Raw genomic sequence first — 72,089 nt, 5'->3', positions numbered from 1 at the left:
GCCAAGCTGACACACAATCTTAACCACCACAAACAGATATACACACAGAAAGCAAAGTTCGTTGATGGTTACCATGAATGGGAAAGAAAAGGGGGGAGATTCACTTTCTAGATAGTAAGCGCTTATTACTTTTGGTGATGAGAAAGGCAAGACCAAATATGGGTGAGGTCAGCACAACCTGACCAAGATAAATACACTAAGAAGTACAAGAGGAAAAGGGCCAATTTCAGTAAAGGCTATAAGATATATAATTTTGCAACAACAGTTAAAACAACCAAAAAACAAATCAAAACAAAACAAAGAATAATTTATAATGGCTTGTATAGAGAATAGCAGTAATAAGGCCAAGGTCAAGGATGTGAGGCTCATTTAGACCAAATTTTGGTGCTCTGTTCCAAAGTGAGGCATAGATTATACTCCCACCTAACAGGAAGTGGCATGCCTTTGATCATATGGAATCTGGAGAAAGAGAAAAATCTGTCCCTAATGGAGAAAAAGAAACCCTGGTGGTATAGTGATTAAGCACTTAACTGCTAACTCAAAGGTCAGCGGTCTGAACTCACCCAGTGGCTCCTTGGGAGAAAGATGTGGCAATCTGCTTCCATAAAGATTTAGCCCAAAGGACTAAAGGATCACATGAACCAGAGACTCAACCAGCCTGAGAGCAGAAGAACTAGATGGTGCTCAGTTAACACCAACAACCACTCTGATAGGGATCACAACAGAGTGTCCCAGACAGAGTGGGAGAAAAATGCAGAACAGAATTCAAATTCATGAAAAAAGACCACAATGATCTGATGGAGACTAGAGGAATCCCTGAAACTACAGCCCCTGGAAACTCTGCTAACCCAAAACTGAAATCATTTCTATAGCCCACTTTTCAGACAAAGATTAGACAGATCTATAAAACAAAAAATAATACATGCAAGGAATGTGCTTCTTAGTTCAATCAAATGGGCAACTGCTATCCAAAAGCAGGATGAGAAGGCAGGAAGGGACAAGAGCTAAATGAATGGACACAGGGAACCTGGGCTGGAAAGGGGGACTGTGCTATCATATTGTGGGGATTGCAATGAATGTCACAAAACAATATGAATATAAATTTTTTTTAATGAGAGTTAACTTATTATTCACCTAAAGCTCAATAAAAACAAAAGATTACAGTCTTGGAAACCCTATGAGGTAGTTCTACTCTGTCCTATAGGGTCACTATAGGGTCTTTATGGGTCAGAGTCGACTCTATGGCAACGAGTTTGGTTACTGCTTTAATGGAGCAAAAAAAAAGCCAATTCAAATATATATACCAATGATAATATATGTATCAATGATAATATCTAAAAGCCCCGGTGGCACAGGGGTTAAGAGCTCAGCTGCTAACCAAAAGTTCGGCAGTTCAAATATACTAGCTTCTCCTTGGAAACCCTACGGTGGCAGTTCTGCTCTGTCCTATAGGGTCGCTATGAGTTGGAATGGATTTGACAGTAATGGTTTGGTTTTTGATAATATCTAAGGATCCTATTATCTGAATACATTAAAATAAATTGGTGCTTTTTTGAAAAAAAAATGATGACATCGATTTCTGTGTGCGCTTAAAAATTTAGATTTTTGATTTAAATGAACTTGTGTATACTCTAAACCCTGGTGGCATAGTGATTAAGATCTACTGATGCTAACCAAAAGGTCAGCAGTTCAAATCCACCAGGTGCTCCTTGGAAACTGCATGGGGCAGTTCTACTCTTCCTATAGGGTTGCTCTGAGTTGGAATCAACTGGATGGCAATGGGTTTGGTTTTGTGATTTGGTGTGTACTCTGGGATTGGTAAATTAAGTATGATTTATAAAGAAATTGCAGCTCTACTTTCTATTATCCAGAGTACGTGCTAGTTTAGGGATTTCTTTAGCTAGGTAATTCCAATTTTACATGATTCTATAGCTCCTATCTCATGATGGGGCAGAGGGTGACTCCGAACATGTTGTAAGCACACCTAGAGATTGGAGTTCTATACTTTGTGTATAAAGGAGCCAGTGTGAGCATAGGGAGTGTGTGTAATAGAGAGAGAGACGAGATAGATAAGGAGAGAGACTATAAAAAGAGTACAAGAATGTGCACCCCACTCCCAAGATAGAAACATGGAAGTTATGAAAATCTTTTCTCGTAAATTTTTCTTTATAAATATTTGGCGGTAATTAGAGATACTTTTAAAATATTAGTTGAAAAACAAGTTTCATACACCCTTTTTACAAGGCTGCAGAGTTTTAAAATATCAGATGCAATTTTAATAAAAATGCTCATATTGCCAGAAATACAATGTTCTTTCTAGCTAACTTAAAATTAAATGTCAAAAGCAGGTTTTAAGTAAAAATCTTTAATCAATATTGCTTTTAGTTCCAACATTTTACTATGGAAAGGCATGAAAAAGAAAATATAGATTTGTTAAGCAACAGTGCTTTTTTTGGGCAGATACAGGAAATATTTCCTCATTGTCCACATATTGCTTGTAGCAACATATTTTTAAAATGGAAAAATTGTAATTCTAGTAATGAAAAATTATTATCTATTAAAACTAGACCAGCAAAAGATCTAATGACTTAATGCATATATTTAGAACAATAAAAAAAAAAGCTTGTCTCTTCAAAACATACAACACAACATTTAATTAATTTAGATTGTCTTTACTTGTGTTAATTTAAATTATTTAGTTCTTCTGCGACCTGGCAAGAAAAAATAAGCTACATTTATTACTAAAATATTCCCTCTTTAGCTCCAAAATACTCTAGTCACATCTTCCCATCTGTTCCAAAAATACCTTCTACTCACTTCCTAAGACCCATTAAAATTAGCAATTTCAAAATCACCTCTTCTAATTTTTAACTAGATCTATAACAGAAACTTAGTAAGTAAACTTTAGAAATAAATGTTAAGATCAGATTGATTTTTATGTCATATATTAGGATACAGTTTTAAGTTTTCACCTCACTAGATGTTGGGGGTAGTTTATCCTCCAAATGTTCGTTTACTGATTCTGTGGTGTAGATGCTAAGAGTTAAAAGAAAAAAGAATTTGAAAGAGAAACAGGGCTATAAGTCCACCTAAGGTCCCTGGGTGACACAAGTGGTTTTCGAGCAGCTGCTAGCCTAAAGGTTGGTGGTTTGAACCTACTCAGCAGCACCACAGAGGAAAGGCCTGGCAATCAACTTTTGTGAAGATTATAGTCAAGAAAACACTGTGGAGCAGTTCTACTCTGAAACACATGGGGTTGTCATGAGCTGGAATCAAGTTGACGTCCACAGGGTTTCTTTTTATATATATATGTTTGTATACATAGGAAACCCTGGTGGCATAGTAGTTAAGAGCTACAGCTGGTAACCAAAAGGTCAGCAGTTTGAATCCACCAGGCACTCCTTGGAAACTCTATGGGGCAGTTCTACTCTGTCCTGTAGGGTCACCATAAGTCAGAATAGACTTGATGATAATGGGTTTGGTTTGGTGTTTGGTATATATGTAAGTCTATCTGAAAGTGAATAATGTTAAGTGAGATTAACTTTTAGTAATTTTTATCATAAAGTTGTACCATACACAAGTACCATACACAAGTCCATTGTCAAAAAAGCCCTAAATACTCATTTTAAAACTATTAACCAAAGTCATGTGTGTAACTTTTAAAAACCATTATTACACAGAAATTTAACACTTCTCAATAATTCATAATGTTGAGCCATCTCTTAACAGCATATATTAGAAGACTCAGTTCTTTATTTCATTTGCTGAACTGGTATGTTTGGGATAACTTCCACTGCCAATTTACTCTATTTTCAGTCACATGTCTGTATAAGAGACACTAGGAAAATTAAAATTGAAATATGATCAACCACATTAATACCTATGTCTATAAATTACTGATACATGCTATCTTTTTAAGTTATCCATTTTAAAGGTCTATAGGTCCAACATTTAAACATTTCTATAAGGTGTTGTTTTGAATGAGAACGAACTAACTAATCAACATTAAAAAAAAAATTGTTAAGGAAACAAAAATCCTCAAACTGGACCAAAAAGCAACATCATGATAAACGGAGAAAATACTGAAGTTGTCAAGGATGTCATTTTACTTGGATCCACAATCAACGCCTGTGGAAGCAGCACTCAAGAAATCAAACAACATATTGCATCGAGCAAATGTGCTGCAAAAGACTTCTTTAAAGTGTTAAAAAGCGAAGACATCACTTTGAAGACCAAGGTAAGCCTGACCCAATCCATGGTATTTTCAATCACCTCATATACCTGTGAAAGCTGAACAATGAATAAGGAAGACTGAAGAAGAGTTGATGCCTTTGAAGTATGGTGCTGGCCAAGAGTACTGAATATACCATGGACTGCCAGAGGAATGAACAAATCTGTCTTGGAGGAAGTACAACCAGAATGTTCCTTAGATGCGAGGGTGACGAGACTTGGTCTCATGTACTTTGGATATGTTTTCAGGAGGGCCTGGTCCCTGGAGAAGGACATCATACTTGGTAAAGTAGACGGTCAGTGAAAAGAGGAAGACCTTCGACCAGATGGAATGACACAGAGACTGCAACAATGGACTCAAACATACCAATGACTGTGAGGATGGTACAGGACAGGGCGGTGTTTCATTCTGTTGTACTCAGGGTCTCCGTGTATTGGAATCGACTCCATGGCACCTAACAACAACAATGACAACATAAAGTTTTATTTTGAATGAGAATGAACTAGAGCCAAATCAAAAGAATTATATCTGAAAACTTGTATTAAAAAATATCTGTTTCCTACCTTCTCTGTGATTATTTTCTGACTTAGAGTGTAGAGAAAGTGTTTGGCCTTAAAAATATTTTTCTATCTCACCTCTTGAATTACTGTCAAGGACAAAGTCAAAGCAGATTTCTAGTTTTAATTTTTAGATTATCTATAGGAACACAACCTCCTAATGTTTCAAGTATCTGTATTTTTAAGAAAGGCAAGTAATTTTTATAATGAAAATTTTAAGCAAAGAGGAAGGCAAAAGGAACACTAACTTTTGAATACCTACTGTATGCTAGATGCTTTACACATGTTGCCTCATTTTAATCAAATAAAATATTAGTGAGTAAAATTTTTAAGTGGTCATAATGGATTTTATGACTTATTACAGCAGAGAATATTAAAATCTGATGAAAAAATTGAAAAAAATCAGATTTGAAGTTCCCTTAAAGTAAATTCCATTTTGCATAAAAAAAAAAAAAAAAGGCATTATCGAAATGGCTACTTGTATTCTTAAGTCTGGTCTTTTTACGAGAATTTGGGGTCTGCATCTCACTATTCTCCTGCTCCCTCAGGGGTTCTCTGTCACGGTCCCTGTCAGGGCAGTCATCAGTTGTAGCCAGGCACCATCTAGCTCTTCTGGTCTCAGGCTGATGTAGTCTCTGGTTTATGTGGCCCTTTCTGTCTCTTGGGTTCATAACTACATTGTGTCTTTGGTGTTTATCATTCTCCTTTGATCCAGGTGGGTTCAGACCAACTGATGCATCGCAGATGGCCGCTTCCTAGCATTTAAGTCCCCAGACGCCTCTCTCCAAGGTGGGATGCAGAATGTTTTCTTAATAGATTTTAGTATGTCAATTGACTTAGATGTCCCCTAAAACCATGGTCTCCAAACCCCCTCCCCTGCTACGCTGGCCTTCAAAGCATTCAGTTTATTCCGGAAACTTCCTTGCTTTTGCTTTAGTCCAGTTGTGCTGACCTCGCCTGTATTGTGTGTTATCTTTCCCATCGCCTAAAGTAGTTCTTATCTACTATCTACCCCTCCCTCCCTCCCTCCCTCCTCTCATAACCATCAAAGAATATTTTCTTCTCATTTTAAATGATTTTTTGAGATCTTATAATACTGGTCTTATACCATATTTGTCCTTTTGCAACTGACTAATTTCACTCAGCATAATGCCTTCCAGATTCCTCCATGTTATGAAATGTTTCACAGATTTATCACTGTTCTTTATCGATGTGTAGTATTCCATTGTCTGAACATACCATAATTTATTTATCCATTCATCCGTTGATGGGCACCTTGGTTGCTTCCATCTTTTTGCTATTGTGAACAGTGCTCCAGTGAACATGGGTGTGCATATATCAGTTTGTGTAAAGGATCTTATTTCTTTAGGATATATTCCAAGGAGTGGGACTGCTGGATTGTATGGTAGTTCTATTTCTAGCTTTTTAAGGAAGTGCCAAATTGATTTCCAAAGTGGTTGTACCATTTGACATTCCCACCAGCAGTGTATAAGTGTTCCAATCCTTTCACAGCCTCTCCATCATTTATTGTTTTGTGTTTTTTGAATCAATGCCAGCCTTGTTGGAGTGAGATGAAATCTCATTGTAGTTTTGATTTGCATTTCTCTAATGGCTAATGATCGAGAGCATTTCCTCATGTATCTGTTAGCTACCTGAATGTCTTCTTTAGTGAAGTGTCTGTTCATATCTTTTGCCCACTTCTTAGTTGGGTTATTTGTCTTTTTGCAGTTGAGTTTTTGCAGTAGCATGTAGATTTTAGAGATCAGGCACTGATCAGAAATGTCATAGCTAAAAACTTTGTCCCAGTCTGTAGGTAGTCTTTTTACTCTTTCGGTGAAGTCTTTGGATGAACATAGGTGTTTGATTTTTAGGAGCTCCAAGTTATCTAGTTTTTCTTCTGCATTGTTGGTAATGTTTTATATACTGTTTATGCCATGTATTAGGGCTCCTAATGTCCCTATTTTTTCTTCCATGATCTTTATCATTTTAGATTTTATATTTAGGTCTTTGATCCATTTTGTGCTCATTTTTGTGCATGGAGTGAGGTATGGGTCTTGTTTCATTTTTTTGCAGATGGATATCCAGTTATGCCAGCACAATTTGTTAAAAAGACTGTCTTTTCCCCATTTAACTGTTTTGGGGCCTTTGTCAAATATCAACTGCTCATATGTGGATGAATTTATGTTTGGATTCTCAATTCTGTTCCATTGGTCTATGTATGTGTTGTTGTACCAGTATCAGACTGTTTTGACTACTGTAGCGGTATAATAGGTTCTAAAATCAGGTAGAGCAAGGCCTCCCATTTTGTTCTTCTTTTTCAGTAATGCTTTACTTATCTGGGGCCTCTTTACCTTCCGTATGAAGTAGGCGATTTGTTTCTCCATCTCATTAAAGGATGTTGTTGGAATTTAATCGGAATTGCATTAAACGTATAGATCGCTTTTGGTAGAAGACATTTTTATAATGTTAAGCCTTCCTATCCGGGAGCAAGGTATGTTTTTCCATTTCTGTAGGTCTGTTTTGGTTTCTTGCAGAAGTGTATTCTAGTTTTCTTTGTATAAGTCTTTTACATCTCTGGTAATATTTATTCCTAAGTATTTTATTTCTTGGGGGCTACTGTAAATGGTATTGATTTCTTGATTTCCTCTTGATGTTCTTTTTGTTGGTGTAGAGGAATCCAACTGATTACTGTATGTTTATCTTGTATTCTGATACTATGCTGAACTCTCCTATCAAGTTCTAGTAGTTTTCTTGAGGATTCCTTAGGGTTTTCTCTGTATAAGATCATGTTGTCTGCAAATAGAGATAATTTTACTTCCTCCTTTCCAATCTGGATGCCCTTTACTTCTTTACCTAGCCTAATTGCTCTGGCTAGGACCTCCAGCACAATGTTGAATAAAAGCTGTGGCAAAGGGCATCCTTGTCTGGTTCCTGTCCTCAAGGGGAATGCTTTCAGGCTCTCTCCATTTAGGCTGATGTTGGCTGTTGGCTTTGTATAAATGCCCTTTATTATGTTGAGGAATTTTCCTTCTATTCCTATTTTGCTGAGAGTTTTTATCATGAATGGGCGTTTGTCAAATGGCTTTTCTGCATCAATTGATAAGATCATGTGGTTCTTGTCTTTTGTTTTATTTATGTGATGGATTACATTGTTTTTCTAATGTTGAACCACCCCTACATACCTGATATGAATCCCACTTGGTCATGGTGAATTATTTTTTTGATGTGTTGTTGAATTCTATTGGCTAGAATTTTGTTGAGGATTTTTACATCTATGTTCATGAGGGATATAGGTCTGTAATTGTCTTTTTTTTGTGGTGTCTTTACCTGGTTTTGGTATCAGGGATATGGTGGCTTCATAGAATGAGTTTGGTAGTATTCTGTCCTTTTCTATGCTCTGAAATGCCTTTAGTAGTAGTAGTGTTAACTTTTCTCTGAAAGTTTGGTAGAACTCTGCAGTGAAGCCGTCTGGGCCACGGCTTTCTTTTGTTGGGAGTTTTTTGATTACCTTTTCAATCTCTTCTTTTGTTATGGGTCTATTTAGTTGTTCTACCTCTGTTTGTGTTAGTTTAGGTAGGTAGCGTGTTTATAGGAATTCAGCCATTTCTTCTAGGTTTTCACATTTGTTACACTACAATTTTTCATAGTAATCTGATATGATTCTTTTAATTTCATTTGGGTCTGTTGTAATATTGCCCATCTCATTTCTTATTCGGGTTATTTGCTTCCTCTCCTGTTTTTCTTTTGTCAGTTTGGCCAATGGTTTATCAATTTTGTTGTTGTTGTTTTTTTTCTTTTCAAAGAACCAGCTTTTGGTCTTGTTAATTCTTTCAACTGTTTTTCTGTGTTCTATTTTATTTAGGAAACCCTGGTGGCATAGTGGTTAAATGCTACGGCTGCTAACCAAGAGGTCGGCAGTTCAAATTCGCCAGGCTCTCCTTGGAAACTCTATGGGGCAGTTCTACTCTGTCCTCTAGGGTTGCTATGAGTCGGAATCAACTCGACAGCAGAGAGTTTTTTGGTTTACTTCATTTAGTTCTGCTCTAATTTTTATTATTTGTTTTCTTCTGGAGCCTGAGGGTTTCTTTTGTTGCTCTCTTTATACTTGTTCAAGTTGTAGGGATAATTCTTTGATTTTGGTCCCTTCTTCTTTTTGGATGTGTGCATTTATTGATATAAATTGATGTCTGAGCACTGCTTTCTCTGTGTCCCAAAGGTTCTGATAGGAAGTGTTTTCCTTCTCACTGGATCCTATGAATTTCTTTATTCCATCCTTAATGTCTTCGATAATCCAGTCTTTTTTCAGCAGGGTATTGTTCAGTTTCCAAGTGTTTGATTTCTTTTCCCTGTTTTTTCTGTTATTGATTTCCACTTTTATGGCCTTATGGTCAGAGAAGATGCTTTGTAATATTTCAGTGTTTTGGATTCTGCTAAGGCTTGCGTTATGACCCTTCCAACTCTGATGCTCTCCAATTCTTTGAATCATAGTTTTACTTGGTTTGGTATTACAGGTTAGGTATTCTTTCACCACCCTCCACAGTCACATTTTCCTATACCCAAGGCTTCATCATTTTCAGTCTCCCCACCATTCACAGCTTCACCATTGAAAACCTTTTCAAGGAAATACACAGCTCATTAGCATACTCTCTTATACCATCATTTTCTCTCTCTCTACTAGGTCATTCTGATTAGCCTAAAAACATGCTTAAATGTCCCTATCTAAGAGTTCTACTTTGACGCCACATATTCTCTATATCTCAGCTCTCCTTTATAATACAATATCTTGAGATGTCTGTAGTGCTATGTCCCTTTCTTCATCTCACATTTTCTTTTCAATGTACTTCTCAAGGCACGCAACTACTGTGTTGCCTAAATCCAATGGTCAGATCCCTTTTCGTTATTTTACTTGACCTCTCAGAATGTGTCCATATAGTTGGCCAGGTTTTGTTGTCTTTGCTGTTATGTCACTACAGTCTTCTGGATTTCTTCCTACTTCATTGGCTATTCCTTCTCCATGTTCTTTGCTTGCTTCTCTTCCTCCGCTTTACCTTTAAACATTGGAATGTTCTCTATGAACACATTTTCCACAGGTAGTTTTTTCTATATGCTAATGACTCTTAACTTTGTATCTTTGGTCCCCTTGCTTTCTGCAGAGAACTCAAAGACTCAAACCTTACTTTAGATTTCTAGAGTATACCAAATGTAACATAAGCAAAATCAAACACCCCACAACCACTACCACAATATGTTTCTGTCCTAGTCTTTTCCATTTGATAAATTTAACAACCATCCATCCAAGCTAAAGACAAAGACCTGTGAGCAAGGGGTGACTCATTTTTCCTCATCCCTAGGAGAGAAAATATTGAAGTTGTAAAGATTTCATTTTAGGTGGATCCACAACCAATGCCCATGTAAGTGGTAGTCAAGATATCAAACAACATATTGCATTGGGCAAATCCACTGCAAAAGACCTCTTTAAGGTGTTAAAAATCAAAGACGTCACTTTGAGGACTACGGTGCACCTGACTCAAGACATGGTGCTTTCATATGCGTGCAAAAGCTGCGCTGTTGAAAAATTGATGCCTTTGAATTATGGTGTTGGTGAAGAATATTGAATATACCATGGAGTACCAGAAGAAGGAACAAATCTGTCTTGCAAGAAGTACAGCCAGAATGCCCCTTAGAAGTGAGAATGGTGAGACTTTGTCTCAAGTACTTTAGACATACTATCAGGAGGGATCAGCTCCTGGAGAAGGACATCATGTTTAGTAAAGTAGAGAGTCAGTGAAAAAGAGGAAGACCCTCAATGTGATGGGCTGATAAGTGGCTACAACAATGGGCTCAAACAGCAATGATTGTGACGATAGCACAGGACCGGGCAGTGTTTAATTCTGTTTTACATAGGGTCAGTCACCATGAGTTGGAACTGACTCAACAGCACCTAACAACAACATATTCAAAACATTAGCAACTCTGTAGGCTCTACCTTCAATATATACCTTACATTCATCCAGTCTGCAACCACTTTCGCCCAAACTACCATCATAGCTTCCTGGACTTCTACAGTTACCTTCTAATTGCTACTAATATTGCTCCTCACTTCCTACAAACTATTCACAACAAAACAGGCAGAACAAACCTTTTAACAATGTAATAAGATCATGTCACTCATTCCTAAAACATTCACTACTGGTTTCTCATCATGCTTTAAATAAATGCCAAGCTTATCATCATGGCCTATTCAAAACCCTACATGATCAGGCCCCAATCTACTTCTTCATCTTCATTCCAGCTACTCTGGTCTTTATGGCGTTGCTTGAAAGAGCCAAGCTGCCTTCTACTTCAGGGCATTTTCAATAGGAGTTCTCCTTACCTTCAATGCTCTGATCCCTAAAAGTCCCATGGTTGGCTTCTTCAGATCACCGAGGTCTTGGCACAAATGTCAACTCTTCAGAGAGGTCTTCTCTAATCAATCAATCTAAGCTAACTCCTTCCCCAGTCTCTCTCACTTACCCAAAATTTCCTTGTTCATATATTGTTTGCTTGTTTATTTTTTGTCTCCTCTCAGTATAATTTAAGCTCTTCGAGAACAAGAATCTTGTCTTTCTTACCACTGTTCTCACAACGCCTAAAACAATGCCTCTAAAAATATTTGACAAATGCCTCGCACTAAACAAGTCACTCATCCTCTTCGTTTAATGCTCGTTTGTAGGTTTACTACTGCTAGACTTAGTTTTGCATTCAAGGAATACAAAGGTGAATGAGGCAAAGTTCCTTGAGAACCTCATCTATTCATCCCTTCAACAAATATTTCCTATTACCTGGAACTGTTCAATCTCAGCATTTAGTTTCCTCGCCAGTAAAATGGGGTTTTGTTAACCAATGCTATATCATAATATCATAGAAGTGTATAATTTAACAGGATAAGTATGAATATAATGCATACAATCCATAAAAGGAGAAGTGGTATAAAGATGTTACTTTATATAGGACCATCACTGCACCCACCTCTCTCCTTTTGTCTGCTAATGGGGAGGTGTTTATGATGAGCCAACTCACAAAACCAGCATTATAAATTCTTGCGCTCACAAAAAGCAGTAAACCTGAATGCTCTTTTCATAGGCACATACTGACTAAAATGTTTGCGAGATGAATTCTAGTTTTCCACACTTCAGTTCATAAATAACTATTCTATTCAACTCTATGGAATATAAATGGGTGTGGGATCTGGTTTTTCTCTGTGCCACCTGGGCCAATCGTCCCTCTGTATGGACCCCTCTGATATTCCACACACCCTAGAGCTTCCAAAGAGGGGCGACTCTATGGGCCCGCACAACTCATAAGGGCTCCTGAATAACGTGCCTGCCACACGGCACATGTGCAACTACTATCCTTGATCTTTCAAAAGCACTGACTGTCCACACAGCGTGTCCACCGTGATAAGCCCACCTGAATAGGTGGGAGGCAAGACGCGGGTGGAAGGGTGGGGGGTAACCTTCCCAGGCCCAGCAACCAATCCTGGAACACATCTCCATTCACAGGAGCAGGTGACGGCTCATTTGTGGAGATCCACCATTTGTACAAGAGTGTGCGTTTCATAAAATTAATGTTGCAGTCAGTCTTGCCTTACAGACCACTTCTCACTTGCGAGCACCAGTAAAATGAGATAAAGAAACAGAGGAGGAAGGGGAGGAAGGATAACAAAGAGAGATAAGATAAGGCAGTGAAGAACAGGTCAGGGGGCGGGGGGACACGTCTGCTGGTGTTCCCCCAGCGCCTGGCAAACGGGGCCGATGTTTACTTCCTTGTGCTGAAGGAGGAAGAAAGGTGTTCTAAGGGCTAAAAGCGGCTAGCAGAAGGAAAACGACAACGGGAGACCAGGTACTTGGACACAAGAGCCTGGAAAGGGAAAGGGTGGGGAGAAATAGGCCGTACCTACTATTTCTTTAGCATTCCCTGTTGCTTCTGGAGCCCAGAAACTGCCGCCTAGGTGAAGGGACGCTAGAGTGGGTCGCAGCCACGTGGACGTGGCATCTGTGCGTGAGGGGGGATGGCCGTGGGGTGGGGGCGGGGCTAATGGCGGTGGGGCGGGGCTAGTAGCAGCCATGCGTTCGCTTGGAGTCAAGGCCACTGTGGCCCTCGGAAATGAGGGTCACTGGAGCTCCCCAGAACAGACAGGGCGTTTTCAGTCTATTCAACCGTTTCCTGTACATGTCCCTTCTGAATATTGAGTTGTTCGAACTGTAAAAGTCCAGGGCCACAGTTGATCCCAAAAGCAGCGCCAGGAGCTGCAGGTGCCAGAAGTAACTTGCCAAAGCTAGATGTCGTCTCCTCTTTATACGTGTTGCTGCCGACAGCACAGACAGGACTACTCTACAGGACAGAGGAGAACTGCCCCATAAGGTTTCCAAGGACCAGCTGGTGGATTCGAGCTACTCACCTTTTGATTAGCCGCCAAGCTTTTAACCACTTCCACCAGGGCTTGGTCTCCTCTTTAGTGAGCTTAAATATTCCAGTGGCTGTTGAATGGATTCCAACTCAGGGCGGCCCCATATGTGCACAGTAGAACTGCTCCTTAGGGTTTTCATGATCTTTTAAAAACAGATCACCAGGTTTGACTCCCAAGCGCCTGTGGGTTCGAATCGCCTACCGCTTGGCTAGCGGTGGAATGTTGTCTGATTCCATTTGGACTCACAGTGACCCTATGTTGCATGCCATTGAGTCGATTCAGACTCTTGGTATCCCTGTAGCGTTAAGGAAATGCTTTGTTTTCAAGATATGAAAGAGAAAAGCAGGTAGGTCTCCAAGGATACTGGGAGGAAGGACAAATGGGGGATGTGGGAAGGAGGATCTCTGCAAGGTGTCTGACGGCCTCCAGGGCACTGCTCAGTGAACCGCAGGGGAGTTAAGTGTTTAGAGTTCACCTAAGGGGGGTGGAGAGCGTATCAAGAAATGGAGACTCAGAATTGTCACCAGATCAGTGGGCTCAGGCCAGATTTAATTTGAAGTAGTCAACCAAAAAAATGTGATATTTAACTTGCTACCAAAATGGCATGAAACTATCCCCACCAGTTAGAGTTGTTGTTGGCTGCTGTGGAGCTTATCTTGACTCATAGTGACCCCATGTGACATAGCAGAACTGCCGCATAGGGTTTTCTATGCTGTAATTTTTACGGGAGGAGATCACTAAGTCTTTCTCCCACGGAGCCACTGGGTAGATTTGAACCACCGACCTTTCCGTTCGCAGCCTAGCACTAAACAGTTGCACCACTAGGCCTCCTTACCTGCTAACAGAGAAGTGCATAAATGATTCATGTAGACATTTCTATGAATTTCATAATTCATATAAAAATATGTCCTGAAATATTTCAAAAATGTTTATTTACTTGAACATATTAAAAAATTAACAATGGTTTAAAAACACATTTAAAAAATATGACACCTTTTCCTGTAAAAAAAACTACAGTAATTTAAAAATAAATTGATTATACTTGCAACAATGTCACAGAAAGCAAAAAGTCTTTGAGGAACAAGGACAACCTTCCTTATAACACCATTTTTACTGAATTTGATGCTTTGCAAATAATTAACAAATGTCTTCTACATAAATGATTTCATACTACTGAAAGCACTTAAATTAAAAACAGAAATTTGGCTAATGACCTATTTGGCATGATTTAAGTGCCAACTTTCTTCTCCAGTCTTATCTCTCACTAATTCTCTTTATCAACCTTAAGTGCCAATCACCTACTCCAGGCTTTATTGTTTCTGCACTTTGCTGATTTAGGGTATCCACCTAGTTGCTCCCGTCTTCACTTCACTCCCCAATATTACCCATTAGTCCTATTCACTCTCGAAGGCCCAATTCAAATATCACTTCATGTAAGAAGAAGTCTTCAATCTTCCCACTGTAAAGAACTCTTTTAAATTGTTCATTTGTATTAGAGCTACTAAAAAAAAAAACAGTCACCATGGAGTTGATTACCAACTGATGGGGACTGCATGTGTGTCAGAGTAGGGTTTTCAATGGCTGAGTTTTTAGAAGTAGATCTCCAGGCCTTTCTTCCGAGGTGCCTCTGGATGGACTTTAGCTGCTAACCTTCCGAGCTCTTAAACATTTGTGCCACTCAGAGATTCATTACAGCTATTAACAATTACTGCTATTAACGCACATCTTACTTTCTTGTAAAGTTCTTGAAGGTGAGTACCATGTCGTTCACATTTGTATGCCCCACGGTGTCAAACACAGTTTGTCTTCCACTGGAATTCAAGTTTCACTGAAAACAGAGCCCTTGACTATCTTGTTCATCATTGTATCCCTGGAACCTAGCACAATACCTGGCATACAGCAGGCATGTTATAAATATATTTCGAGTTAGTGATTTAAAACGTAAGCTCCAGGAAGACAGGGATCTTTATTATTCATTGAAAAGTAAATATTCAACTGTTACCACACGAATAAGTGACTTTTGGAAGATTTAGCCTTCATTATATTCAACAAAACTCTTCAATCTATATATCTCCATAGAAGTCAGATATAAAATTGTCTTTCACCCAATTACTTCTCTGGATGCTGTATCTTTCTAAAAATAAGACACCCTCCAAAGCTGCAAGAATAAAATTTAAAATAATCAAAATAAAATAGGTGTTTACATTAAGAGTATTTTCAGAAAATGGTACAGCTGATTTAGAAAACACTATAGCAGTCCCTCAAAAACCTAAAAATAGAACCACCATATGACCCAGCAATTCCAAAAAAACTTGAAAACAGAGACTCAAATAGAGGCTTATACACCAGTGTTCACTGCAGCACTATTCACAATAGCCAAAAGGCAGAAACAACCTAAATGCCCATCACCAGATGAATGGATAAACTAAATATGGTATGCACATACAATGGAATACTACTCAGTCAGCAGGAGGAATGATGTCTTGATACATGCTACAATATGTATGGAGCTGGAAGGCATTACTCTGAGTGACATAAGTCAATCACAAAAGGAGAAATACTGCATGACCTCACTTATATAAAAAGACAAGAAAAGTTAAAAATTCAGAGAACAAAGTTTATTAGTAGTTACCAGGGGTGGTAGGGACAGGAAAAGGGGTGAGGGTTAAGGGTGATGGAAATATCGCATTGATTAAGGATAAGGTTGCACAGCTGATTATTGTAATTGCTGCAAATAAGTTGTATATCTATAAAAAGTTGAATTGGCAAAAGTTGTGTGATGTATTTACAAGAATGACAAAAAAAAAAAGTAGATGATGAGGGTGTTTATGTACAACCAACAACCTCATGGAATTTGGTTCCTTCGTTTGGAGGTTTAGGGTCATGATTTCATAGGACATCCCAGTTAACTGGCCTTCTGTTCTACGTGCTAGTTTGTTTCGTAGTGCCTGGGGTCTAAAAAGATTGCAAGCAGCCATCTAAAGCACAATTTCTCTCTGTTTGCCTGAAACAACAGAGGAAGAAGGAGCATCAGGAATAGAAGGAGGACATGGAATGTGTTGGTAATTGCCTCCATGAATAACTGCCTCCTTTGCCATGAGACCAGAAGAACTGAATGGTGTCCAGCTACCATTACTGAACATTTTGATCAAAGATTCTATACTAGAACCTTTGAACAAAAGAGGGAAAAAGTAGAACAGAATTTCCAATCTTCATGGACTCCAGACTTCCTAGTGTCATAAAGGTTGGATAAACCCCTGAAACTATTGTCCTGAGATAATCTTTAAACCTTAAACCAAACATATCCTTGGAGACTTCTTATAAACAAACAATAGCTTAGCTTAACTAGTAAAAAAATGTCTGCCTTGAGCATTATGCTCTTTTAAGAACTATATATATGCGATCAAATTGAGAACAGCAAGTTGAAAGATTAGATAGGAACCTTAGGGGGCAGTGAATTTATGTTAACAGGAGAGGAATAACTCAGAGAAAACAGGGTGAGAATGGATGCACAACTCAAAGAATGTAATTAATATCACTAAGTGGTACATATGGAAACAGTTGAACTGGTATATCTTTTGCTGTGTATATTCTCAACAACAACAAAGTAAATAAAATTGAAAAAAAAGTACTTTCTGTTTTCTTCTTTGTACTTTTCTGTGTTCTGAATTTTCTACAATGAAAATGTATTACTTTTGTAATTAGAAAAAAATCACTACTATTTTTAAAGAATATAATGGATAAAATCATCTGTAAATGAATGGCTAAGAAAATGTTGAGGACACCCAAGTTCAGTCAAGGTTATTTGGGGTGAACACCAGAGAGAAAAAACCGGGATATGAAATAATTTAAAGAGCTGGAACCTAATTGGTACGTCTGAAAAGATACTCCACAAAGGGAGATGTATATCACAGGGCCCAAGAAAAAGAGGGCACTGAAGATGAAGGATTTCTAGTGTTTCGCATCTTTCTTGGAAGTGTGACACTCCAGATCTGAAATGTTGTGTGACAAGTAGTTTTCTTTTGATGCTGGAAGATGATGTCCTCACAGACTCAGTCAGTGAAAGTTTATTAAATGCCTATTGTGTCCTATGCCCTCTGCTAATTGCTGAGAATTCTAAGATGACCAAGATAAGTCTCCTGCTCCTAAGGAGCTGATTTGATAGGAGACAAGCACACAAACAACCTGAAAAAAGCGTCATTGGCGCTCTGACAGTATGTATAGCATGTGTACAGCCCACTTAAAAACACTTGCAGGGATACAAATGTTAATTATTTCTATTTAATCTCCTGGTCATGTGGGGAATACACTAGTTGCAGTACTCTTCTGCCTCCCACCCTTCTTGCTAGCTAAATCCTAATCACTCCTCAGGTCTCAGCTGAGGCCCTACTTTCTCTGGGGAGCTGTGCCCAACTAGAGCACCATTGGGTGCTCCTGCTATGAAGTCCCTTGGGCCCCTGTACTTCCTACATAACAGCACTTATCATACTGTTTTACAATCTTTTCTTTGTCTCTTCTAGCTGATTGTCAGATGGTTAAGGATACGAACAAATATTATTCTTGATGATGTGTCTGGATCACCAAGGCTTTCAGTAAGTATCTGTTGAATGAATATAGTTTTAGAGCCTACAAAAACAGAGTACCAGATTAACATTAAGTTTATGGTGCCCCCACCAAGGTGCAACTAACCAAGGAAGTTCAGTTTGAAATGTCCATTTGACCTTTGGTAGAAATTAATTCAGTTGCAAATGAGAACATAAATACTAAGGGAATATAATACCATAAAGTATCCAGAATCTGGCTGACATCATAAAAACAAAACCTGTTTAGAAGAAGTGAATATTAAGTTATTCAAACTTTTGAATACAGGTGAAGGCCATGATAGAAATGGCAGCCCACTAGACTCATGAAAGGAGAGGAGTAGACAAGCTTTATGCAAATCAGTTTGGTATAATTAGAATAGTCATCATTTGCTCATTTAATATCTACATCAAGATTAGATTGAATTTTGAACTCTAGGTGAAAGAGTTCAGATGTGATATAAATAAATACTGGGTATACACAACACATGGTATAAGTTGTATTGGAATGTGATTATTCTTGCAACTAGGCAGGGGATGACCTAGAGTGGAGACAAACTATGGGTGATACACAAATCCAGACAGGGCCTTTTGTATAAGAGGGATAGGATGTGACCTATGCAGATGAGCCTTTCTCCTAATACTTCTCTACTGGCGTGTCACAACGTCTGAAATTCCTGCCACAGAAGTCACTCTTTTTTGGTTTAAGGTACTGTCTTCAGAAGGCCCTTGTTAATATGCAAGAATATATTACTAAGTGATGGTAACATCCAACAGAGTGGTAGCTCTGGCTCCCAAATCTAATCTTCTGTTCCTCCTAGGAATGAAGATGCTTAGCCAGAGAGGATACTTCTCAGCCTTCTCATAGCCAGGTGTGGCCGTCGCCAATGGAATGTAAGAGGAGAGATTTGCCAACTTCTGTATCAGTTCCTGTTATGGATTGAATTGTGTTGCCCCAAAAAATGTGTGTCAGCTTGGCTAGCCCATGATTCCCAGTATTGTGTAATTGTCCACCATTTTGTCATCTGATGTGATTCTCCTGTGTTGTAAATCCTACTTCTACGATGTTAATGACGTCAGATGAGCGGCACTTATGTCAATGAGGCAGGACTCAATCTACAAAATTAGGTTGTGTCTTAAATCAATCTCTTCTGAGATATAAAAGACAGAAGTGAGCAGAGTGACATGGGGACCTCCCATCACCAAGAAATAAGTGCCAGGAGCATGCTGAAAAGCTCCTTGACCAGGGGAAGATCGGTGGCAAGAACCTTCCTCCAGAGCTGACAGAGAAAGAAAGCCTTCCTCTGGAGCTGGCATCCTGAATTCAGACTTCTAGGCTACTAGAGGAAACCCTGGTGGCGTAGTGCTTAAGTGCTATGGCTGCTAACCAAAGGGTCGGCAGTTCGAATCTGCCAGGTGCTCCTTGGAAACTCTATGGGGCAGTTCTACTCGGTCCTATAGGGTCGCTATGAGTCGGAATCAACTCAATGGCACTGGGTTTGGTTTGGTTTTTTTTTTAGGCTACTGGACTGTGAAAGAATAAATTTCTCTTTGCTAAAGACATCCACTTGTGGTATTTCTGTTATAGCAGCACTAGATGACTAAGATATTTCCTTAAAAATAAATTGCTTGCTTTCGACTTCCTCTTTTCCTTCTTCCCAAGGGCTGGGAAAGAGACATGGCAGAGACAAAAATTTAACCAATGTCCTAAGCTAGGGCTTGACAGAGTCTCATGATGGAAGGTCATGGGTCTCTGAATGAACTCATGAGCAGAGCAACTGTCACCATCAACCAGCCAACCAGTTTCATCAGAAAGAAATACATTTCTATTTTCTCTTACATACAGTGTTTTGTCTCATTATGGTATATAACCTTTACCTTAATTAATATAATAGTCATGAGCATGACATAGATTTGAAAAGTTAGCTATCTATCATCTAGGGAACAGGAAGGCCCTAAAGACATGGGTAATGAGGAAAACAATAAAAAGAGCTGGATTAGGGCACTCTCTAGGGAAAGTGGACTCAGATGGGTCACTGAAGTGGAGGACTCTGTCTAGTCAGTTCGGGAACAGGACAAGGTCTTCTGACATCTAGAAGGGGGCAAGAGGAATGTACTTAAAAAATCTAGTAGGGACTAATCAGTTACAATAATTCTCAGAAAAGTAGTAAGTGAAATAGAAATAGAGAAGAGACAATAGCAAGGAGAAAGTGGCTAGGAATCGATGAGGGACTGCATTATGGTGTTTAAAAAAAAGGAGTGAAAACCAATTCAAAGCATGCGAGTCTGAGTGACTGAATCCTGAGACTGTGACAGTAACTAAGTTAGGGCAAGTTGTTGGCTGATAACTGAACTCATTCTTCCTTATGCTAATTTTAAATTATGGTAGCACATTAAAGTAGACACGTCCCTATAAAAATAAAGATATATGATGAAGGAGAGTTTGGAAAAAAGAAAGGTAAAGAAATCAGGATTGGAGATGTAGAATGTTACCACCATTGTAAAGAAATAGCCATTCTTATGGTTCTACTGCATTTTAAGCTTAAACATTACATATTTCAACTTCCATCTTGATAAAGTAGACTCTGGTAGCAGTTTTCTAATTATTATATTCAGCATTCTCTCTTTCCACCTCTATGACTTGTTCAGAAGGCTCTCCCTGAACTTCTTCATCTTTATTTTGATGTTCAGCTTTTTGGAGAAGCCTGGGGCCCAGCAAGCCAATAAGGAGACTTCCAATTGGGGCTGTAATAAGGATGGCTAAAAATGCCACTGTCAACACAGCCATTCCACAGTCTTCCAGTTGTGTGTCTCCATATGTTCTTGCTATGTCCAAAGCCACAGGTCCTAATGCACCCTGTAAAATTTTAAGGGAACAGTAGCAAATATGGAAAAAAGGTGAATTAATCATTTGCAAAAAAAAAAAAAAAAAAACCTTGTTCTTTTGCTCAACTAATAAAGTTCTAGTTAGTCTTCTTTCAAAGTGTACTACAGTTGGTTTTGATTATCTGACAGCTGATGATTCATATGCACTTATTGTATAAGGCAGGCTTACATAAATATCGGGCAAATGAATTTCACAACACTTAGGCAGATACAGACTCAATATCCATTACAATATAACATGAAGTTCTGCATACTAAATTTCTCCTGAATAATGATGACTGTTTCTGTTTGCCTCATTTTTTCAAGTTTAGAAATTTTGAATTAAGAAAATATAGAGGAAAAAATGCAGTGATACTTATTGGAAGATGGTGAAGTTTTAGATTTGGGCTAAAAATGTAACAGTATATATTGCTTTAGAGGCTAAACTGTTAAACATCGTGAAACACAAAAGTAGCGGGTAACTTCAGGAACTTGAAGTTAACTTATTAGGTATTTGGTAACTCTTGCCTCAGGAATGGTGAAATGTTTATTTAGAATTTATCTACGTATTATGAAAACTCTTATTTTCTTTTAGAGGCAAAGTGCAGTATTATCAATTCACATGGGAAAAATGTATCAATCGATGTGATCATGTCTTTATCCCACAGAGCACAAAGCAGCCTCTAAGACCATCAAACAGATAAGAAAATATCGAATGCATCAGATACAAGGCAGAGACTACTAGCTGCTCATAAATATCTGAGCGTTCCTTTTCTATAACAGAAGTTTTTTTCTAGTCTCATTTGCAACTAGATGTAACTATGTGTCTAAATTCTGGCCACTAAGAGGTGAGCAGAAATGATAAGTGCAAGTTGTAGATTGTGCCCTGAAATGGAATGGACATGCATGTCCCTTATCTTTCCCCCTTCCCACTAGATGGGAAATTATAGGAGTTGGAACTGTCACCTTGTTCCCATAGATAGAAGGCACATGCTGAGGATGGCATTCACCCAGCCAGCTCTGAAACATCTATGCTGAATTACTGGTGAGACAGAAATAAAAACCTCATTTAGTCCCCGTATTTGGGGGCTCTTTGTTTTTTTTTTTTTTGTTATTGCAGCTTACCCTGTACCCTAGTTAATTCAACATTTCATGGATTCTTGGCAAGAACTATACACACTGCAAAACATATTTTCAGTTCTCTCTGTATGTATACGTGTACATGTACGTGTATGTTTTGAGATTTGTGTATTGGCTGGTGTTTTGGATTGAATTGTGTCCTCCCCAAAATATGTGCTGTAAATCCTAATCCCTATAGTGCTTTTAATCCATTTGTGAATGGGTAGTCTTTGTTACGTTAATGAGGCAGCAATAGTGTAAGCTGTTTCTTAAGTCAATCTCTTTTGAGATATAAAACAGTAGATGAAGCAAGGATACTTTGGGAAAGACAGATGTCATGTCACATGAGATCTCAAGGATCCAAAAAACAGAAGGTGAAAAGACAAAAGAACCTTCCCTCAGAGCCAAGAGAAAAGAAAGAGAAAGCCCTCCCCTAAAGCCAGTACCCTGAATACAGACTTCTAGTTTCCTAAACAGTGAGAAAATAAACTTCTATTTGTTAAAGCAACCCACTTGTGGTATTTGTTATAGTAGTACTAAATAACTAAGACAGCTGGGTTGTGATGTAAGATATATTACAGTAGGCCACAGACAAAAAAGTTTGAAAAACCCTGATATAGAAAAATACATGTAAAAAAGCCTTATTTCTTATGCAGTGGCAAAAGGAGAAAAAAAAAATTCAGCACAAAACAGAACAAACATTATCCAATATATCCTGGATATTTTTCCTTATTTTAAAATTTGCCTTCACGGTAGCAAAGTGCCATTTTGCAAATTTTAACATTTTATAACAAATTCTTCATACCAAAGCTACTAGAATCATTGTTCTCATATTTACCCAATAAAGTTACCAGAAGTCATACGAAAGCTAGAAACACTCTGAGGAAAAACTATTCCCGTTATTGCACTACATCAATCTCACAGTGCTCTTAACCGTGATGTCTCAGACATCTTTGAAAATCCGATGGAAAAAAGAAAAACTTCTCTGGAATAATGGTCCCACCCACAGCCACACAAAATCTGGTATATAATTACAGAGCATACACATTCTCCAAAACAAAACAAAAGCAAACCTGTTGCCGTCGAGTCAATTCTAACTCATAGTGGCCCTATAGGACAGAGTAGAACTGTCCCATAGGGTTTCCAAGGAGTCGCTAGTGGATTTGAACTGCCAACCTTCTGGTTAGCAGCCAAGCTCTTAACCACTGTGCAAATTAAGTACAACTAATTTTTAATTCCATAAAAATAGAAATTTGTATACTTAAATAACTGCAGAAAAATATGGGATGGAACATGGGATAAAAAAAAAGATGGAACAGTTAAATCTTGTTTGTTACAATTAGTCTCAAAATGCACAATACAATGCAATCGGGAATATATTTGCTGCAAATCATAGTCTCTACAGTTCTAATGTAGTTAGCAATTAATAGATATTCTAACAAATGCAAGATTAAGAATTTCAAGCACCTATCAAGAATTTCAAGTTTTTTTTTTTTTCATACCACTTGCTCATTAAAGTACACAAATTTCAAGTTGAGTGAATGCAACACTTGGCAGGAGGTTAAGCTTGTTTAAATAACATAAAATCAACTAATAATCTAGAAACTCAATAAAGCATTTTCTGAGTTATTTTCAATTCATCGTCTTTTCTCCATTATATATAAAATCTGGCCAAGTATTATTGATCATTAATTACACTGACATTGAAGTATTTTCAGCCACTAAAATGGACCATTCTATTTCTCTTTCCCTCTCTTCTTAGGACACTGAAATGAAAAGATGTGACAACTATCTCTCTGGGTTATTTTGAGAGCTATGACTGGTAAAAATTCAAACCCTTCTCTCCTGCTACTACTGCTTTCTAGTAGTGCAGGGATTTATTGGATTTTTAGTTGTACCCTAGTGATCTAAAAAAAATTTAAGTCAGCATATTTAAGGAATGAATATACTAAAGATAAAACTTCTGAAGAGTAGATCAATATAAACTATTTTCATAAATCAAACTTCAGTAACTTATTTTTACCAAATTTGAATAAGCTCTCTCATTCCATATTTCATGGTATCATATAGAAAGAAAAGTTAAAATGCTAAGCCATCCTATCCATCATTACCTGGACTGTGGCCTTAGGAAGATAGGCAAAGGAAATAAATATTTTTTCTTTTATGCTAAAACCAGCAAAATGCACCATCAGAAACGTAGTCAAAGTTCGTATCAATACTGCAAGGCCCAGGGTGGCAACATAAAGGCCTGTAAGGAAAACTCAATTTTTATAAATAATGAAACACTGGGGAGAAATTGCATTTCACCATAAATGATTCAAAGTACTATCAACAGAAATAATTAAAGAACTTTAAAAAAATTAAAAATACATTAAAAATTAAAAATGCAAACATGGTTAGGCATAATTTATCAAAAAAAACAATATTAAGGACCAATCAGATTACTTGTTTAAAATTAGAAGTTTCCCCTAGATTAAAACTACAAATTAAACATCTGATTTTTTACAAAGGAGATATGAATGTCATATCTCATGCTTTATAGCAAGAACCACGCTTTCTTATTTAACAAGAATTTATGAAGTAATAATTATGCATGACAGGCTTTGTACTGGTCACTAGGTACATAAAGATATGCAATGTACAGACTTTGCCTTTATGAGTATCAAAGTCAGAGGAAGACAAAAATATAAACAATGAATTCACATACTATGTGGTGAATATAAACAAACAAGTAAGAAGGCTCAGAAGGGTGAAAAATTAACATTTCATCAAGGAGGTTTAGAATTCTTTATAGAATATAAGACCAGAGGTGATATTCAAAATATTTATCAGCCAGTCAGAATGGAACTGGCTATGCAATGACCAATGAGAATGGACACTGGCAGTACACAACTGTTTCACCATATTGGTGTATACTAACATCATACTAGCCACCAATGACATAAAAAACAGCTACTTAATTCAGTTGTTTAGAACCCTTTATTGATGAAGAGAATTTCACCCCAATTTGTAAAATAAGGGATTTTGACAAGGGCAGATGTAGGCTACTGGACCTGAGAAAGGTACAGCTAAGGTGACTATTGAATAATAAGGTGATTTTTATTTTTAAGGTAATATTTGTTGAGAGTTTACTGTGTGCCTGTTACTGAGCTAAGCTTTAACTGCACGATTTTACTTAAGCCACACAATCTGTGGCGTAGGTGCTACTATTATTCTCATTTTACAGTTGAAAAAAGAAGTTCAGAGAGGATAAACAACTGCTCAATTTCAAAGGGCTGGTAAAACCCCAGACGGACATTGTTGGATGCTGTATTATGAATCTGCAATAGGGAAAGATTTTGTGGCTCTTTGTTGAAGTGTATTTCTTTCAGATTGGTAGGATTTTAAAAGCATACATTGCCTGAAGTACAAGATACAAAAGAGATGGCGCCATTCCCAGAAGGGAACACTAAAGGATGAGCAGATTTGGGGAGAGGATGACAAGTGAGTTCTAGATATACTGAGTTTAATTTAGAGATAAATATTTTGGAATTACATAATTTATAATTGAAGCCATTGGAAGTTCTCAGAAGAGATACAGAGTGAGAAAGTAGGTGCTTTGGAAAGCTCTTTAATGAAAAGCAATATTTAAACCACGTATAGTGTAAAGCAAAATACAAACGGCACTGGAAAATAAGAAGTTTCAGAATTCAACATAAAAGAGTGTTTTAAAGAGGTCAATAACATCAAATGCTGCTGAGAGCTCAAGCAAAATAAAGACTGGGAAGTGTTCATTGGATTTAGCAGTACAACCGTGGTGAGAGCAAGATCGGCTGTGTGATGAGGCAGAAGCTGCACTGATGTGTATTGAGAAAATGAATGGGAGGTGACGTGGTAAAGGGGAATGTAGTTATCTCCTATAAAAAGTTTGAGAGAAGGAGAGAGAGGTAGTGTGGTAGGTGGGGAGGGGGGAGTTAAAATGGAAGAAGGATAAATTGAGGGAAGGAAAATGGAGAAAGGATATATATTTGTAAGATAGAAATGATTAGAGTCTGTTTAAATTCTGAAGAGGAAGAAACTGAGATAAGGGTATTTGAAGATGTATGAGTGAAAGGGAAGGGTCCTTGTCTGAGATTCAGAAGGAGGTGGCAGAGGATGGGGTCCCTAGCATGGATGGAAGAACACTGTGATGGGAGTAAAGGACAAAATCATGAGTATATGTTCAAATTAACATTCAAGTGTTATGCTATGAATCCAAAGATTATTAATATGATGACTTCAACGTACGGATAAATAAAAGAATGGATGAATCAACAGACATTTGTATTCCATGGGCACATATTACAGAACTAACTACTTCTTTTAAACTTCTGGCCTTTAGTCAGAACAACTTTAGATGAATAATAACATTCTTATCACTGGAAGAAAAAATTTGAAGCCCGTAATTTCTTATAGTTGTCTTAGTTGTCTTACTTATCTAGCACTGCTATAACAGAAATACCACAAGTGGATGGCTTTAACAAAGAGAAATTTATTTTTTCACAGTCTAGGAGGCTGTTGTTGTTGTTAGGTGCCGTCGAGTCAGTTCTGATTCATAGCGGCCCTAACAAAACACTGTCCGGTCCTGCGCCATCCTTACAATCGTTATGCTTCAGCTTATTGTTGCAGCCACTGTGTCAATCCACCTCATTGAGGGTCTTCCTCTTTTCCTCTGACCCTGTACTTTGCTAAGCATAATGTCCTTCTCCATGGACCGATCCCTCCTGATGACATGTGCAAAGTACGTAAGGCGCAATCTCACCATTCTTGCTTCTAAGGAGCATTCTGGTTGTACTTCTAAGACAGATTTGTTCGTTCTTTTGGCAGTCCATGGTATATTCAATATTCTTTGCCAACACCACAATTCAAAAGCATCAATTCTTCAGTCTTCCTTATTCATCATCCAGCTTTCACACGCATATGATGCGATTGAAAATACCATGGCTTGGGTCAGGCGCACCTTAGTCTTCAAGGTGACATTTTGCTCTTCAACACTTTAAAGAGGTCCTTTGCAGCAGATTTACCCAATGCAATGTGTCTTTTGATTTCTTGACTGCTGCTTCCATGGCTGTTGATTGTGGATCCAAGTAAAATGAAATCCTTGACAACTTCAATCTTTCCTCCATTTATCATGATGTTGTTCATTGGTCCAGTTGTGAGGATTTTTGTTTTCTTTATGTTGAAGTGCAATCCATACTGAAGGGTGTGGTCTTTAATCTTCATTAGTAAGTGCTTCAAGTCCTTTTCACTTTCAGCAAGCAAGGTTGTGTCATCTGCATAACGCAGGTTGTTAATGAGTCTTCCTCTAGTCCTGTTGCCCCACTCTTCTTCGTATAGTCCAGCTTCTTGTATTATTTGCTCAGCCTACAGATTGAATAGGTATGGTGAAAAATATAAACCTGACACACACCTCTCCTGAATTTAAACCAATCAGTATCCCCTTGTTCTGTCTGAACAACTGCCTCTTGATCTATGTAAAGTTTCCCCATGAGCACAATTAAGTGTTCTGGAATTGCCATTCTTCACAATGTTATCCATGATTTGTTATGATCCACACAGTCAAATGCCTTTGCATAGTCAATAAAACACAGGTACACATCCTTCTGGTATTCTCTGCTTTCAGCCAGTATCTATCTGACATCAGCAATGATATCCCTGGTTCCATGTCCTCTTCTGAAACTGGCCTGAATTTCTGGCAGTTCCCTGTTGATAGACTGCTGCAGCCATTTTTGAATGATCTTCAGCAAAATTTTGCTTGCATGTGATATTAATGATATTGTTCTATAATTTTCACATTCGGTTGGATCACCTTTTTTGGGAATAGGCATAAATATGGATCTCTTCCAGTCAGTTGGCCAGGAAGCTGTCTTCCATATTTCTTGGCATAAATGAGTGAGCACCTCCAGAGCTGCATCTGTTTGTTGAAACATCTCAGTTGATCTTCCATCAGTTCCTGGAGCCTTGTTTTTCATCAATGCCTTCAGAGCAGCTTGGACTTCTTCCTTCAGTACCATTGGTTCCTGATGATATGCTACCTCTTGAAATGGCTGGACATCAACTAATTCTTTTTGATATAATGACTCTGTGTATTCCTTCAATCTTCTTTTGATGCTTCCTGCGTCATTTAATATTTTCCCCATAGAATCCTTCACTATTGCAACTTGAGGTTTGAACTTTTTCTTCAGTTCTTTCAGCTTGAGAAACGCTGAGTGTGTTCTTCCCTTTTGGTTTTCCATCTCCAGCTCTTTGCACATGTCATTATAATATTTACTTTGTCTTCTCAAGCCACCCTTTGAAATCTTCTGTTCAGTTCTTTTACTTTATCAATTCTTTCTTTTGCTTTAGCTGCTCGACGCTCAAGAGCAAATTTCGGAGTCTCCTCTGACATCCATCTTGGTCTTTGCTTTCTTTCTTGTCTAAATTCAGGGTGTTAGTTTCAGGGGAAGGCTTTCCCACTCTGTCGACTCTGGAGGAAGGTCCTTCTCATCAATCTTTCCCTGGACTGGTTGCCTCTCTGCGCAGGAACCTCAGGTCTCAAGGACGACTTTTTTCCTGACACTGCTTTCTTGATGATATGAGTTTCCCAACTCTATGCTCGCTTCCCTTTCCTTTTATCTCTTGTAAGATAAAAGTGGTGCAGACCACACCCCAGGGAAACTCTCTTTACATAGGATCAGGGATGTGACCTGAGCAAGGGTATTACATCTCACCCTATCCTCTTTAACATAATCTAATCTTGCCTCATTAACCACTGGCAGAGATTAGGATTTAAAACACATAAGAAAATTATATCAATCACAAAACGCAGGGCAACCACACAGTTCTGGGAATCATGGCCTAATCAAGTTGACATACATTTTTGGGGAACACAATTCAATCCATGACAATAGTGGTCAGTAGCGTCATCTTTACAAGGAACAACAATATTAAAGGTGTGAAATTCACTGCCTTGGATTCATCAGCATTCTTTCGTAACCAACTAGTCTAACAGACTTAGATCATGACTATATATGTAATTAACTTTTTATATAACTGTGATAATGAAAATCACTGAACACATGCCTGCTAAAGATATTTTAACTGAATATCGAAGGAGAAGATTTTAGTTCAAAAGTGTACTTGGAGGGGCCAAGCCAATATGGTGCTATAGACAAAAGCACCACACCGTCCCTCCACAGCAAAGACCTGAAAAACTAAGCAAAACAGAGACAAACGTCAGTCCTGGAACCCTAAGCATCAAATGAAGGGATAAAGAACTCAACCACTCACCAAATGGAATAAGAATCTGACAGAGAACAGAGAGCTGGGAAAGATACGGAGTGGAGGTCCTCTATCAGCTAACGAGACAAGGACTTGCCATCTTGAACTCCTCAGTCACCAAGACTGGAGGAAAGACAGCTTCATGGAGCTCCCAGCAGGAGATAGACCACCTGGTAACCAGCAATACACGCTTTCCCACCCCCACCATTCTTCCCCCTGCTCGGCCCCTGCTGCTTCCTGGCAGGCCGTGGTTGCTGGGCTGGGGAGGCATCGGCTCTGTGCCACTTGGATTTGCCCTGCCCACACCAGCCAGATCCTTCTGTGCCATTTCTTTGTTGCTGTTGTTGCTTTTTTTTTTTTGGCTTCTTCTGGTTTCTTCCCTCTCTCTCACCTCCTTCCCTTCCTTTCCTTCTAACACATAGCTCTGTGAGTCATCTCTGCTGCTTCTTGACAGGCTGTGAAGTGCTGCTACACTGGGGAACCGCTTCCCCAGTCCATGATGCTACACCAGTGGGATCCCTGGGGACATTTTTTTTTCTTTTTTCTGTTTTGTTTTTCATTTCTCACTTTTTCAACTCTCTCCACTTGCTTCTTTTCCTGTCTCCTCAATACTTGGTGCTGTGTGCCAGCTCCACCCCTTCTAGACAGGCTGTGCCACTCGGCTTGGGAGCCACTACCCTGGGCTGTGCTGCCACACCAGTGGGATGCTTGGGGGCCTTTTTTTCTTTTTACCTTTTTGTTTTTCTTCATTTCTAGATTTCTTGTCTCACTCTACCTTTCTTCATTACCCTTTTCCTGAAAACCTGGCGCCATGTGGCATATCTGCTCCTTCTTGACAGGTGTGCAGTGCTGTTCAGCTGGGAACCCACTTCCAGTAGTCTCCCTTGGAGCATTTTTCTTTTCTTTCTCCTTTTTTTTTTTGTTGTTGGCTTCTTGTCTCTCTCTATCTCCCTATCTTACCCTTCTCTCAAACACCTGGCACCATGTGGCATCTCCACTCCTTCCGGATGGGCTTTGCAGCTCCACTTGCTAGAGACCCACTTCTGGTAGGTTCCTTTGGGGCATTTTTTTTCTTGGTTTCTTATCTCTCTGTACCTCCCTTCCTTTCCTTCCTCCCAACCACCTGTCATCTTTTTTTTCTTCTTCTCAGTTTCTTGTCTCTTTCTACATTCCTTCCATTTCTTTCACCTTACTGCCTAGCCACATGCACCTTTTTCTCCCCCCCCTTTTTTTTACTCTTATTTCTCTCTCCCTCTCTTCCTTTCCTTTCTTCTACTCATCTAGCTGTGTGTGCTGTGTCTGTCATTTCTTGATGGGCTGTGTCTCACTGCCTAGCTAGAAAGCCACCAGCACATAGCTTCCCCAGGTCTACGCCACTTCAATGACGGGATCTCTCAGCACTTTTTCTTTTAGCTCCTGTTTCTCTTTCCTCCTTCTCTTCTTTCCCATAGGCACTTAGCTCCACACATCACAACCTCTCCCCTCCCCCCTGCCTACCTGCATTGTGCACTGAACATCGCACTCCTGAGCAGCACAGGCAGTCTGCCAGAACCTGCTGTGCACGGACCCCTGGCCCTGCCCTGTCTGCTCCAGTACATGCCACAAACAACCCATTCAAGGCCCTCCCCTTCCACTGGAACTGCCTTGCTGTACCATAGCTGAGCAAATGGCTCTGCCCATTAGACAAGGTGGTGAAAAGTACTGTACCCATAGACGAGCAAACAAAAAAGAATGCACAGCCTGCCTGCTCAGACATAACCAAATAAAAAAGCAGGATGAAACAAACAAATCTACAATCACTAAATGAAGAAAATAACTACTGAATGCCCCAAAGACAGTAGACAAAATCAAAACATAAAAAAAAAAAAAAACAGGATGATTCCAGTAGGCTTCCAAAATAAAATACGGGATGGCCTTCCAGTAGGAGAAAAGACACTGGAACTACCTGTTAGAGAATTTACATCTCTGATATTCAGAGCTATCTGAGATTTGAAGGAAAAAGCAGACAAAAAAGAAAAGAAAAAAAAAAAAGACAAAACCCTGGAAAAATTCAGGAAAATAATACAGGAAAAAAAAATGTTAATATAAATTCACAACTAGAAATCATAGAAAAACAGCAATTAGAAATCCAAAAGATAAACAATATTTCAGAAACAGTGTCATAGAAGATTTGAGGAGCAGGTTTGAAACAATGGAAGATGGGATCAATGACACTGAAGACAAACACTTGGATACCATTTTGTTTGAGAAAAAAAATCAGAATAAAGAATGAAGAAAAATGAGGAAACCCTGAGAATGATGTGGTATACAATAAAAAGCAAAAATTTGTGAGTAATCGGAGTTCCAGAATGGGGAGAAAATGGAAAACATAGAGAAAATCATTGAATATTTGCTGATAGAAAACTTTCCTGAAAGATGAAAAGCTGCCATCCTAGTAGCTCAATGAACCCCAAATAGTCTAGATCCTCCCCGCCAAAAATCATCAAGGCATATCATAATCACACTCGCTAAAACCAAAGACAGAGTCCTGAGAGCAGCTTGAAAAGAATGAAAAGTCATATATAGAGAGGAAACAATAAGATTAAGCTCTGGTTACTCAACAGGAATCATTCAGGGAAGAAGGCAATGGGATGACATATATAAAACCCTGAAAAAAAAAAAAAACTGCCAACCAAGAATAATATATCTTGCAAAATTCTTGTTCACATATGATGGTGAAATTAGGATATTTCCAGATAAAGAGAAATTAAGAAAATATGTAAAAACCAAATCAAACTTACAAGAATTCTTAAAGGGAGTCTTTTGAATAGAGAACAAAAATGTCATTTGATTTATTAACAAGCAAAGAACGGAAAAAAATACATCAAGCAAACACCTACTAAAAAAGAACAGGAGCAGCAATACTAATCTCAGATAAAATAGACATTAAAACAAAATCCACCATAAAAGACAAAGAAGGGCACTATATAATGATTAAAGGGATGATCCATCATGATGACATAACCATAATAAACATCTATGCACCCAATGACAGAGCTCCAAAATACGTAAAACAAGCTCTAACAGCACTGTAAAAAGAAATTGACAGTTCCACAATACTAGTAGGAGACTTCAACACACCATTTTTGGTAAAGGACAGAACATTTAGAAAGAAACTCAAAGATACTGAAGATGTAAAGGTCACAATCAGCCAACGTGACCTCATAGACATATATAGAACACTCAGCCCATCAGCTGCAAAGTACACAATCTTTTCCAATGCACATGGAACATTCTCCAGAACAGACCAAATCTTAGGCCATAAAGCAACCCTCAACAAAATCCAAAACATTGAGATAATGCAAAGTATCTTCTCTGACCAAAACACCATCAAAGCAGAAATTAACAACAGGAAGAGTAAGGAAAAAAAATCAACTATGTGGAAACTGAATAACACCCTGCTTAAAAATCACTGGGTAATAGCGGAAATCAAAGATGGAATCAAAAAATTCCTAGAATCAAATGAGAAAGAAAACATATCATACCAAAACCTTTGGGACACCACAAAGGCAGTCCTCAGAGGTCAATTTATAGCAATGGATGTACACATCAAAAAAGAAGAAAGGAACAAAATCAAAACATTAGCTACACAACTCGAACAAATAGAAAACAGCAAAAGGAACCCACAGCCACCAGAAGAAAGGAAATAGTAAGGATCAGAGCAGAAATAAATGAAATAGAGAATAGAAAAATGATAGAAAGAATCAACAAAACCAAAAGTTGGTTCTTTGAAAGGATCAACAAAATCAACAAACCACTGGCCAAACTGACAAAAGAAAAACAGGACAGGATGGAAATAGCTCAAGTAAGAAATCAAATGGGGGACATTACAACAGACTCAACTGTCATAAAAAGGCTCATAACAGAGTACTGTGAAAAACTATACTCCAACAAATTTGAGAACCTAGAGGAAATGGACAAATTTCTAGAAACACACTATGTACTCAAACTAACACAAAACGATGCTGAAAATCTGAACAGACCCATAACAAGAGAAGAGACTGAAATGGTAATTAAAAAAAACTTCCAACAAAAAAAGCCCTGGCCCAGATGGCTTCACTGGAAAATTCAACCAAACGTTCAGAGAAGAGCTTAGACTGGTACTACTCAAACTATCTCAGAACATAGAAAAGGAAGGGATACTTCTGAATTCATTCTATGAAGCCAGTGTAACCCTGATACCAAAATCAGGCAAAGACATAAAAAAAAAAAATTACAGACCAATATCACTCACGAACACAGATGGAAAAATTATCAACAAAATTCTAGCCGATAGAATTCAGTATAACATCAAAAAAAAAAAAAAAAACAATCCACCACGATCAAGTGTGATTCATACCAGGTATGCAAGGATGGTTCAACCTTAGAAAATCAATCAACATAATCCACCACATAAATAACATAAAAGAATCATATAATAATCTTAATCAATGGAGAAAAGGCATTTGACAAAGTCCAACACCCATTCCTGATTAAAACTTTCAATAAAATTGGTATAGAACGGAAATTCCTCAGCATAATAAAGGTCATCTATAAAAAACCAACAGCCAACAACATTCTTAATGGAGAAAGGGTGAAAACATTCCCCTTGAGAACAGGAACAAGACAAGCATGCCCTTTATCATGACTCCTATTTAACACTGTGCTGGAAGTCCTAGCTAGAGCAAGAAAAAACACGTTAAGGCAAGAAAAAGAAATAAAGGGGACCCAAATTGGTAAAGAAGAAATAAAACTGTCCATAGAAAACCCAAAAGACTCCATGAGAAAACTACCAAAACTGATGGAAAGATTCAGCAGAGCAGCAGGATACAAGATAAACATACAAAAATCAGTTGAATTCTTATACACCAATAAAGGGAATGACAAAAAAAAAAAAAAAAAAATCAGGAAAACAATACCATTTACAATAGTCCCTAAAAAAATAAAATACTTACAAATAAATCTAACCAGGGATGTAAAAGACCTATACAACGAAAACTACAAAACATTACTGCAAGAAACCAAAAGAGACCTACATAAATGGAAAAACACACCATGCTCATGGATAGGTAGACTCAACATTGTGAAAGTGTCAATTCTACCCAAAGCAATCTACAAATACAATGCAATACCAATCCATATAACCAAAAACATTATTTAAAGAGATGTAAAAACTAATCATTAACTTTATATGGAAAGGGAAGAGGCCTCGGATGAGTAAAGAGCTATTGAAGAAGAAAGTAAGAGGATTTGCGCCAGCTGACCTCAGAACCTACTATACAGCTACGGTAGTCAAAATAACCTGGTACTGGTACAATGATAGATACGTTGGCCGATGGAAGAGAAGTGAGAACCCAGATGTAAATCCATCCACCGAGGGCCACCTGATCTTTGACTTCTATGAGGGCCCAAAGACCATCAAATGGGGAACAGTCTTTTTTAACAAATGGAGCTGGCGAAACTGGATGCTCATCTGCAAAAAAATGAAACAGGACCCATACCTCACACCATATACTAAAACTAATTCAAAATGGATCAAACACCTAAATACAAAACCAAAAAGTTTAAAGATCATAGAAGAAAAAATAGGATCAATATTAGAGGCCCTAAGACACGGCATTAACAGGAAACAAACCATAACTAACAACACACAAATTCCAGAAGATAAGCTAGATAACTAGAATATTCTAAAAATTAAGGAAACCCTGGTGGTGCAGCGGTTCAGAGCTACAGCTGCTAAACAAAACACTGGTAGTTCGAATCCACCAGGTGCTCCTTGGAAACCCTAATGGGCAGCTCTAATCTGTCCTACAGGGTTTCTATGAGTCAGAATTGACTTGACAGAAACAGGTTTGCTTTTTTTTTTTTTCCTAATAGTTAAATGGAAACCCTGGTGGCATAGTGGTTAAGTGCTACAGCTGCTAACCAAAGGGTTGGCAGTTCAATCTGCCAGACACTCCTTGGAAACTCTACTCTGTCCTATAGGGTCACTATGAGTTGGAATCGACTCGATGGCACTGGGTTTGGTTTTGTTTTTTGGTAATAGTTAAATACTTAGGCTCATCAAGAGAGCACCTATAGACTGGGAAAAAATTTTTGCCTATGACCAATGTGACAAAGGTCTAATCTCTAAAATCTATAGGAAAATCCAATACCTCTACAACAAAAAGACAAATACTCCAATTAAAAAATGGGCAAAGGAGATGAACAGACGCTTCACTAAAGAAGACATTCTAGCGGCTAACAGACATATGAGGAAATACTTTTGATTACTAGCCGTTAGAGAAATGCAAATCAAAACAACAATGAGATACCATCTCACCCTGGCATTACTGGCATGAATCAAAAAACCAGAAAATAACAAATGTTGGAGAGGCTGTGAGACATTGGAATTCTTATGCACTGCTAATGGGAGTGCAAAATGGTACAACCATTTTGGAAAATGATATGGCACTTTCTTAGAAAGCGAGAAATAGAAATACCATATGACCCAGCAATCCCACTCCTAGGAATATATTCCAGAGAAATAATAGCCGTCAGACGAATAGACATATGCACACCCATGTTCACTGCAGGATTGTTCACAATAGCAAAAAGATGGGAACAACATAGATGCCCATCAACAGATGAATGGATAAACAAACTATGGTACATACACACAATGGAGTATTACGCAGTGACAAACAACAATGATGAAACTGCAAAGCATCTCATAACATGGATGAATCTGGAGGATATTATGCTGAGTGAAATAAGTCAATCACAAAAGGATAAATACTGTATGAGACCACTACTGTAAAAACTCATGAAAAGGATTACACACAGAAAAAAACAATCTTTGATGGTTATGAGAGAGGAGAGGGGTGGGGATAGAAAAACACTAAATAGACAACAAATAAGTGGTAACTAGTGAAGGGTAAGATAGTACACGATACTGGGGAAGCCAGCACGGCTTATCCAGGGCAAGGTCATGGAAGCTCCATGGACATGTCCAAACTCCCTGAGGGACCAAACTACTGGGCTGAGGGCTATGGGAACCATGGTCTTTGGGAACACCTAGCTCAATTGGCATAAGCTAGTTTATAAAGAAAATGTTCTACATTCTACTTTAGTGAGTAGAGTTTGGGGTTTTAAAAGCTTGTAAGCAGCCATCTAAGATACTCCACTGGTCTCACCCCATCAGGAGCAAGGGAGAATGAGGAAGACTAGGGACACAGGTGAGGGATCGGTCTATGGGACTGGTGGACCATGACTGCCACAGCCTCTACCAGACTGAGTTCAGCACAACTGGATGGTGCCTGGCTGCCACCGCAGACTGCTCTGACAGGGATCACAGTAGAGGGTCCTGGACAGAGCTGGAGAAGAACATAGAACAAAATTCAAACTCACAAAAAAAATGGCCAGGCTTACTGGCCTGACGTAGACTGAGTTTGGCCCCCAGACACCCTTTTAGCTCAGTAATGAAGTCACTTCTGAGGTTCACCCTTCATCCAAAGATTAGACAGGCCCATAAAATGTAACGAGACTAAAGGGGCACACCAGCCCGGAAGCAAGGACAGAAGGCAGAAGGGGACAGGAAAGCTGGCAATAGGGAACCAAAGGTCGAGAGGGGAGAGTATTGACATGTTGTGGGGTTGGTAACCAATGATGCAAGACAATATGTGTGCTAATTGTTTAATGAGAAGCTAGTTTGTTCCCTAAAACTTCATCTAAAGTACAATAATAATAATAAAAAAAGTGTACTTTGAAATTCTTACCAACAGTTTCTGGTCTGAGAGATGCAATAGACATCTCTGCTCCAATCAGTCCAAAAAGAAGGGGCTGAAAAATGATCCAGGCATCTTTAATTCTTTTAGCCTCTTCCTAAAAGAAAAACAAATAACACATACACACACACACACATGCATACACAAAATTTTTACTATGCGAAGTCGTAAGTAACAAAATATTGCTAATTTGAAATTTTAGTCAATTCGACCTAAGGTAGTCTTTATTTTTATTTTTTGTGTTATCTTTATATATATAGGAGGTTAGTTACAATAGAATGAAATAATTGCCTGGGACACTTCTTGCACAGCTAAGATATTATATGATGTGCTGTTGCATACTAAGTATTTGTTTGCAGGTGGGTATTAAGATTTTTATAATCTTGGAGGATGACTTCTAAATATACTATTATCAGATCATTTACCATGTGAATTTAAAAACTGATCAAACTATGTGTTCATTTTTATTTTATTCAAAATTTTTATTTTGTACAAATCCTCTGAATTAGTACAAGAAAGATGCCAGCTATTATCCTGAAATCTTATAATGAAACAGGAAGTGCCCAGGTATGGGGATCAGAAGGTCAGGTTCTAGTTCTAGGTCGTCACTAACAGAGTTGAGAACCCCAGACTTGCATGTGCTCACCAAGGGACCACACTGTACACACCATGTCCTGAGATAGCTCCTCCCACTACTGGGTGGCTCCAACTATCTGGAAGCCATTACCTATACTGAGGCACTAGATCCTGCACACAGTAAAAAAACACAGGACCATCGATTTCCACCTGACAGTCCATTAGTTTGTGAATGCCACTATCATATTTACCCCAAGACTCCTGTTTCCTTGACTAAATATTTTAAAATTTTTATTACTTTTAATTTACTAAGATAAGAGAGCTTTCACCATCCTTTGTATAAGACTCAGTTTGTCAGTGTACTAATTACCCATCTAACTTCCTATCTATTTAGCTATATCAATAGGTAATACATTCATCAAAGTCAAGTATACCAGAGTAGCCAGTGGAAAGTCCCTCTTTGTCAGGCACTCGGATGCCTCTCCAACCTCGCCCATAGGCAACTCTGGTTATTATAAGATTTTTACACGCACAAGCAGCAATAAAAGCACGAAATATATTTGTTTGCTCGCTTGTCTACAAATAGTTGCATACCATGTATAGTATTCATTGAGTTTATTTTTTTTTTAAATCTCCCGTCTTTCCCTCTGGCTACTTAAAGGGCTTCCTCATTCATTTTTTACAGTTCTAAATAGAGATTCAACATGAACTATTTACTAGAAGCTCTCTAATGAGAGTTAGTTTTCAATTTTTGCCAGCACAAAAAATACTGCAACAAATACACCATTTTGTATTCCATACGTGTGCAAATGTATGATAGCATAAACCCTTAAAAGTGGACTTGCTGAGTCTAAGAGCACATATGCATTTGCCATTGTGACGGGCACCGCCAAACTGCCTTCTATCAGCAGTGTACACGTGGCTTCTTTTTCTATACCCTTACCAACATAGTATGTTATCACACTGAGAATTTTGCTAATCTGATAGGTGAAAGTATCTCTTTTTAAAAGTGCCAGTCAGGTTTAATTCCTCTAGCCCTTAGTTTCTTCATCTAAAACTTTTAGGGATTAGACTGATTGTTAAATTCCTTTCTTGCTTTGAAATTCCATAATTCTATGAACAACTCAAATCTCATTCCATATAATGAATTAATCTAGCACCTGTATTTGCCAAACGCTTTGGTTTCTTGGCCAATTTAAAAGATACTGACAGTGCAACTGATTCAATAAAGATTAGTTTTCTTTCTTTAGGGCACCAATCTGATGTACTCAAATGGCGGATTCTCATTCTGACTCTGCCATTTGCTAGCTTTGTGACCTCAGGCAAACTATGTGCTATCTCTAAGTCTCTATGTGCTCGTTTGTAAAATAGGACTAATGTCTATCTTTCAAGGTTACTGTGAAGAATAAGTGAGATAATATATGTCAAATTTCATTGGGGATGGCATCACTTTCTGGGAAAGAGATCTTTATGAAAGAAAATAGAGGAACACTTACAGTAAGAGACTGATAGATCTGACCACATGAAAACATAAGATCTTTGTGTACTAACAATGAACAAAATAAACAGGCACAAGGGCTAATATTGAGTGCATGTATCTCACAAATCAGTAAGCAATATGATAAATCAAAGGATAATGGACAAAAGATCTGTCAAGAAAAAATTCAAATGGTTAAAAGTACAAAAAAGTGTTCAATCTCACTGTTAAAGAAGCATAAAGGAATACAGGACACTATTTTTCGCCTACCAGTATTGCTAAAGGTTCAAAGCAGTAATATTCTAATACATATATAATCACCAGAGGTATATATGAAACATATTTTAATAGCGATTTCCTCTCTGGTTTGAGGGATTAGATTAATTCCTTCCATATAATCAGCTGGACTGCAGAAAATTTAGATACAGTTAAGACAAATGTAGATAAAAAAGGACCCTATATTTTGGTTTATATTTGCTATACAACCCACATTACAGTTTTTCCAAAGAAAAATGTAGTTGAAACTGATCAAAGTTTCCCTTTTCCTCCTTTTTCTTTCTGTGCCCATAGTCAATGGCCGCTTGCAGTAGGCAAGAGTCTCCCCTTTGATTTCACTGTTGCTAAAACTACTCTTTTATGGTCTATTCCAAATGTTATGGCTCTTTCTCATTGTTTATACATTTTTTATCCTATCATTTATGAATTTAGAGTTTAATTTTTTAATTTTTTTATAATTAAAATTGGTTACTTTAGTCATGTTGTCTAGAGACTTAATTTTAAATTGCAAAGTTTAGGATTATAATGCTTTTAATACACTTAGTATTTGTTACTCAGATAGATGTCAGAATATAAAAATGTGCCCCACACAACAATGCTACAGTTGTATTATAGGCTAGTACAAACTGTTCTGGGGTTGGAAAAACCTGAGCTTAAATTCCAGTGCTGCCACTTTCAAATTTTGTGGCCTTGCATATGTTAAGTCTTTCTGACTTATTCAAAACAAAACAAAACAGTTGCCATGGGGTCACAACGCAAATGCAGTAGCATCCCTCTGCTAAGTGAGAACTTTAATCTTTGTCTCCAGACGAAGGAGTAGGTCAGGATGCTTCTAACATCAGGGTGTCTCAGTCAGCAGCCAAGGCTGGGATGGAAGACAGACAATGAATCCTCAGAGAGAAGCCAAGTACAGCACCAAGGAGGTAGCACACCCCTTGGTCTTGAGCTTAGATTGACAGAGGTAGGCTGTTAACCTTGCCTCAGCCCACAGATAAAGTGAATCCACGTAAAAACAAATATTTTGATGACAACAAATGTTATGAGAGATGAAGGACGAGTACCCAATTTATACTGAGAAGTTTGTTTACTTTTTCCTTTGCTTTTGTTGGATGTTAAGGCACTTGTAATCAGTAGAATTTATTAACACAGGTGCTACTTAAAGAAAAGGAGGAGAGAGAGACACACATGACATAACCCTTATAGTTAAGCCTCCTGGCAAGGCAGGATGCTTAGGTGCTCATAATGCCTAGAGCAGGGCTAAAAGGGACTCTCCCCTCTCGCCTGAAGCCCACTCCATCTAAACCCACTTTCCTGTGGCCTCAATACCCTCTCAACACCATGCTTCAGACAGCCCCTACTAATCCCTCTCTCTGAAATGAGATGATTCAACATCACATTTGTTGTAATTTTGTAATTAGACCCTTATATAGTGAAAGCCTTCTACCTGAATGCTATTTACCCACGGTGAAATTCTGTCTCCAGTAAAGCCCCACAGAGATGCATTTAATTGAATATGGCTTCATACCTGATCTCAAGATTTATGACCTTCACACATTCTTCCATAAGGCATTATCTTAAGCTTATTTATTTTGAACAACTGTCTTCACGTTTTATAAGATTATCCCAAAATCATATTATCTGCCCTTAATTTAGGTCACTTACATTTATAATCTCTTCATTAAGCAAAATAACATATGATCTTGTTAAGGTCAAATCTATAAAAACATACCCGGAAATTAAAATAAATAAGTGGCAACCAGCTAACTTCCATAATAGAGATTAAGAAAATTAATAATCTTAGTGATCTTAAAAATCAATAAGGAAAATCCAAATAACTTGAAAACGGGCAAAAGCTTTTGAACAAACTGGCTGATAAATATGAAAAACTGACTAGCTTCACTCATAAAGAAATGCAAATCAGATTAATAATAATACACATTTTTCACCTATCACATTAACAAAGATTTGAAGAATGAAAATACTCAGGAGATCCTCTCCCATACTGATGGTGGGAATGTAAATTAGTGCAGCCTTTTGAAAGGGCAAACCGATACCATCAAAAATTTAAATGTGCACACTCTGATGGAGTAATTCTACTTCTAGAAATTTATCCTACAGATAAATTCAAAGATAAACTCTATTTTGTTAATTCTAAGATACACATCTTTTCACATTTTAACACTTCTGAAATTAGGATGGCATGTCATAGTTTCACTGGCAGCACATTTTTTTTTCATTCTTGGTGGCACATAAAATAATGGTGGTTCTTGGAAATGATAGTGTCTTAGAGTTTATGAAATATAGTATATGTAGGGATATTTTTTGAGGCACTGTTTCTCTTAGCAGAAAACTAGAAACAACCTATCTGTTAGTAGGAGACTGGTTAAGTAACGAGCCTGGGTGTTCCAATGGTTAAGCACTTGGCTGCTAACCAAAAGGTCAGTGGCCACCAACTGCTCCTCAGGAAAAAAGATCTAGCAATCTGCTCCCTTTTAAAGATTCAAACCAAAAACAAAGCTGTTGCCAAGGAGCCAATTCCGACTCACAGGTAGTCCATAGCACGAAATAAAACTGCCCCAGAGGGCAGCTTGCCAGGTCTTTCTCCTGCAGAGCGACTTGCAGGTTCGAGCCACCAACCTTTCAGTTAGCAGCCTAGTGCCACCAGGGCTCCTTCCGCATAAAGATTACAGCCTAGGAAACCCTATGGGGCAGTTCTACTCTGCCCTGTAGGGTCCTATAGACTAGTATGAGTCAGAATCAGTGGAGTCACATAGCAACATAGTTATAAAATGCAATACTCTCCAGCCATTACCAAAAAAAAAAGGAAGGCATGATGAAAATATAACCATGATATACATTAAGTAAAGATGCCAAATTATAAATTGATACCTAAGGAGAAAAAAGGATAATCATGTGTGCAGCATTGTGTATTTGTATATGCATATAAATAGCTTTTATGTTAAAAATGTTATTTGATGTTAAAAAAGCATCTGGAAAGAAAAAAAAAAATTAATCTGATCAGAAGTAGTTGTGAACAGAACTTAAAATGAAATTCACCTTTTTGGTTGTCCATCCCGTGCCTGCAATGCAGGCCATGGCCAATGAGCACATTCCTCCTGACCCAGGGAAACCAAAATGCACGCCGCTGAAAACGGCTAGCATAGAGAACCCCAAAACAAGGACTGCTCTCTTGCACTCAAGAATCCACTTCAGGAGAAAAAAAGTTAATTAGTAAAATTATTTCAAATAACTGATTTTTAATTATTGATTTTTTTTATAATATGAATTTATAGGAAAATAAACATGCCTGCATCTGCTCGAATACGCACATGACGTAACATTTACCTTCTTTTCCTTAACAAAGGCAGAGTGAGTGTGTACACAAATGTAGGTTCCTTTTCAGGAACACCAATTATCTTCTTCATACTGCCACGGGAAACCCTGGTGGCGTAATGGTTAAGTGCTACGGCTGCTAACCAAAAGGTGGGCAGTCCAAATCCACCAGGCACTCCTTGCAAACTCTATGGGGCAGTTCTACTCTGACCTATAGGGTCTCTATGAGTTGGAATTGACTCAATGGCAATGGGTTTGGTTTTATATTGCTATGCTGCCAAACAGGTTTCAGCACACCTGCCAGATCAAGATGGACTAAGAAGAAAGGCCTGGTGATCTTCAAATAATCAGCCTAGGAAAACTCAAGCAGTGATTTGTTTCGATGTGCGTGGGGTCGCCATGAGTTGGGGACAGACCTGCCATCCTCTAGCAACAACAGCTATCAACTACTCTGTTCACAGGGTTGAATAGACTAATAGAAAAAAGTACATGGGCTTTGGATGTAGACAGACCTGGGTTAAAATTCTAGCTTTTTTATGTCACTGGCGTGTATGCAGTGGCTGTGTTAACTTAATCGCTCCAAGCTTTGTTTCCTCATCCATGAAACTAGTATAAAAACATTTACATCTTAGGGGTTTTGTGAAGGTTAAAGATATCATATCTCTACTACCTTCAGGCTCTCTTTTTACTCTTTACTTTGGCGCTCCCTTGGTTTTTCTTTCTAAATCCTTGACTAGCAAGAAGTTTTAGGAGGCTGTAGATTGACAGTTTTTGTTTTTTTTTTAAGTTCCACAACTGTGTACCTTTCTCTCTTTACGTTCCTCTCTTCAGCCTTTTTTTAAACATCCTGATCACTTTACCAAAAACCAAACCCACTGCTGTCGCGTCGCTTCTGACTCATAGCAACCTTATAGGACAGAGTAGAACTGCCCGGTAGAGTTTCCAAGGAGCACCTGGTGGATTCGAACTGCCAACCTTTTTGGTTAGTAGCCGCAGCACTTAACCACTACACCACCAGGGTTTCCTGATCACTTTAAGATGGAGGTTTTTTAAAGTGCTTGATTTGTTTTGGAGGCATGCAGGCTCTGGAGCTGGGTGACCTGAGTTCAATCCCAGCTCCACTGCTTTCTATCCATGTGATCTTGTTCAAGTCACTTATCCTCTCAATTCCTCCATCAGTAAAATGGTCATAGTCATAGTACCCTCCTCTAGTGTTATCCGGACTGCACTAGGTCAGCACTGCCCAGATAACTTTCAGTGAAGACAGAAATATTCTATACTTGCATTATCCAATATGAGAGCCACTAGCCACTGTGGCCACTGAACATGCACCTGAGGGACTGATTTTTTTTTCTTTTTAAAAATTTATCAGGAAAGGGTCTGCAAGTATTTTCAAAATTGTATATACACTTAATATTAAGGAAGAAATTAGAATAATTTAGAGTTTAGATAAGAAAATATTCACCTGAATCAACATATTTTAGTTTCCTTAATGTTGAGAAATTAGCTGATAATCTAGCTTGAACTTGACTTTCAGGATCAAATACTTGTGAGGTTACATTAGTTTCTTTGTTTTCAACAAGAAAAGTCTTGATGATAGATCAGTTAGCAAATCTTGAAAAATTAATTTAAATTGTGTGGTAATTCCTGCCATTAGAGAGACTTCTTAGAACTTATGATGAGGAACTGAATTTTTAATTTTATTAATTTAAATAGCTATGTGTGGTTAGTGGCTACAATGCTGGACAGCGTAGCACTAGATGATGACTTTAAAGCACTTACCACAGCATTTTATACACAGTAGGTGAAAAAGTCAGCTATTATTTTTTATAATTAATAAAAATATTAGAGATGTATTCTATTTTGTTGTATAATTAGAATAATCTTATGTGTTTGTTTTGTGCATTGATAGCCTCTTCAGTAGACAATTTTAGAATTTTTTTGAGTAACAGTACAATAAAAACTCCAATCAACATACATTCTGATAATATTACTTTTCTTAATAAAAATTCTACTTTAATTAAAATTTTGATGAACTCCATTCAAAATGCACTGAAATCTGAAAATAATACAATTCTCAGAGAAAGAAAAATTTCTAAGTATTTATCTATCCTAAGAGAATTAGGAGGATAAAAGGAAACAAAACCTTTGTGTCTCACTGAGAAAGCATTGTGTGCAGTGAAGAACTTCTTGGCAAGAAATATTGGGCTATATTACAAACAGTTGTTAAAGCCGATCTATTTAATAGTAGTAGAAGCTAAAGTATTTTGATGCTAACAAAAGGACCAAAAAAAAAAAAAAAGCCATTATATATCTTTGTTTTAGTTGAGTATAATAAAAAAACTTGCATATCTCATTTTTATTTAATTGGTGCTATTTGTCTTATTGTGAAATTTAAAGCACACAGAATATAAATTAGAGAAAAAATGTTCAAACTGCATTAAATATCTTATACATTTAGTCCTCTTCGTAAATCTCATGGATGGCACCTGACACAGCAGTAAGCAACTTTAAACTGCAGGGCTATTTTTTTCTATACCACGTCCTTCATACTAGGCTTTGATGGAAGTGTTTCAGAGTGCTTTCAATGGCATTTTAGAGCATGACCTTCCCACAGATCATTTCTTTTACCTGGTCACTGCTTGGAAAGTAACGAATAAAAATTCCAAGAAGAGATCCAGCTGCCACACCGATTACCACTTCCAAAATTCCCCTGAGGACATTAAAAATTGTGGAGCCTGAAAAAGACACAAAATAAAAGCTTCAGACAGAATGCATAATCATTAAATACACAAGCTTTACTTCTACAATCATTGGAATAAAACATCGAATTACATACGAGGAAGTTTATAGACCCTCTACTTTCTTAAATATTTTGACTAAAGAGAGCCTATCTTATAAGATTTTTAAAAATCTTACAAGAAAGGTATGCATGTAATTGGAGACAAATTATGAAACAGGCTAAGACATGATTTGTGCAATTTTTTATGCATTTACTTCAATAAAAGATTAGTGAAAAGGCCTAAGAAAATGTGAAAGTCAAAATTCATAATTCAGAGCTAATTTGTTCTACTGCATTATAGGCACAGGCTGAGTGGCTTAGAGAGTTCTAGGTAAGCCTTCAAATTATTATTTAAGAGCCTGATTTTTAAAATAAATGTGCACTGGTTTTAGAATCTCCGATATGTATAGACTGCAGTAACCTAAGAATTTGGAAATAAAAATCAAAAACCTTTTCTTACTGTAATGAGTAGAAAGGACTTATTCCTTCTTAGATGTTTACTCTAAAAGTAAATCTGAAAACAATGATTTTTGAGATTGCTCTTAAAAACCAAACCCATTGCCTTCAAGTCGACTCTGAGTCACAGTGACCCTAGTGCCCCGTAGGGTTTACAAGGAGCGGCGGGTGGATTTGAACTGCCAACCTTGGGTTTGCAGCTGAGTTCTTAACCACTGAGCTACCAGGTTGCTTTTAGAAAAGTTTTTATTTGTTGATTAACTTCTTTGAAAGAGGTTAAGTAGAACCTGTATTTTGCCCCATATCATACAGGATTTAGGAAAGTGTAAGAGAAAATCTTTATTAGAACATTGTGCAGAAAATTACATTAATATCGTTCAACACATGAAGCCGTTCTTCACACAATGTTCTAAGGAAATGTACCAGTAACTAGTTATTTTTTGTTATTGCAGCAATCGTCTCATTTATGTATCTATTTATTTTTAAGACTACCTGGGCAGTATTTTTGTTTAGCTAGGACAATTGTCTGCCAGGTAATGGTGTAACCACCAGAAGCATCTCTCTGTGATATTAGCACAACACTCAAGCTACTACAGTAAATAATTTACTATAAGTCTAAAAAGCAGTTAATTTGTTTCAGTCTCTGGTATATTAAAGTTATTTAAAAAAAAAAAAAAAAGACCTGGGTCTCATCCACTCAATAAGTCTGGCAGGGCCTGGGAGCCACAGTTTAAAGGGGCATCTAGGTCATCCTGACCCAGAAGGTCTATGGACCACACCTGGAGGGAGTGGGAGGGGGAGGAGTGGGATCCTATCAGAGTCAATTAGGAAGGTTCTTCAAACTATCCACACTTTCTCTTCCCACTTCCACCCCCACACCCCCCTCAACTCTGGATTATAAAAACCCCAGCCCTGATGTTCCCCACCTCCCTTCTCCCCCCCTCCCTCCCCCATTAATCTAATGCAAACACCATTGCTCTAAAGCAGTAGTTCTTAATCTTGACTGCACTGGTTTCCATTCTCAAAGTTTCTGGTTGAGTTGGTCTGTGGAAGTCCCTGGGTGGTACAAACGGTTAACATGCTCAGCTGCTAACGAAAAAGTTGCAGGTTCAAGTATACCCAGAGCAGCCTCACATGAAAGACCTGGTGACCTGCTTCTGAAAAATCAGCCATTGAAAACCCTGTGGAGCACTAGGTATCCTACTCTGCAAGGGACAGCCAAGAGTTGGAATCGACTCGACAGTAACTGATTGGTTGGTTGGTTTAGGGCTCATATACGGGTATTTTTAAAAACTCCTCAAATAATTCTAATGTACAGCGAAAGCTGAGAACAATTGTTTTAAAGGTGTGTACCAGAAACGCAGTGAGAAAATAGGTTTGGAAAGGTCCAGTAGAGTTAGAATAAGGACAAGAGTGTAGAATTAACCTAAGGTAAAGAGGGTCCTCATTGGTTCTTGAGGAGATAACAGGAGGTCACACTATGAAAAAAATATTGTGAGAAGATTAATTTGCCAGTATACACAGCAGGCACTGTAAGGCAGGAATTGGCTGGAAGGCAGACCCTGGGACAGTGTGAAGACGTGATGGTCTGGTAGCTGGCATAAATCATACATAATCATAAAATGGGATGATAACTACAGGGGTTGGAGAAACTGAAAAAAAGCATGACTTTCTAAGCAGGTATGTTCCCACATAATAATCTGAAGCTAAATTTAGACTACAATTACATTTTGTCAATAATATTACGCTGGAAAGCTCCTGTCTCAATCTTAGGAGATAAGATTAAGAAATACTAGAGGATAATAAAAACCCATCCAGTCAATTCCAACTCATCATGACCATATAGGACAGTATAGAACTGCCCCATAGGGTTTCTAAGGCTGTAATCTTTATGGGAGTGAACTGCCACATCTTTCTCCTGTGGAGCAGCTGGTGGGTTCGAATCGCTACCTTTAGCAGCCGAGCCCTTAACCGCTCTGCCACCAGGGTTCCTTGGAGGGTAATAAAGGTGTTAAATAATAGTGTGTGAAATAATGTCTTAAATTCCAAGTTTATTATTACAAAACAAGATACGTCCATATCAGATACAAATTAAGTATGTTGGATCAATGAAACCCATTAAAACCATTGCTGTCACTACCCGTAAAATGCTAAAGATGAGGGGACAGAAACTGTCCCTCTTTTAAAGCATTCTGTTTCTTCTGCTTGGACGGCTCTGTCACTCGTGCTCATTGAAAAAAACCTACTCATCCTTCGTGCTGTCTCCAAGATTAAGCTTTCCTAGATCCCTCCACGCAGAAGCTGTTCTCCTTCTTTGAACTTCACTACTTTGTACCCCTTATTGCACTTCCTGCAGACTCTGGAACAGCCCATCTCCAGAAACAGGCAGGGAGTAAAGGTACCTACTGGTCCCCCTGGGTACAGAACTCCTGGAGTTGTTTTCTCTACTTTTCTTTTGCCTTAATCAATTATCAAGCAAATATACCAGGCTTATAACATTTTAATCTATGTCTCTAAAGTGCAAGAGAACAGTACGTTGTAAACTGCCTAGTTTAAAAAAAAAAAAAAAAAAACAGCCTAGTTTACCTGTGGAAAATGCTATGCCCAAGCAGGAGTAAAAGCCCGTGATGGCTAGGATGTCATTGAAGCTGCCGGCAGCCATGAGTAAGGTCGGGACATCTTTTTTAACACCATAGCCTTCTTCCTGCAAACAGTGCATTGAAGGCACCACAATGGCTAGAGATGCAGCGCCTAAAACAAAACTAAGCAGGCAGCACTTTAAACATTTCTGAGACTATCTTCATATCTTTTGTTTTTAAACAAATTATAATAATGTTTACTCTTCTGGAGGCTAGACCTTGTAAGCTTTTACCGACAGTCTTTCAAATGGTAGAGAAGTGCCAAACTAGAAACTCAACACACAAATTCCACAGAACACTGTTTTTTAAAATGTGGCCATAGACAATCTGCAGTGGAAATGTTTAGGCTGCCTAAACATACATACATACATATATGGAAATCCTGGTGGCGTAGTGGTTAAGCGCTACGGCTGCTAAACAAAGAGTCAGCAGTTGGAATCCGCCAGGCGCTCCTTGGAAACTCTATGGGGCAGTTCTACTCTGTCCTATAGGGTCACTATGAGTCGGAATCAACTCGACGGCGCTGGGTTTGGTTTTATATATATATATATATATATACACACATATCAAACCAAACCAAACCCTATTTCTTCAATTAGTTTAAGTTATTATAATCACCATAAAAGCCTATAGAAACATATACTATATTTTAAAGTTAGGGTATTTAGATTATGCTGGAATGTCTACATTGCGTTTTCTGATGTCCTTAAGTAAATGCTAACATGCATTCTCTTGTATGGAATCACAGAAAGGCCTAACAACTGTGCATGTTTTCATATGGACAAGAAAAAATTATTACCCCAGTATAAATCCCCATCGCCATGGTAAACCCATTAGGAAGTGGGCAAGAAGAGCAGAAGTGCCTGCCTCCACAAGACAAGGACCCATGGATAGTCTCACGTAGACACCCTTCAGCTTCATCAGGGCCTGAAATATAAAAATAGACACACTAAAATAATTCTCTAAAGACATGCAGAGAAGAAGGACTTGAGGTATGAGATGACCTTAAACTTTTTCTTCAGCATTCAGACCATGTATGGGTCAACATAAACATAATGAGTTTTATTTAGCAAACACTTCAGTGTTCTAAGTGTTTTAGAGTTAATTTATTTAGGCCCCATAGCCACACTGAGATAGGTAGTACTAATATCTCCGTTTTTCAGATGTCCTCTTATAAAAGCACAAGTTAATTTGCTCAAGATCATGAAACTGGTGAGTGGTGGAGCCAGGTTTTGAACTCAGGCAAGCAGCTGACACCGTCTGTGCTCCTAATCCCCACACTAGGTGACTTAACCCCCTCAGTACTAGCTTTATTTATCTTCTGTGACCCCAGAGTGAGTTAGGGTGAAAAGCCTCATTTGGTTCATAACATCCCCCAAGAACATTTATTCCTGCATTCAAAACATACATGGAAAACAAAACAAAAACAGGAGTCTCATTTTATACACTAGAAAGTTTCCTGAGCCAGAATACTTAGCCCTAAGCATGTACATAGGGCTTTACACACCAAAAATAAGGTGTCTTCCCCTTCACTGACTGTAGTTTATACCTATGGCCCGTATCTCTGTCAGAGAGAAGGGGAGCCTCTATTCTTGGTGCTGCCCCCACTTCACTTTCTCCAAGAAAGCACAGGAATTTGTTCTGAGGTCTTGTGAAGCATAACGTACTAGCTGCACAACAGTCCTGTGCAAAATAAATGCTACTCCCTCCTTGAGATTGTCATGCAAAGTGTCCACATCCATTCTGTAAAGCTCAGTGATTCTAAACACTTGCAGTATTGGATGAGCAAAATTCCTACTCGGTAATTAGAAATCCCCACCTCATACCTGTGAATCCAGTCTAAGGCCGGCATGAACCAACATGATAGACAGGGCTGCGCTTCTCAAAAAGGAAGACAACTTGTACTCGATGAGCAGAAAATCACTGATGCCTGGGATATTTCTGATGAGAAACCCAGTAAGCAGCATGCCTCGAATGGAGAAGTCAAACAACTCTTTTGTTAGTTTGCAAATACAGAAAATGTTTCTCAGCGTGTTAGTTATGAAAGAGGCGGCTATATTATCCTAGGAACTACTCCCTTTACGCTTAGTCCTTGGATAAAATTAAGTTTTTAATTTAGGAAATTAAAGTAATACAATAAATTAGAGGTACAAAGAAAAGATTTTGATATGTAGATTAAAAAGATAGATTAGGATAGTTAATATTCCCCAAAACACCTGAACCTAAAAAGTGAGAAACAGGATGCAGCATCGGAAAGACTGTGATCAAATTCTAAACATAAAATGTTTTATTGTGAAGTCCAATTCAGTCATCTCTTTGGGTACAAAGAGCAAATGGTTCCTGAAATTATGTGTATGTCAGGTTACCTGAAATATCAACAAATACTTACATGGGTTCCATTTCATCTTCACATCAGATAATTTAAAAATGCCTAACCTACTTTGCTTCTAAGCAAAGGCTTTTGTGAATTATGATGGGATGGACACCACTGCCCTTTCAAGTCAGCTGGTGACTCTTCTTTCATTCATCCATTCAACATTTAGCAAATGTTTTCAGTATTTTAGACACAATGTCTGCTGGTCTCACGGCTCCTGCTGATCACACCAGTGCCACCGTTTCTCTGCTTCTCGGTTCTGCTGTGCTTGTCGCCATTTCTCTTGGTCTTCAGTGTTATTAGATTATTATAGCCCTTGGCCATTATTACAGGTCTTCTATTTGAATCTAGGTGGTCCTCAGTGCAAGGACCCTGGGTCCAAAGGACATGCTCCTCTTCAGGCTCTTGTAGATCTGTGAGATTGAATGCTTCTATAGGAAAACTCCTAGTCAATTTCAAGGTGTGATTTTCTTAGCAGGATGGTAAATTGACCAATTTTATTGAGTGGACTGCAAGCCACTTAGGTGGACAGCAAACCAACCAACCCCTGAAAGCCACTTAGGCAGATAGCAAACCGACCAATCCTTGCAAGCTGCTTAGATGGATAACAAACAGATCACTCACTTGGCAGGTTGCAGCCCTACCAATCATTTTGGAAAGGCCACATAAAAGAAACCCATTGCACTACAGTTGCAATGCCTAAGGAATTACTGAATGAAGATGTTAATCATCAATGGCTAATAATATAAGAGAAAAAGAGATGATCATACATTACGTACCCATGAATCACCTATGAAGTGGCCTTGCAAAAGACAAAAGCAAAAAAATATATATATATATAGATATGCTTGAGGCTTTGCAGACCATACAAAAACAAACCTTCTAATGAAGCCTCTAGATATAACAATAAATTTACATAAAAGGGACAGAGGAACATGCTAAATACCACCATTGGGATATAATCAGCAAAATTTAGACTCTGTGAAACATTACAGTACAAAACCAGTTTTTTTCAGTAGTGATTTGCTTTAAAATAACTTAGGAGTAGATGAAACAAGGATGCCCATGTATTGATAATTTTTGCCTACTTTAAAAATTTTCCATATTGCAACCAAGGGAGTGGTCCCCACCTGCCAAATCAAAACCAGGCCATTGGCAAGGGAAAGCGTCTCAGGGAAATTGTTTCACGTTCATTTCAGAAACAAACAAAAATGCTTCCTCATCATCTGTCCCTGGCATTTATTTCAATAAACTCTTAAAAAAAAAAAACAGGCAATCATCACATGTATTCTGTCTTGATACGTCTTCTTTATGAATTTGGATAATGTTTTGGCATTGGATAATGGTCCTAATATCGTAAAAAAAAGGTAAACATTCTCTATCACAAATGTAACAGTAAGAAAAGAGACGTAAGATATATCATGTATGTACTTTTCAGAATATTTTCAGTTATCTTGGGAGATTTCACGTGATCATCACAAAGCTTTCTCTCTTTTTAATGTGGTATGATTTGCTAGTCCCAGCAATAGACTTGGATTGGTAAAAAGAAGTTGAGGAGTTAAGAACATTTTCATAGAGTCTCGAACATTGGTCTTCAGCTTCAGCTGCATATTGTAATATTAGAATCATCTGGCGAGCTTTTAAAAATTAAAAAAATTCTCATGCCCAGGCTGTACTCCAAACTAATTAATCCAAGATCTCTGGGGGTGGGACCCAGGCATCAGCATTAAAAAAAATTCCCCTGATGATTCCCACGGGCAGCCAGACTTGAGAACTACTGATCTTTCTACTTAGAGTGTAGGCTTGGAGTTTAACAGAAATGCAGAACCTCAGGCCCCATCTCAGACCTGTTTAATCAGAATCTGCATTTTAACACAATCCCGAGGTCATTCCTATGTACAATAAAGCTTGAGAAGCACTGATACAGATGCAGGGGTCAGCAAATGTTTACTGTAAAGGGCCAGATAATATATATTTTAAGGCTTTGTGGGTCTTACAGTCTCTGTTACAAGTTCAAAACTCCACTGTTACAGTGCAAAAGCAGCCATATATAATACATAAACAAATGAGCCTTGATGTGTTCCAATAAAATTTTATTGACAAAAAACAGGTGGCTTGCCAACCTCTGATCTATAGTATACAGGCATAACTGGAAACAATTCATTTTAACAACAATTCAGTTAATAACACTGTTGTTGTGTGCTGTCAAGTTGATTCAGACTCATAGCGACCCTATAGGACAGAGTAGAACTGCCCTTATAGGACAGGGTAGAGCTGCCCCATAGGGTTTCCTAGATTGTAATCTAGAGGAGAAGATCACCAGGTCTTTTCTCCTATGGAGCTACTGGTGGGTTTGAACCTCCCACCTTTCAGTTAGTAGTCAAGCACTTAACCATTGTGCCATCAGGGCTCCTTATTAACAACTTTAGGGAAAAAGTAACCATGAGAAGTAAAATAAGTTAAGTGAAATAACTTCAGTTTACATAAAACTTACAAATATACTGAGAATTAATTCATAGTGAGATGTAAATAATTCTACTCCTTTTTTAATATTTAGTTTCAACTGCTGACCACAAACTCAAAAGCAAATAATTTTGGCCTAAGTTAATAACTCTGATTTTCCTATTATAAGCTAACAACAACAACAACAAAACCCCTTTTAGTTTGGAGAATGTGTGCAAATATATATGTATATGTAAAAGGTAAGTGCTTTTTCAATAAAACATGGTGATCAGTAAATCTGTTAGAAACAAACACAAAATACCTTTTGCAGTAATTGAAAGTGGTAAATTGAAATTTTGTAATTAATTGAGTTTTAAAAAGAAGTATGAAAGGCATAATAGCTAGTTTTAAGAGAAATTTGCATGTATGTCCCAGGTGGGCATTCTCCCTGCCTCTGGAAAACATTTTTGTCTAATTTTTTAAGATCATGATACTATATTTTAAATACACCCAGAGGTGTGTGATTAAGTGCTTAAAAACCAGCTCTCCAAAAATGTATATACCTTTATATTTGTATATTAGTTTATTATACATTTTAATAATCTAAACATTATTGTCTATTATAAATTTTAATAATATAAAAGAAATATTGTGCGGAACAAGTTCACAAATGTGCAATCCTCTCCACTGGAAATTCTATATAGCCAATTGATTCTCATAGGTTGCTCTCACTGACTTTTGTTGAACTGGATTCATAACCAACTCTCGTTGCAATTCAGCCATGACTCCACAAAATCAGGTGACAAATAATGCTTGATTACCATCTGGTTCAACAAGGAAGTCACTCATCACTGATACACAAGTGTAGCTTCATCATGAATGTTAGTTGGTATTTTTGGTTATGTGGCTGCATAAGATGAAAATGAAACAAGATATATATGTCAGAAATTTACTCACTTGTCAGTGATGTGAGTAACTTCTTTGCCGAATCAGAAATTAGTTTTTGAATTCTGGAAGAAAATATCCTCAATTTTCTTTCAAGCCATTCACAAGGCAATGTCTACAGACATGACATACTTTTAAATTTAATCTGCATTATTAACGTTTTCTCCATAACATTTTCAGTCTAGACAATTGACAAAACAATCAAGAAAGCAATGTGCCAATCCTGATTTGTGGCATTTTCTGACTCTGTGGTATAGATACTCCCAACATGGCCGATTTTAAGCCACTAACACTACGTCACAAAATGTGGAGCTGGGAAAAGGCACAGCAGCACACCACCTTAGAGTGTTTCCGCCGTTAAGATACAATAGACACAGATAGTCTTAAGGGCACAGATAAAGGGAAAATGCAGTAAAATCATTAGGAAGTGATGAATTTTGAGTGTTTCCTGCTCTTTCATATAAATTACTTGATTTTAAGTTTATATATATATTTTAAGTTTATATATTTTAAAATAGAACGTTTAACAACGAGCTCACAAAATTCCTCAAAATTTAATATTGGCTTTTGCGAGCTGGTATAAATTGGCTCTAGCACACCAAACATACTGTTATTCCCCCAAAACTTGCCACACAAACTACTGTTTAAAAAATACGATTTACCCTGAAGAAAACAGGAAGTGGTTAGCACTTACCAAGAAAAGAAGGCAGCGGAGATAATGTAGGTAACTTAAGGAGCCTGAACAGTATACCTCCAATGGTACACAAGACCAGGATTATGATTCCAGATATGATTCCTTCAGGGAGAATTTCACTGATGATAACTGACCAAAGTAAAGTCCCCAGAAGACCAACCACAGTAACTGAAATAAACCAGGAAAACTAGTTTCTATCAATAGTCATATGCAGCCTTGGATATCATTCAAAAATTGTTTTCTTAAATAAATATTGAGTAGTAAGTAACGAACACATTAGTAGCTAAAGAAACTACCAGTATTTAGAAAATCGTACCTTAAGACTTTCGTTGTTTCTTTCAAGAAACAATTCTTTCAACACTCATGATATGGGTCTTACTATATTGCATATTCTTTTTTTTTTTAGGTGAAAGTTTACAAAGCAAATTTGTTTCTCATTAAACAGCTAGTAGACAAACTGTTTTGTGACATTGGTTGCCAGCCCCGCGATATGTCAACACTCTCCCCTTCTCCACCCCAGTTTCCCTGTCTCCATTCCTTCAGTTTTCCTGTCCCTTCCTGCTTTCTGACCTTTGCTTCTGGGCTAGTGCGTCCATTAGTTTTGTATACCTGATAGACTATATTGCATTTTAACTTACTGCATTTAGATGCTTGCTTTCAAGTCTTAGAATAGCAGCTATATTCCCAGTTATTCTCAACTATATATTGTGACCTCTTAATTAGACTATAAATTTGTAAAATGCATGAATTGGCTTCAAAAGTTTTTACTTCCAATGTCTACTTTAGTGCTCATCCAAGTGGTCTTAGTAATGCTTGTTCACTAACTCTAAGATATATATATGTATGTTTATATTATACATTTTAATAATATAAATGATATATTGTTTATCACAAATTTTAATAATATAAAAGATATATTGGGCAGCACGTAATTCACAATAAACAATAATATCAAATATATAAAATAATAAAGGATTATGTTATTTTCAGGAAACAGAATTTATGAAACATTTCTAATATTATAAAAAAATCAAAACCATAAAAAAGTAGAAAAATAGGAAGAAAAAAATTCATAGCCCACATCCCAGAGACCAAAAGGATTTGTTCCTCTACTTTTACCTATAAATTAATTGTCCATAAATTACATATTTATATACATGTATATGTTGGTATTTATTTCCATAAATTACCAGAGCAAACAAACAAAAAACGCTTGGTGTTGAGTCAATTGCAACTCATAGCAATCCTATAGGACAGAGTAGAACTGCCCCATAGGGTTTCCAAGGAACAGCTGGTGGATTTGAACTGCCGATCTTTTGGTTAGCAGCCTGAGCTCTTAACCACTGTGCCACCAAGGCTCCATACACATGTATAGGGCTTGCTAAAGGTAAGTCATGAAGAGCTCTTGGTAAATTGTGAAGCATTGTGTAGCACTAAATACATACAAACGCACACTTATAAGGTTTCTCTAAATTGCTTTTAATTCAGTTAATAATTCACTTCTCATTTATAATTTTGGAAAATCCTATTTTCACATGAAAGATTACCTCATAAGAAGAGTACTTAGTGTAGACTGCATGGGCATAGGAAGGAGTATAGAACAAGAGCAGTACTGTAAGCTTGAGGAACAGAAGTACAGGAAGAGGTGTTTATATACATCCAGCCTCATTTTTCAGGCAGCCCTATGGACAGTGATTACAGAATTTTTATAAAAAGCTGAGTCTCCAAATCATATCATTCGTTTTCATCCTTTCGTTATGTCAATCCATATCTGTTTTATTGTGATTGTTTTAACTAGAAACATGGCATAATTTGAAGGGTAAAAGTTAAAAAAATAATAAAAAGGACAGAAAGATATTAAATTATCTTTTGTCTTATTAACTAGTGTATATTTTGGAACCTGTATATTAGTGTATATTTATTTTGTTCCAAATAAAAATGTTTTTCCCCATGCTTTCCAAACCTTACTAATTTCATTGAAAACACATTTAGAGCCTAAAATATAGCATATCATATTTGGCTTTCCCATAGTCCCAGATGAGAATGGTAAAAATGTCTTTCATTACTGGTCTGACAGAGACCGGAGAAACCCCAAGAGTATGCCCCCTAGACACTTTTAATTCAGTACTGAAGTCTCTCCTGAGGTTCATCCTTTAGCCAAAGATCAGACAGGGGCATAAAACAAAACAGGACTAAAGGGGCACACCAGCCCAGGGGCAAAGAGGAGAAGGCAGGAGGGAGTAGGAAAGCTGGTAATAGGGAATCCAAGGTTGAGAAAGGGAGAGTGTTGACATGTCATGGGGTTGGCAACCAATGTCATAAAACAATATGTGTATTTAATTGTTTAATGAGAAACTAATTTGCTCTGTAAACCTTCATCTACACTACAGTAAACAAATAAAAATGTCTTTCAGAACTCATATATCAACTACGAAGACGTGAGTCTGAGTTTTCAGTAACCATATCTTCGAGATCATACGTATTGTATTCAACATATCTCCCTTGAGAGGTCACATATTTATTCCAATGATGCTATCATTCCTCAAAATAATATTGAAATTGTCTTTAAATTTTCAAAACCCTTCTTCTTTCCCCTGCTACACTACACATCCCTCAACACAAACACACATACACTTCTTTTTTTAATAAAAAAAAGATGGCATTACTGAATCTGAACATCTATTTTATTCATCAAATTGATATAAAAATAACCCTTGGATGCTCCAAAGACCAGATCCAATCCTAACAATATTCAAAATAGTGCTGAGATCAATTCCCAAAGAAAAATTCTGGAAATGTTTGACTAATAGCAGCTCTGCTGGACTAAGCTGAATTGCAAACCAAGATGCTTGCTTATAAAATGTCAGGATTCATTTAGAAGTATAAATTGATGTGTTTGCTCAAATATTAGTTGCATTACTTAATAGTAATAACAACCAGCTCTTATGTAGTGCTTGTCTGTTTACAAATGATTTCACAAACATTTTTCTCATGGGGTTCCTGAAGTAATCCTTTGAAATGCTTCCTCAGATGAGGAAAAGGAAAACACTTTGATTGCTGCTCTTTTCCCCTTCCTGATGGCTGGAATAGTGGTGACCACAGAGATCTTGGAAGCTCCAGGCTGAAGACGGCAAAGACTTGTCAGCGTGGGTCCCTGAATGATCACGTGGAACAAAGCCACCTAGCAGTAAGAATTGTTCACCTAGTACTTCTCATGTGAGAGAGAAGTAAACTGCTTTTTGTCTTTTAAATCATATTATTTGGGGGTCTCCCCTTATAACAACTTCATCTTTTACTCTCTCATTCTTACTTCACCCTTACTGTTTACATACCATTTGTTATTATTCTAGCCAGTAATCCATGTGGAGGGCAAGCAAATGCTTGTCTCAGTCTCTGCAGATGATTTGATGCAGTTGGTGTTTCTTGTAGCTTTTTTTCACTGCTATTCAGGTTACGTTCTTCGGTTGGTTCATTTCCATCTATACTCCTGAGGTTCATAACTGTCTCCTCCTGTGTCTAAAGGAGCAAAATATATCCTTGAAACTGTACATTTGCTATACATTTTTACAGGTTCTGAGTCATCATATTACAAATCATATTTCCATTACTAGAATCAAGGCTAACACTTTATAGGAAAATCCACAGCTTCCTGATGCTTGGAACAAGAACTATGTTATATTTAGCATTGAGTCACTATTTGTGGCATAAATGCTTGAGTCACATCAAATTTCAGTATGCTGGGTTAAAACAGGAGCCCTGGTGGTGCAGTGATTAAAGCACTGGGCTGCTAACCAAAAGGTCAGCAGTTCAAACCCACCAGCTGCTTCGCAGGAGAAAGATGTGGCAGCCTGCTTCCCTAAAGATTACAGCCTTCGAAACCCTAAAGGGCAGTTCTACTCTGTCCTATACGGTCGCTACGAGTCAGAACTGACTCGATGGCAGTGGGTTTTTTTTGGTTTTGGGGAGCTGGGTTTAAAAATCAGCATATTTAAGATAAATACAGGGCAAGAGACAAGAAACATACAAAAGTTGTTCAGGAAAAGATAACTCTGTGGTGAAAAAAAAAGTCACACTCATTCATCTACTTGAATTTATGATATAGAAGGGAAAGGGAAGAAATCAAAATCATTCTAGGGTTTAGGCTGGGAACACAAAGATTTTCACAGGCCCCCCATTATTTCAGCCTCATGTGTGGGCCAGCTGCCAATGGCTTTAGCTGGGAAATTGTTACTCATACCTGACCTGGACCATATGAGTCTGGGAATTAAGAATGAGAATTGTTAGTTGAGTGGTAGGGAATGAAAAAAATACGATTCAATAATAGATGGAAAATAATCCCTTTTTTAAAGAAACAGCTGGGAAGTTCTACACTTGATGAGATTTACCTCATCAAGTTTCTTGATGAGCAGAGGCTGTGTGACTCACCTCTGTGGAAGGTTCTGAATCTGAACATTCAACTGCTTTATCTTCGTCCCTCATGATTTATAATTAAAAAAAGATGACAGAGGGAAGAAGAACAAGATCTGTTTTGAAAGAAAAACAGTAAAAATTAGAAATTTGAAAATCTTTGTAGCTAAATGAGTAATTTATACATATGTTTTCCTTTAGAACTCTCAACAACTGAAATATATATATATTATTGTGCTTTAGGTGAAAGTTTACAGCTCAGATTAATTTCTCATACAAAAATTTATACACACATTGTTATGTGACTCTAGTTACTATCCCTATAATGTGACAGCACACTCCTCCATTCCACCCCAGATTTCCTGTGTCCATTCAACCAGTTCCTATCCCTTTCTGCCTTTCATCTCACCTCCAGACAGAAGCTGACCATTTAGTCTTGTGTATCTACTTGAACAAAGAAACACACTCTTCACAAGTATCATTTTATGTCTTATAGTGCAGTCTAATCTTTGAAGAGTTGGCTTCAGGCATGGTTTTAGTTCTGGGTTAACAGAGAGTCCAGGGGCCATGTCTTCTGGGGTCCCTCCAGTTTCAGTCAGGCCATTAAGTATGGTCTTTTTACTAGAATTTGAGTTCTGCACCCCACTTTTCTCCTGCTCCATCAGCAACTCTCTGTTGTGTTCCCTGTCAGGGCGGTCACTGGTGGAAGCTGGGTGCCACCTAGTTCTTCTGGTCTCAGGGTGATGCAGGTTCTGGTTTATGTTGCCTTTTTTGTGTCTTGGGTTCCTACTTTCCTAGTGCCTTCAGTGTTCTTCATTCTCCTTTACTCCAGGTGGGTTGGGACCAATTGATGCATCTTAGATGGCCACTTGCTAGCTTTTAAGATCCCAGATGCCACTCACCAAAGTGGGATGTAGAACATATTCTTCATAAACTGTGTTACGTCATTTGACCTAGATGTCCCCTGAAACCATGGTCCCCAGACCCCCGCCCCTGCTACACTGTACCTTGAAGTGTTTGGTTGTGTTCAGGAAACTTCCTAGCTTTTGGTACAGTCCAGTTGTGCTGACTTCCCCTTTATTGTGTTGAACAGCTAAAGTATTTTAAGTTAGAGTATTTTAACTTCCAATTGTTAATCTTTTCTGTGATTCCAATACATTATCCTCATTCTTATTTACCTTTTCACCTCTCTTGAAAAAGTCCTTGCTGACCAATCATATTTTACATGATTTCTCCTCCACTATACATATATATTTTATGGACAAAGTTAAGTTTTAATTTTAAAAATTTTATTGAGAGATTAATCAATATAAGATTTTGAAGCCTAAAAATAGGATAAAATTTATGATAGAAGTAGAATGGAAATACAGGTTTGTGAAGGAAAAGGAACATGTAAATTTCCCAACAGTTAAAGGATTTGTTCCCCTATTTTTCAAATGGATCGAGTGGATTCTGACTCAAAACGTCCCTATAGAACAGAATAAAACTGCCCCATAAGCTTTCCAAGGCTAAATCTTTACAGAAGCAGATTGTCACATCTTTCTCTCATGGAGTGGCTGGTGGGTTCAAACAGCTGATCTTTTGGTTAACAGCTGAGTGATTCAACCCCTGCACCACCAGGGCTCAAACAGATAATGGAAGACATCAAATTACTATGGTATTTAGATTCCACTGGGCTTTTGGAAACCCTGGTGGCATAGTGGTTAAAAGCTACATCTGCTAATCAAAAGGTCAGCAGCTCAAATCCACCATGTGCTCCTTGGAAACCCAATGGGGGAGTTCTACTCTGATTGAATCAGAATCAACTCAACATCAACTAGTTTGGTTTAGACATTTAAAAGAGTGATGTAACTTTATTTATTTATTTATTTATTTTTGGCGTTAACAAACAGAACTTTATCCTCTCACAGTTAAGGAGGCTATAAATCTGAATTCAGGGCACGAGCTCTAGAGGAAGACTTTCCCTCTCTTTTGGTTTTGGGGGAAGGTCTTGTTTCCTTTCAATCTTAGGATCAACCTTCCCCTGGATCTAGGAGGCTCTCAGCACAGTGACCCTGGTTTCAAAGGACATGGCTGGCTCCTGGCTCTTCTTTCTTCCCCACTCCACTTTCTGAGTTATAACTTCAAAACATTCCAAGCAATAAACTCGAACAAACCCATTGCCATTGAGTCGATTCTGATTCAGAGGGACTCTATAGGACAGAATGGATCTGCCACACAGGGTTTCAAAGCATTCAAACTGCAGACCTTTTGGTTAGCAGCCATGGTTCTTAACCACTGTTCCACCAGGGCTCCTTCCAAGCAACAGTACTGTTAAATTGTCCACTTTAATGACCCAACTTGATGAAGCAAGAAAGCTCCAGGTAATTTTCCAATATGAGGAATGAGTCACTAAAGGTAAATCTACAGATTACATCATTTTCAGAGAAGCCAGAGTTAGTAGTCTTCGCCAGGTTCTTATTTCCAAATTAAATTTTTTAAAAAGGGAAAACATAGATTGAATAGCTACAATGTCTCAGACACTGTCCTAAGTGCTATGGTAGTCACTTGCCATAATGACACATTCTTTGTCCTCCATGGGCTTACAATATAACAGGAAAGATAAAAAAAAAAAAAAAAACAACAACTAGAAAACCTGTAAGGTAGATGGATAGGTTGACTCAGTCAATACCCACTTCAACATTTATAGAGACTGAAAAGCCAAATATTCCAATTCTTAACCACTTTGGCAGCTAGAAGTGCCCATGTGCCGTAGCTCTGTCCAATGAGATAAAAGCAGGAGTCACTGGGGAGGGCTTCATTCCCAAGCACAAGACAAAGCCTTCTGAGGATCATACGTTTTTACTCTTTGCCCTCTAACACTCTACTTTCTCCTTCCTAGAATGTAGATACAATGCTTGGAGGTGCAGCAGCCATCTTTCAACTATGAGAATAAAAGACCTAGACTACTAAGAATAGTAGATAAAAAAGATAGGCGGTTTCTTGATATTCTTGAGTTGCTTCACCAGTCTTGGACTTTTTTTTAATTGCTTAAATCACTAGTAGTCTAGTTTTCTTTTACAAGTAACCAAATTTATTCTTAAAAACAACAAGTGCAATGAGTATTATAATAGAAGTGCAAACTACAATCTTTGGTAGAACCAAAGAGAAAATCAGTTAGAGAAAGGAAAATCTAATTCAACACACCTTTGACAGTCTAGTATGTGCCAGGAGCTATGCTGGCCTCTGGAGACAAGGATTAATAAGACAGAATCCTTGCCTCATGAATTATTTTCCCAGTTTAACAAAGTGCTGAGATGCTTGCATTTAAAATTTCAAAGAAAATTATAGCCTTTCTACTACAACCACGCTTTCTCTTTCCTATAAAACACAATGCTAACCAGAGTGACATCTTAAAAAGGCTTCAGTTTGATTATTAGTTATATATATATCGTATTTATAGCTATAAAAAAACCAACCTGTGGCTGATGAGTCGATTCTGACTCATAGCAACCCTATAGGACAGAGTAGAACTGCGTCATAGGGTTTCCAAGGAACGGCTGGTAGATATGAACTGCTGACCTTTTGTGTAGCAGCCAACCTCTTAACCACTACATCATCAGGGCTCCATGTATAGCTATACACACGTATATAACATATACACATATATACGATGTTGCTAGGTGCCCTCAAGTCAGTTCCGACTCACCAACCTATGCACGACAGAACAAAACAGTGCCCAGTACTGCGCCTTTCTCATAATCATTGTTATGCTTGAGCCATTGTTGCAGCCACTGTGTCAATCCCTCTTTTTGAGGGTCTCCCTCTTTTTCACTGACCCTCTCCTTTACCAAACATGATGTCCTTCTCCAGGGACTGGTCCCTCCTGATAACACATCCAAGGCACGTGAGACAAAGTCTCACCATCCTTGCTGCTAAGGAGTATTTTGGCTGTACTTCTTCCAAGACAGATTTGTTCATTCTTCTGGTAGTCAGTGGTATATTCAATATTCTTTTCCAACATCATAATTCAAAGGTGTCAATTTTTCTTTGGTCTTCCTTATTCATTGTCCAGCTTTTGCATGCATATGAGGTGACTGAAAATACCATGGCTTGGGTTAGGTGCACTTAAGTCCTCAAAGTGACATCTTTGGTTTTCAACATTTTAAAGAGGTTTTTTGCAGCAGATTTTCCCATGTAATACATCATTTGATTTCTTGACTGCTGATTCCATGGATGTTGATTGTGGATCCAGTAAAATGAAACCCTTGACAACTTCAATCTTTTCTCTGTTTATCATGAGGTTGCTTATTGGGCCAGTTGTGAGGATTTGTTTTTCATTATGTTGAGGTGCAATCTATACTGAAGGTTGTATGTAGTCTTTCATCTTCATCAGTAAGCGCTTCAAGTCCTGTTCACTTTCAGCAAGCAAGGTTGTGTAATCTTTATCGCAGGTTGTTAATGAGTCTTCCTCCAATCCTGATGCCCCTTTCTTCTTTATATAGTCCAGCTTCTCGGATTATTTGCTCAGCATACAGACTGAATAAGTATGGTGAATAGATACAACCCTGAATGCACACATTTTCTGACTTTAAACTACTCCGTATCCCCTTGTTGTACTGGAAGGGCTGCCTCTTGGTCTATGGACAGGTTCTGCATGAGCAAAATTCAGCGTTCTGGAATTCTTCCCAGTGTTATCCATAATTTGTTATGTATGTAAATATATATACGGAAACCCTGGTGGCGCAGTGGTTAAGTGCTACAGCTGCTAACCAAGAGGTCAGCAGTTCAAATCTGCCAGACGCTCCTTGGTGGCTCTATCGGGCTGTTCTACTCTGTCCTATAGGGTCACTATGAGTCAGAATTGACTCGACGGCAGTGGGTTTGGGTTTTTGGGCATGTATTTTTATATATACATATGTATCATATATGTGTATATATGTCATACATGTGTGTATATGATATATGTGTGTGTGTGTGTGCGTGTGTGTGTATTTTTTTTCTTAAGCTTACTCCAAAGTTTAGACTCATAATGACAAAGACAGGCATTCTGGTAGGAAAATGCTGGGCTCAGAGAATATTTGGCTTGAAAGCACCGAGGCAGGAAAGCCAGTGGTGTGTAGGGGGAAACTTTGCTGGAGCATGTGGTGGAGACTGAGAGTATTGGGACATGAGGTTCAAGAGTTAGGTATGGAAGATACCATACCCCAAACCATGGCCCCTGGTCTACACCCCTTGAAGGAAGTGACCCCTAATGTAACAGTAACTGAAGAGGTCTACCAGTTCTAGAGTTGGACAAACCTGAATCTGAAGTCCAGTTCCCTCATGTACCAAATTGCTTAGCCTCTGTGTAATTAATTCCTTAACTATACAGAGATGAGAATAGTTCCAACCATGCACATAATACTGTTGAGCACCCATGTTCAACAGTGTTGGTTATTGTTAGTCATTCGTATTCCTTCTCCCTGATTATTACAAATCTCTAAGAATCTTTTTGCTTTTTTTTATTAAGCAGGGCAAGGTCTCCCCAGTCTTAAAGAATTTGCTACTTTATCCTATTGATTTTATTTCATCATGCTTTTTACTTCTTTCTTTCAAGGCCAACTTCTTGACTAGGTGGATGTCATACTCACCACTCTCATTTCTTCACCTTTCTCCTTGGTAGAATTACTTAAAAACTCTCGAGCAGTATCATTGAAATCACCTCTTTATCAAATTCTGAAAATCAGTGATTCTGCCACTTATAAATATGTTTTAAAATGATCAGCAAGTGTAAACTATTAATTTTAGTAGACAAACCACGGCTAAAATGGAGCCTTTGTGAACTTATTTTATTAATGTTATTCTGGTCCTTTTTAACATAAACAATAAAACTTGGCATTTTGCATGATATATGCTTTTTGTGAGAATTTACATAGTTTTGTATTTTTAAAAAATTCCCTATTCTCCTCTGATCTCCATTATGGATGCCAAATTATTTATTTTAGATCTGAGGTATTGTAGAATTAAAAGGTAAAAATACCAGATGCTAATATTTTAATAAATCCAGTGAGACAACTTACAACTGTCCAGCTTTGTTGGTTTATTCTTTGCTGTGTTTCCATTTCCAAAAGAACATTTAAAACACCTGTCTCTACCTTGGAAACCCACTTAAATTTAGGAAAATCAAAAAAACTAGCTTTATTTAAGCCAATCATGTTTATGGCATTTATAGTACTTCATAGTCGTTGGTTGTTTTTTTTTTTTTTTAAATTGTGGATTAGGTGAAAGTTTACAGAGCAAATTAGTTTCCCATTTAAGAGTTTGTACATAAAGTAGTCTGTGGCATTGGTTTCATTTCCCATAACGTGTCAGTACTTTCCCCATTTCCTTTTGTCCTGACCATCTACACCTTCCTGCCATCTTATCTTTGCTTTGGGGCAAATGTTGCCCTTTCGATCTCATGTAATTGATTGTTCTGTGGAGCACATTCCTCTCGGGTGTTATTATTTATTTCATGGGCCTGTCTATGGTTTGGCTGAAAGGTGGTCTCGAGGAATGGCTTCGGTTCCAGTTCAGAAGGGTATTTTAGGGCCATAGTCTTGGGGGTTCCTTCAGTCTCTGTCAGACTAGTAAGTCTGGTCTATTTTGTAAATTTGATTTTTTGTTCTACAATTTTTCTCCCACTCTGTCCACTCTGTTGTGATTCCAGTCAAGAATGGTCAGCAGTGGTAGCTGGGCACCATCTAGTTCTTCTGGTCTTGGCATTGTATAGGCTGTGGTTCATGTGGTACATTAGTCCTTTGGACTAATTGCTCCCTTGAGACTTTGGTTTTCTTCACTCTCCTTTGCTCCAAATGGTAAGAGACCAATAGTTATATCTTAGATGGCCGCTTGTAAGCTTTTAGGACCCCAGGTGCGACTTACTAAAATAGGATGCAGAGCCTTGTCTTTATGAACTATACTGTGCCAATTGACAGATGTCACCTGAATCTATAGGCTTTTGCCTTCAAGTCTAGGAATTTCACGCTGCAAAGTGTTTGGTTATATCTAAGAAGTTGCCCTGACTGTGGCTCTTGTGTGCTCTACTGTTTATATTAATAAATAAGCAGCACATACAGTATACATGTAGAAATATCTACCACCTGCAGGTAGGTGTGTTTCCTATCACTGGGTTTTGAAATTACAATAATATGTCAAAGAAATCAGAAAATAAGCAAAAATGACATTTGAGGGGCCATAAGAAATGTCACAAAATCTTTACTCATAGGCTTTCAAGGCCTCACTCGAAGCTCATTATCTGTTATTTTGAAAATAGCTCTAATGATCTTGCTCATCTAGTTTCCAAACCTCAGAAGATGAGATGCTATAAATTAAAATGTACCAAGATACTGCTATTATAGAGGCAAACTGGGAGCAGCATGAGTGACAGCTAACAACGAAGAAGACGGAAAGATAGCAATCTAAGTTCATAAAACGAGGGGATAGTTATGTCTTCCATAGAAGATATTCGTAGCTTTGGCCTGCCAAACATCTTTGTCCCCCTTCTTTTGGTAAACAGTACAATCATTTTATTTTGTGGAATATACCCTTCCCTATTCCCCATCCATGTAGTTCAGGTGAGAATATCATTCTCACCTCCCCATCCTTCATGCTCTACCCAATAATCCAGAGGTGAGCACAGGCCCAGCCCCAGGTCTGGCTGATGAGAGAACTCCTTCCCCTAGTCACATTGATGAGTTTAGGCATAAGCACAGGACTTATACCTGGCCAGTGAGAGTCAGCTTTCAGGTGTTTACTGGAACCACTGGAAAAGAGTTCCCTTTCTGTTGGGGTAGTTAAGCTTTGACTTGCTATTGACAATCCTGGTGACACCCAAAATCTCTCAAAGAATGAAGTGACCATAGAGCAAAGCAGATTCTTGATATGGAAAGAGAAAGTCCCAAATTAATGACCATATTGTTGGTACACCTGTATCTAAGTTACTTAGTGCTACTGTAACAGAAATACCACAAGTGGGCTGTTTTAAGTACAGAAATTTATTTTCTCACAGTTCTGGAGCCTAAAAACTTCAAATTCAGGGCAGGGCTCTAAGGGGAGATCCTTCCTTATTGGTAGCCCCCAGAGTTCCTTGGTGTCTTTTCCGCCCTGTGCCTCTGTGTCTATTCTGCTCCTTTTATAACTCAGAAGTGATTAGATTTATGACCCACCCTACTCTTTTATGACCTCATTAACATTACAAAGGAAAACCCTAGGAGGCAGAACCAAAATGGTGCTATAGACAGAAACACCATGCCATCCCTCTACAAAAAAGACTGGAAAAACTAAGCAAAACAGATACAAACATCAATCCTGGAACCCTAAGCATCAAATGAAGGAATAAAGAACTCGATTAAGCACCTAACAGAATAAGAAACTGACAGAGAACAGAAAATGAAGAAAGCTATGGAATGGAGGTCCCCTACCAGCTAATGCAGCATGGATTTGCCATCTTGGACTAGAGTCACCAAGGAATGCAGTCACGGAGTACAGGAAGGCAGCTTCACAGAACCCCCAAGAGGAGACAGAGCAGTCGGTAGCCAGGGATGCACACTTTCCCACCCTCCACCCTTCTCCCCTGTACGAGGTCTCCGTCATGTTACGAGCCATGGTCACTCCACCAGAGAGACACCAGCTCACTGCCAACCAGAATCGCGATCTCGGACCTCAGCCACCAAGGACTGTGTACAGGGAGTACTGGAAGGAAACTTCATGGAGCTCCCGACAGGAAACAGAGCACCCGGTAACCAGGGATACACACTTTCCCATTCTCCAGTCTAAACTTTGTATAAAGAGTGGGCTTTGGGAATAGTTTTAGTTCTGGATTACCAAAGCATCTGGGGCCATAGCTTCAGGGGTTCATTCAGTCTCAGTCAGACATTAAGTCTGGTATTTTTATATGAATTTGAGTTATGCCCTGCACTTTTCTGACACTCCCTCCAGGACTCTCTGTTGTGGTCCCTGTCAGGGTGGTCATTGATGGTAGCCAGACACCATCTAGTTCTTCTGGTCTCATGCTGATGGAGTCTCTGGTCTAAGTGGACCTTTTGTCTCTTGGGCTAATATTTTCTTTGTGTTTTTGGTGTTCTTTATTCTCATTTATTCCAAATAGGTTGGCATCAATTGATGCATTTTAGATGGCCGCTCACAAGGTTTTAAGAACCCAGATGTTGCTCACCAAAGTGGGATGCAGACCACTTTCTTAACAAACTTTGTTGTGCCAATTGACCTGGCTGTCCCCCCAAACTGTGGTCCCCAAGCCCCAGCCCAAGCTACTCTGTCCCTGGAAGTGTTTAGTTGTGTTCAGGAAACTTCTTAGCTTTTGCTTTGGTCCAGTTGTGCTTACTTTGCCTGTATTGTGTGTTGTCCTTCCCTTCACCTAAGTTGATTCATCTTCAATATCTAGTTAGTGAATTCTCCCCTCCCTCCCACCCCACCCTCGTAATCATCAAAGAATGGTTTCTTCTGTGTTTAAACCTTTTCTTGAGTTCTTGTAATAGTGGTCTCATACAATATTTGTCCTTTTGCAACTGACTAATTTCACTAAGCATAATACCTTCCAGATTCATCCATGTTGTGAGATGTTTCCCAGATTCATCATTGTTCTTTATAGTTGCATAATATTTCATGGTGTGTATGTACCATAATTTGTTTATCCACTCTTCTGTTGATGTGCACCTAGGTTGTTTCCATCTTTTTGCTATTATGAACAGTGCTGTAATGAACATGAGTGTGCATATATTTATTTGTATGATGACTCCTATTTCTCTAGGATAAATTCAAGGAGTGAGATTTCAGGATCCTATCATACTTCTATTTCTAGCTTTTTAAGGAAGTGCCAAATTGTTTTCCAAAATGGTTATACCATTTTATATTTCCACCAGCAGTGCGTAAGTGTTCCAGTCTCTCCACAGCCTTGCCAACATTTATTGTTTTGTGTTTTTTGGATTAGTTGGGGTGAGATAGTATCTCACTGTAGTTTTGATTTGCATTTCTCTAATGGCTAATGATCATGAGCATTTCCTCATGTATCTGTTAGCTGACTGAATGTCTTCTTTGGTGAAGTGTCTGTTCATATCCTTTGCCCATTTTTTACATTGGGTTATTTGTCTTTTTGTTGTTGAGGTGTTACAGTATCTTACAGATTGTAGAGATTAGACCCTTATTGGATAGGTCATAGCGAAAATTTTTTTCCCAGTCTGTAGGTTGTCTTTTTACTCTTTTGGTGAAGTCTCTGGATGAGCATAAGTGTTCGATTTTTAGGAGCTCCCAGTTATCTAGATTCTCTTCTGGCATTTGTGTATTGTTAGTTATGGTTTGTATTCCGTTTATGCCACGTATTAGGGCTCTTAGCATTGTCCCTATTTTTTCTTCCATGATCTTCATCATTTTAGATTTTATATTTAGGTCTTTGATCCATTTTGAGTTAGTTTTTGTACATGGTGTGAGGTATGGGTCCTGTTGCATTTTTTGCAGATGGATATCCAGTTATGCCAGCATTATTTGTTAAGAAAAAGAAAAAAAGAGACCGTCTTTTCCCCATTTAATGGACTTTGGGCCTTTGTCAAATAGCAACTGGTCACAGGTGGATGAATTTATGTCTGGGTTCCCAACTCTGTTCCGTTGGTCTATGTATCTGTTGTTTTACCAGGCAATTTGGACTACCGTGGCGGTATAATAGGTTCTAAAATCAGGTAGTGTGAGGCCTCCCACTTTGTTCTTCTTCAGGAATGCTTTACTTACCAGGGGCCTCTTCCCTTTCCATATGAAGTTGGTGATTTGTTTCTCTATCTCGTTAAAAAATGCTGTTGGAATTTATATTGGGATTGCAATGTATCTATAGATCACCTTGGGTAGAACTGACATTTTTACAATGCTGAGTCTTCCTATTCATGAGCATGGTATGTTTTGCCACTTATATAGTTCTCTTTTGGATTCTTGCAGTAATGGCTTGTAGTTTCCTTTGCACAGGTCTTTTATGTCTCTGACTAGATTTATACCTAAGTATTTTTTCTTCTTGGGTGCTATTGTAAATGGTAGTGATTTGATTTCATTTTCTAAGTTCTCTTTGTTGGTGTAGAGGAATCCAGCTGATTTTTGTATGTTTATCTTGTATCGTGATACGTTGCTGAAATCTTCTATTAGGTCCAGTATTTTTCTCGTGGATTCTTTGGGGTTTTCTCTAAGATCATATTATCTGCAAATAGACATGATATGATCTTATACAGAGAAAACTCCTTCTCTTTACCAATTTGGATGCCCTTTATTTCTTTTTCTAGCCTAATTGCTCTGGCTAGGACCTCGAGCACAATGTTGAATAAGCGTGGTGATAATGGGCATCCTTGTCTGCTTTCCATTCTCAAGGGGAATGCTTTCAGACTCTCTCCATTTAGAATGATGTTGGCTGTTGGCTTTGTATAAATGCCCTTTATTATGTTGAGGAATTTCCGTTTTATTCCTATTTTGCTGAGAGTTTTAATCATGAATGGGTGTTTGACTTTGTCAAATGCCTTTTCTGCATCAATTAATAAGATCATGTGGCTTTTATGTTTTATTTATGTGATGGGTTATGTTGATTGTTTTTCTAATGCTGAACCACCCCTGCATACCTGGTATGAATCCCACTTGGTCATGGTGAATTATTTTTTTGATATGTTGTTGAATTTTATTGGCTAGAATTTTGTTGAGGTTTTTGCGTCTATGTTCATGAGGGATAATAGTCTGTAAATTTCTTTCTTTGTGGTGTCTTTACCTGGCTTTGGTATCAGGGTTATGTTGGCATCATAGAATGAGTTTGCGAGTTATTCCATTCTTTTCTATGCTCTCAAATACCTTTAGTAGTACTGGTGTTAACTCCTCTCTGAAAGTTTGATAGAATTCTCCAGTGAAGCAGTCAGGGCCAGGGCTTTTTTTTGTTGGAAGGTTTTTTTTTAATTACCTCTTCAATCTCTTCCTTTGCTATAGGTTTATTTAGTTTTTCTACCTTGGTTTGTGTTAGCTTAAGTAGATAGTGTTTCTAGAAATTTGTCCATTTCCTCTAGATTTTCAAATTTGTTAGACTACAGTTTTTCATAGTATTCTATTATAATCCTTTTTATTTCAGTTGGGTCTGTTGTGCTATTGCCCGTCTCATTTTTTTATTCAGGTTATTTGCTTCCTCTTCTGGTTTTCTTTTGTTAGTTTGGCTATTGGTTTATGGATTCTGTTCATCTTTTCAAAGAGCCAGCTTTTGGTTTAGTTAACTCTTTCAATTGTTTATCTGTTCTCTATTTCATTTATTTCTGCTCTAATCTTCATTATTGCCCTTCTTCTGGTGCCAGAGGGCTTCTTTTGCTGCTCTCTATTTGTTTGAGTTGTAGGGTTAATGTATTGATTTTGTTCCTTCCTTTCTTTTTGATGTGTGCATTTATTGCTATAAATTGACTTCTGAGCACTGCTTTTGCTGTGTCCCAAAGGTTCTGGTAGGATGTGTTTTCATTCTCATTTGATTCTATGAATTTCTTTATTCCATACTTGATTTCTTCTATAACCCAGTAGTTTTTGAGCAAGGTGTTGTTCAGTTTCTATGTATTTGTTTTTTTCCTCCAGCTTTTTCTGTTAATTGTTTTCTACTTTTATGGCTTTATGGTCAGAAAAGATGCTTTGTAATATTTCGATGTTTTAGATTCTATTGAGGGCTTGATTTGTAGCCTGACATGTGGTCTATTCTGGAGAATGTTCCATGTGCTTTGGAAAAGAAAGTATACGTGGCTGCTGTTGGGTGGAGTGTTCTGTACATGTCTATGAGGTCAAATTGGTTGACTGTGGCATTTGAATCTTCTGTGTCTT

General features: G+C 38.0%; 1 protein-coding gene across 1 annotated transcript; it reads right to left on the bottom strand.

The window, feature by feature from the left end:
* Window positions 1–20,504: 20,504 nt before the first annotated feature.
* Window positions 20,505–59,673, bottom strand: LOC100663322 (sodium/hydrogen exchanger 9B2-like). Its single transcript, XM_064285493.1, is given in 9 exon segments — window positions 20,505–20,674; window positions 36,855–36,960; window positions 42,250–42,399; window positions 45,157–45,263; window positions 48,350–48,525; window positions 49,202–49,329; window positions 50,229–50,371; window positions 58,190–58,367; window positions 59,229–59,673. Coding segments are annotated over 9 exon segments (1,266 nt in total). The 5' UTR covers window positions 59,337–59,673.
* Window positions 59,674–72,089: the final 12,416 nt, after the last annotated feature.

This window comes from Loxodonta africana, chromosome 5 (assembly GCF_030014295.1).
Source record: "Loxodonta africana isolate mLoxAfr1 chromosome 5, mLoxAfr1.hap2, whole genome shotgun sequence".
Classification (NCBI taxonomy): Eukaryota; Metazoa; Chordata; class Mammalia; order Proboscidea; family Elephantidae; genus Loxodonta; species Loxodonta africana.
This window is presented reverse-complemented; position numbering and strand designations above follow the sequence as displayed.